The 70116-nt window shown below is 53.7% G+C and overlaps 2 protein-coding genes, 1 non-coding gene and 1 pseudogene across 4 annotated transcripts; 1 reads left to right on the top strand and 3 right to left on the bottom strand.

Moving 5' to 3' along the window:
- Positions 1-21771: 21771 nt before the first annotated feature.
- LOC126950529 (uncharacterized) lies at positions 21772-24772 on the bottom strand (annotated as a pseudogene). The gene has a single exon (XR_007724188.1). The product of XR_007724188.1 is annotated as an uncharacterized LOC126950529 (transcript).
- Positions 21772-59855, bottom strand: FBXL18 (F-box and leucine rich repeat protein 18). Its single transcript, XM_050783966.1, has 5 exons — positions 59703-59855; positions 48192-48410; positions 44788-46331; positions 36460-36678; positions 21772-27580 (listed from the first exon to the last, which is right to left on the bottom strand). Exons 1-5 carry the CDS (start codon positions 59718-59720, stop codon positions 27424-27426), a joined length of 2157 nt encoding a protein of 718 aa, XP_050639923.1. The 5' UTR covers positions 59721-59855; the 3' UTR covers positions 21772-27423.
- LOC126951877 (small nucleolar RNA U13) lies at positions 30728-30834 on the top strand. Its single transcript, XR_007724718.1, has one exon. It is a non-coding gene; the product is annotated as a small nucleolar RNA U13 (small nucleolar RNA).
- LOC126950525 (uncharacterized) lies at positions 40198-42168 on the bottom strand. Its single transcript, XM_050784165.1, has one exon. The coding sequence runs from the start codon at positions 41617-41619 to the stop codon at positions 40954-40956; it is 666 nt and encodes a 221-aa protein (XP_050640122.1). The 5' UTR covers positions 41620-42168; the 3' UTR covers positions 40198-40953.
- Positions 59856-70116: the final 10261 nt, after the last annotated feature.

Below are 70116 nucleotides of genomic sequence, written 5' to 3'. Positions count from 1 at the left end.
AGAAGATCCTCAGGGATTGCTGACCATCCACGTCCCCACAGGGTGGGCCTCAAACCCAGGCTGTGAATTCAGGGAAGTGGGAAGCAGAACTTCCTGGGTGTCCCTAGATGGTGCCTTCCCCCCACCCACTACACATGCACGCACACACACACACACAAACACCACTTCCATGGCATCAGGAGAGAGTCTGGTCCTTCAGCAAGGTCACACTCTTCTCCACGTGGCCCCAGCCAATGCCCAGGCGAGACCTGGCCATCTCTGCCCCACGCGGGACTCTCTCATGGGCCGTGCTGGCTCCAGCATCGAAGTCTAACAGCTCCCTGCCACATTTCGTTCCCTCTGTGCTCCTTCCCCAGTGTCACTCCTCCCTCAACCCCCGAAGAACCCCTTTGCCTTCCGCAGTCCTTCTCAGCATCTGCTTCCTGAACAACCCAACCTCCGTTCTGCACCGGCCCGGTCACCCCACTGAAACTGGCAACTCCTGCTTCCACCCAACCTCATCGTGGGACCTAAAAGCAGCCCAGCCCCCACTGCTGTCCTCCCCAAGGCTCGGCTCTGCCCAGGAACCCGCTGCCTGCTCCCATCCCTGGTCCCTTAGGCCCACGGCATCTGCTCTCTCGGGACCGTGCTCCCCCCGCACCAGTTGGCCGCCTTGGGCTCTCAGGAGACAAAGCCAGCCATCCCTCAGTTTCCACTTCACCCCTTCCCAAGGCAGTAAGCTTGGGGGCAGCTCGAATCAGTGGGAGGACAAACCAAGGGGGATCTCAGACTCATCACGATGCACTCACACATAAACCCCTCATCTCACGCAGTCAATTACAAGCCCTGGGAAGTGGGGGCAGGCGAGGCCCAGGAGGCCCCGGGGAGGCCAAGCCTAGGGGCACATTCTCTGAATCCTGAAGAATGAGCAGAAGCAACAGACTCAGCAAGGTGGGGGCTCCAGGCAGAGGGAACAGCTTGTGCAAAGGCCCTAGGGCAGGCCAAGGACAGAACACTTAAGGCATGGAAAGGAGGCGAGCATGGCTGGGAGCAAAGGACAGAGGAAGGAGGTTGGGAGGTGGGAAGGGACAGCCCCGGGTGCTGAGACTCAGAACAGAATGGGGCAGTCCCCTTTTTTTGTTTGTCTGAGACAGAGTCTCACTCTGTCATCCAGGTTGGAGTGCAGTGGTGCAATCTCGGCTCACTGCAACCTCCATCTCCCTGGTTCAAATGATTCTCCCACCTCAGCCTCCCCAGTAGCTGGGATTACAGGTGCATGCCACCATGCCTAGCTAATTTTTGTGTTTTTAGTAGAGATGGAGATTCACCTTGTTGGCCAGGCTGGTCTTGAACTCCTGACCTCAAGTGATCCACCTGTCTTGGCCTCCCAAAGTGCTGGGATTACAGATGTGAGCCACTGCACCTGGCCTAGGACTGTCCCCTCTAAGAACACACAGACTTGTGGGTGATGGTCAGAGGACAGCTCAGATGAGCTCAGCTCAGGTCAGTTCCACAGGAGTCGCTATACTACATTTTACAAAGGGATTGGGGGGACTCTGTGGGCACCATAAAATTAGATCTGTCCCATTCCATGGCAGCTGTGTGGTGTGGGTACCACAGAATGGGTAACTACTCTAAGCAAATCAAGGTGTTCTCATTCCCCTGGTCAGAGCAATTGGTTCAGTAGTAGGAATAAACAAGGAATCCCACAGTCCAGTTTGCTGGTAGCTATTCTAAACTGAGTCCTTAGAGATGTGAGTAAGCTGCTGGATCAATCCTGACCTGAAGCCTACCCTACCACTGCACATTTTCCATTACACCAAATTCCCTTCATTGTGAAGTTGTTTCGAGCTAGGTTTTTTATTATTTGCTACCAAACACATCCTGCTACAGGCGGTGGGAGTGAGTTCCTGCAGAAACTCAGTGGAGCATTGAGGCCACCTTGGAAGCCATACACAGCAGTCTCCAGACGGCAGCAAGCTAGAGAATGACTCTGCAGTGTCAGGGAGGGTTAAGCTGTATTTTAAAAAGCAACAGAAGGCCCGGGAAATGCAGCTTTTAGATAGCAAAGGCCTGTGATGCCCCAAGTGGCCCCCATCAGCCAGGAGTGGGTGTTTTGGAGGGAAGAGGTGGCTGGCCTGGGGAATGGGTCCGGGCCTCCGAGTTCACCAGATCTCCAGGCCACATTGTGGCACAAGCCATCCCTGTCGCTGCGCCTGGCTGGCCTGGGCCCACAGCCTGCTTCGCCGGGGAAAGGAACCCCTGCCTCGACAGAGCCTCCGTCCAATTCGCTCAGTGAGAGCGCTGCCAGCTTCCTCACTCACACAGCCCAGCTGGAGAACTGCCCACAAGTTAAAAAATATTTCTTTCCAGCAGACATAGCTCCTGCGGATTCAAGCCTTATCTTTCTCTTCCAGAGGAGAGTTGTTCATTTCACTTCCTAAAAAAAAAAAACCCCAAAACCTTAAACCACAAACTGAAAAGCAGGTGGAACCGTTTCAGGATTTGGCTGAAGTTTGTCTCAGAGCTGATAAGGGACAGTCAGTTGTTTCTGGGCAACACAGCAGTGAACTGGCAGCAAGACGGGGGTCCACACTATCCCCCAATAAAATGACCCCCCAAGGCCTTGCTCTGTATAGAGAGGTTTCTGGCCAGTCATAGTGGCTCACGCCTGTAATCCCAGCATTTTGGGAGGCCGAGGCAAGTGGATTGCTTGAGGTCAGGAGTTCGAGACCAGCCTGGGCAACATGGCGAAACCCCGTCTCTACTAAAAATACAAAAATTGGCCAGGCGCAGTGGTTGATGCCTGTAATCCCAGCACTTTGGGAGGCCGAGGCAGACGGATCAGGAGGTCAGGAGTTCGAGACCAGCCTGACCTACATGGTGAAACCCCATCTCTACTAAAAATACAAAAATTAGCCAGGCATTGTGGCGTCCACCTGTAATCCCAGCTACTCAGGAGGCTGAGGCAGGAGAATCACTTGAACTCGGGAGGCAGAGGTTGCAGTGAGTCAAGATTGTGCCACTGCACTCCAGCCTGGATAACAGAGTGAGACTCCATCCCCCCCAAAAAAAACAAATTAGCTGGGCGTGGTGGCGCATGCCTATAGTCCCAGCTACTTGGGAGGCTGAGGCACGAGAATCACTTGAACCCGGAGGCAAACAACACCTTAACAGAGCAGAAATGCCAACGCTGGCTGCTGGGTTGGCAGGGCTGTTTTTGTTTTTTTTTTTTTTTGAGACGGAGTCTCGCTCAGTCGCCCAGGCTGGAGTGCAGTGGCCGGATTTCAGCTCACTGCAAGCTCCACCTCCCGGGTTCACGCCATTCTCCTGCCTCAGCCTCCCAAGTAGCTGGGACTACAGGCGCCTGCCGCCATGCCCGGCTAATGTTTTTTTTGCATTTTTAGTAGAAACGGGGTTTCACCATGTTAGCCATGATGGTCTCGATCTCATGACCTCGTGATCTGCCCGCCTCGGCCTCCCAAAGTGCTGAGATTACAGGCATGAGCCACTGTGCCCGGCCCATGGCAGGGCATTTTGAAAGCAAGCGTGGGCTGCTTGTGGTGGCTGACAGCTGTAACCCCAGCACTTTGGGAAGCCAAGTTGGGAGGACTGGTTGAGCCCAGGAGTTTGAGATGAGCCTGGGCAACATTGTGAGACCCCTCCACCCCCAACCACCACTACACAAAATTAGCTGGGCATGGTGGTATCTAGCTACAGTCACAGCTACTGAGGAGGCTGAGGGGGGAGGACTGCCTGAGGCCAGGAATTCGAGGCTGCAGTGAGACATGATCATGCCATTGCACTCCAGTCTGGATGACGGAGCAAGACACTGTCTCAAGAAAGAAAGGAAAAAAAAAACATAAAGAGAAGAAAAGAAAACAAAAGTGTGACCTACTCCAGAACTCAGGCCGGGGGTAGGATTTTACCAGACACAGGTCTGCAGAGATGGACCACAGGGCTCTGGCCTTGGCTCAGCCCCAGTACAGTCAGTAATCAACAAATAGCACAAGGGGCCAGGCATGGTGGCTCATGCCTGCAGTCCTAGCACTTTGGGAGGCCAAGGCGGGTGGATCACCTGAGGTCAGGAATTTGAGATCAGCCTGACTAACATGGTGAAAACCCATCTCTATTAAAAATACAAGAACTTAGCCAGGTACGGTGGCTCACTCCTGTAATCCCAGTACTTTGGGAGGCCGCGGAGGGCAGATCACGAGGTCAGGAGATCGAGACCGTCCTGGCTAACAAGGTGAAACCCCGCTTCTACTAAAAAAAAAAAAAAACACAAAAATTAGCCGGGTGTGGTGGCGGGTGCCTGTAGTCCCAGCTACTCGGGAGGCAGAGGCAGAAGAATGGTGTGAACCCAGGAGGTAGAGCTTGTAGTGAGCCGAGATCACACCACTGCACTCCAGCCTGGGTGACAGAGTGAGACTCTATCTCAAAAAAAAAAAAAACCACTTAGCCAGGCATGGTGGCGTGCACCTGTAATCCCAGCTACTCAGGAGGCTGAGGCAGGAGAATCACTTGAGCCCGGGAGGCGGAGGCTGTAGTGAGCTGAGATCACACCGTCGTACTCCGGCCTGGGCAGCAGAATGACACTCTGTCTCTAAATAAATAAATAAATGGCACAAAGGCATAGCAGTCACCTGATGAAACAGGCAACCTTTCAGCCAGGCACAGTGGCTCATGGTTGTAATCTCAACACTTTGGGAGGCTGAGGCGGAAGGACTGCTTGAGGCCAGGAGTTCAAGACCAGCCTGGACAACATAGTAAGACCCCCATCTCTACAAAAAATAAGTATAGTGGTGCATGCCTGTAGTCCCACCTACTTGGGAGGCTGAGGCAGAAGAATCACTTGAACCTGGGAGGTGGAGGTTGCCATGAGCCAGGATCGCACTTCAGCCTGAGCAACAGAGCGAGTGAGACTCGGTCTCCAAAAAAACAAACACACAAAAAAGACAGTGCCTGACACACAGTGAAATGGGGCTACTATTAACTGTTAGACATTGTAAAACTTAATATAATCATGAAACACTTTGCAAACACAAAGGCCAACAGCTGAAGACACAGGGATACCATGAGTCTGTCATTCCCATGCCCCTTCCTTCCCGAACTCCCTCAAATAATGCCTCAATTCATAACTTTGTTTTTTTATTTTTTGAGACAGGTTCTCGCTCTGTCACCCAGGGTGACAATCTCCGCCCATCGCAACCTCTGCCTCCTGGGTTCAAGTGATTCTCATGCCTCAGCCTCCGGAGCAGCTGGGGTCACCAGCACGTGCCATGACACTGGCTAATTTTTGTATTTTTAGTAGAGACGGGGTTTCACCATGTTGGCCAGGCTGGTCTTGAACCCCCTGACCCCAAGCGATCTGTCCACCTCAGCCTCCCAAAGCCCTGGGATTACAGGAGTGAGCCACCACGCCCGGCCTAAACCCTAATCTGATGGCAGAGGCTTGGGACGTGCACCCAGGCCTCCATCCCAAGCCCTGCCTCGCTGTCTGCAAACTGCCGCCCCTCTGCAGTTCAGAAACATTTGTTCCACTGGCTGCAAGGGTGTTCTCATCTCCCTTCATCCCTCACCATATTTTTTGTTTTGTGAAAGCTGCACAGTTCTGAAGTAATCGTGCTACTGGGAAACAGGGCTGAGAGTCTCGTTTGTTCAAAGAAAATCTTTTCCTTCCACACACAAGTGCTGTGTTTGCGCCATAAATCGCCTTCTGCATTAGGTCCCCGCCAGCCTTTCTCCTGGTGCCCAACCCTCCCAAGAAGGGCTCCAGTCCTGCATTCCCAGGGTGGCGGGTGGCTGCAAACACAGCCGGACCTGAGCCCAGCTCAGCAGCTCAGGGACACGTCAGAGAATAACAAGGGCAGGAATTCACATTTATTGTGCACCTACTATGTGCTGGGCACTGCACTGGGCACTTCCTTAATCAGTTACATTTTCTTCCTTCCAGCCAGGCACGGTGGCTTATACCTGTAATCCCAGCACTTTGGCAGGCTGAGGCCAGAGGATTGCTTGAGCCCAGGAGTTCCAGACCAGCCTGGGCAACACACTCGATTGATGCAAAAGTAATTGTGATTTTTGCCATTAAAAGTAATGGCAAGAACCACCTTTACTTTTGCACCAACCTAATTGCAAGACGCCGTCCCTACAAAAAAATTTAAATTACCAGGTGTGGTGGTGAGTGCCTATAGTCCAAGCTACTTGGGAGGCTGAAGTGGGAGGATTAATTACACCCAGGAGGTCAAGGCTGCAGTGAGCTATGATCATGCCGCTACACTCCGGCCTAGGCAACAGAGCAAGACTCTGTCTCTAAAAGAAACGAAATTGGCCAGGCGCAGTGGCTCATGCCTGTAATCCCAGGACTTCGGGAGGCCAAGGTGGGCAGATCACCTGAGGTCATGAGTTCGAGACCAGCCTGGCCAATATAGTGAAACCCCATTTCTACTAAAAATACAAACATTGGCCAGGCATGGTAACGGGTGCTTGTAGTCCCAGCTACTCGAGAGGCTGAGGCAGGAGAATCACTTGAACCTGGGAGGCAGAGGTTGCAGTGAGCCAAGATTATGCCACTACACTCTACCCTGGGTGACAGTGCAAGACTCCGTCTCAAAAGAAAAAAAAAAAAAGAAACAAAATTAAGAAACAAAATTAGCTGGGCACAGTGGTTCACTTCAGTAATCCCAGCACTTCGGGGGACTGAAGCAGGCAGATCACCTGAGGTCGAGTTCGAGACTAGCCTGGCCAACACGGTGAAGCCTCGTCTCTAAAATTAGCCAGCATGGTAGCACACACCTGTAATCCCAGCTACTCAGGAGGTTAAGGAGGGAGAATGGCTTGAACCCAGGAGGTGGAGGTTGCAGTGAGCCAAGATCACGCCACTGCATTCCAGCCTGGGCAACAGAGTGAGACTTGGTCTCCAAAAAAGATAAAACAAAAGAAACGAAATCCTCACAGGACACTGTGAGGTGGGTCCCTCCATCATTATCTCATTTTACAGAGAAAAAACGAAAGTATTCACTTTCCCGAGGCCAGGACAGGAAGCCAGGCATCACCTACCCCACCGTGGGTACCCACTGGCACATTGGGAGATGAATTCATCTCCTGTTGGCACGCATTTCCTTTTTACATAAAACAGAATCCGTCACTATGTCACAAGCCACGGCAGAGGGAGGCCCCGGGCTGGGTCAGGCATTGCAGGCCAGCTCGCCGTGGATTGCAGCCGAATGAGGTTGAGAAACGATATTTTCACCTGCAGTTCTCAAATGCTTGCTCTCAGGAATCTGCGCTCTCTTACTGAGGACCTAGCCGCAAATGACATCTTAATAGCAATATGAAAATAATGGCCGGGCCCGGTGGCTCAAACCTGTAATCCCAGCTTTGGGAGGCCGAGACGGGCGGATCACGAGGTCAGGAGATCGAGACCATCCTGGCTAACACGGTGAAACCCCGTCTCTACTAAAAAAAATACAAAAAACTAGCCGGGCGAGGTGGCGGGCGCCTGTAGTCCCAGCTACTCGGGAGGCTGAGGCAGGAGAATGGCGTAAACCCGGGAGGCGGAGCTTGCAGTGAGCTGAGATCCAGCCACTGCACTCCAGCCTGGGCAACAGAGCGAGACTCCGTCTCAAAAAACATAAAAAATAAAAAAATAAAATAATTTTGACTATACAGACTCACTGAGGGGATCTCAGGGACACCCTTCCTGGCTGGTGAACCATAACTCTAAAACAATCATCTAGGCCGGGCGCGGTGGCTCAAGCCTGTAATCCCTGCACTTTGGGAGGCCGAGACGGGCGGATCACAAGGTCAGGAGATCAAGACCATCCTGGCTAACATGGTGAAACCCCGTCTCTACTAAAAAATACAAAAAACTAGCCGGGCGCGGTGGCGGGCGCCTGTAGTCCTGGCTACTCGGGAGGCTGAGGCAGGAGAATCGCTTGAACCCAGGAGGCAGAGCTTGCAGTGAGCTGAGATCTGGTCACTGCACTCCGGCCTGGGTGACAGAGCGAGACTCCGTCTCAAAAAAAAAAAAAAAAAAAAAAAAAAAAAAAAAAAACAATCATCTTTGGCCGGGCACAGTGGCTCATGCCTGTAATACCGGCACTTTTGGAGGCCTAAGTGGATGGATCACTTGAGGTTAGGAGTTCAAGACCAGCCTCGCCAACTTGGTGAAACGCCATCTCTACTAAAAACAGAAAATTAGCCGGGCGTGGTGGCGCACCTATAATCCCAGCGACTTGGGAGGCTGAGGCAGGAGAATCGCTAACCTGGGATGCAGAGGTTGCAGTGAGCCGAGATTGTGCCACTGGACTCCACCCTGGGTGACAGAGCGAGACTGTCTCAAAAAAAAAAAATTAAAAATTAAAATTGAAAAAAGTTTAAAAACATTAGACACCAATGATACAACATTAAAAAACAAAGTGAAGGCCAGGCGCGGTGGCTCACGCCTGTAATCCCAGCACTTTGGGAGGCTGAGGCGGGCAGATCACGAGGTCAGGAGATCGAGACCATCCTGGTTAACATGGTGAAACCCTGTCTCTACTAAAAATACAAAAAATTGGGGCCGGGCGCAGTGGCTCACGCCTGTAATCCCAGCACTTTGGGAGGCCGAGGCGGGCGGATCACAAGGTCAGGAGATCGAGACCACGGTGAAACCCCGTCTCTACTAAAAATACAAAAAATTAGCCGGGCGCGGTGGCGGGCGCCTGTAGTCCCAGCTACTCAGGAGGCTGAGGCAGGAGAATGGCGTAAACCCAGGAGGCGGAGCTTGCAGTGAGCCGCGATCGCGCCACTGCACTCCAGCCTGGGCGACAGAGCGAGACTCCGTCTCAAAAAAAAAATATATATATATATACAAAAAATTAGCCAGGCGTGGTGGTGGGTGCCTGTAGTCCCAGTTACCCAGGAGGCTGAGGCAGGAGAATGGCGTGAACCCGGGAGGTGGAGCTTGCAGTGAGCCAAGATTGCACCACTGCACTCCAGCCTGGGCGACAGAGCGAGACTCAGTCTCAAATAAATAAATAAATAAATAAATAAACAAATAAAACAAATGACCAGTAAGCACACACAAAGAAGCCCAATCTTATTAACCATCAGGGAAATACAAATCAGAAGTATCATGAGATACCACCTCACACCTACTAGGATGCCTGTAATCAAACAGATAGAAAATAGCAAGTGTTGACAAGGACATGAAGATACTGGAACACTCAAATATTGCTGGTGGGAATGTAAAATGGTGCAGCTGCTAAGGAGAACAGGTTGGCATTTCCTGAAAATGTTGCCGTATGACTTAGCAATTTTACTTCCAGTATATATTCAAGAGAATTGAAAACATGTCCACCTAAGAATTTGTACATGAGGGCCAGGGGCAGTGGCTCAGGCCTATAATTCCAGCGCTTTGTGAGGTCAAGGCAGGAGGATCACTTGAGGCCAGGAACTCCAGATCAGCCTGGGCAACATAGCAAGACCTCATCTCCACAAAATATTTAAAATTAGATGGGCGTGGTGGTACGTGCTTATAGTCCCAGCTACTTAGGAGGCTGAGGCAGGAGGATTGCTTGACCCCAGGAGGTCGAGGCTGTAGTGAACCATGATTGTGCCACTGTATTCCATCCTGGGTGACAGGGCGAGACCCTGTCTCAAAACAGAAAAAAAAAAAGTTTTGGAATGCATGGTGATGATGATTGCACAACAATATAAATCTGTGTCATGCCCCTGAACTACATATATATGTGTGTGTGTGTATATATGTGTGTGTGTGTGTATATATATGTGTGTATACATATACACACACATACTTTTTTTTTTTTTTTTGAGACAGAGAGTTGCTGTGTTGCCCAGGCTTGAGTGCAGTGGCACGATCTTGGCTGACTGCAACCTCCGCCTCCCAAGTTCAAGTGATTCTCCCGCCTCAGCCTCCTGAGTAGCTCGGATTACAGGCACACGCCACCACACCCAGCTAATTTTTGTATTTTCAGTAGAGACGGGGTTTCACCATGTTGGTCAGTCTGGTCTCAAACTCCTGACCTCATGATCCACCCGCCTCAGCCTCCCAATGTGATGGGATTACAGGTGTGAGTCACCATGCCCGGCCTGAACTATGTATTTTTAAATGACTGGCCAGGCGCAGTGGCTCAGGCCTGTAATCAGAGCACTTTGGGAAGCCAAGGTGGGCGGACCACGAGGTCAGGAGTTCAAGACCAGCCTGGCCAACACGGTGAAACCCTGTCTCTACTAAAAATACAAAAATTAGCCAGACATTGGTGGAGCACGCCTGTAATCCCAGCTATTCAGGAGGTTGAGGCAGGAGAATTGCTTGGACCCAGGAGGCAGAGGTTGCAGTGAGCCAAGATCACGCCACTGGACTCCAGCCCAGGTGACAGAGCAAGACTCCATCTCAAAAATAAAATAAGAATACAAAAATTAGCGGGGCATGGTGGCAGGTGCCTGTAGTCCCAGCTACTTGGCAGGCTGGGGCAGAAGAATTGCTTGAACCCAGAAGGCGAATGTTGCAGTGACCTCAGATGGCACCACTGAACTCCAGCCTGGGTGACAGAGCAAAACTCTTGTCTCAAAAAAAAAAAAAGACTAAGATGGTTGATTAAAAAAAAAAAAAAAAAAGTGGGTGGGAGCATGGAACATAGAGTCATATAGTCACATTTGTTTGGATGTTAAAAAAAAAAAAAACTAACAGTGGCCGGGTGCAGTGGCTCATGCCTGTAATCCCAGCACTTTGGGAGGCCGAGGCGGGCAAATCACCAGAGGTTAGGAGTTTGAGACCAGCCTGGCCAACATGGTGAAACCCCATCTTACTAAAAATACAAAAATTAGCCAGTTGTGGTAGCATGCACCTGTCATCTCAGCTACTCGGGAGGCTGAGGCAGGAGAATCACTTGAACCCGGGAGATGGAGGTTGCAGTGAGCAGAGACCATGCCATTGCACTCCAGCCTGGGTGACAGAACGAAGCTCCATCTCAAAAAATAATAATAATAAAATAAACAACTTTCTTACAATCAAAATAAAAGATCACATCCTATCTAGTTTCTGCAACTTCTCTTTGGGATGAATAGACTGTGAATTATTTTTTGTTTTACCAGATCTATGATAGGTATGATTTTATTGATTATTTTTTTGAGACGGTTGTGCTCTTGTTGCCCAGGCTGGAGTGCAATGGTGCGATCGCAGCTCACTATGACCTCTGCCTCCCGGACTCGAGTGATTCTCCTGCCCCAGCCTCCCAAGTAACTGGGACTACAGGCGCACGCCACCACACACAGCTAATTTTTGTATGTTTACTCGAGACGGGGTTTCACCATGTTGGCCAGGCTCTTCTGGAACGCCTGACCTCAAGTGATCCACCCACCTCAGCCTCCTGAAGTGGACTGACTGATTGATTGATTGACTGATTGATTGACTGAGACAGAGTTTCACTCTGTTGCCCAGACTGGAGGGCAGAGGCGCGATCATACCTCACGGTAGCTTTCAACTCCTGGACTCAAACAGTCCTCCCACCTCATATCACTGCACTCCAGCCCAGGCGACAGAGCAAGACTGTGTCTCAAAAAAAATAAAATAAATAAAATAAATAAATAAAAATAAAATCTGGGAAAAGGGGGAGAGAGGGAGGGAGGGGAGCAATGGTGGAGAAACTACCTATTGGGTACTATGTTCACTATTTGGGTGATGAGTTCACTGGAAGTCCAAACCCCCCAGATTACACAATACACCCATGCACAAAAGCTGCACAGGTACCTCTTAAATTTTTTGTTTTTTTTTTGAGATGGAGTCTTAGTCTGTCGCCCAGTCTGGAGTGCAGTGGCACGATCTCAGCTCACTGCAACCTCTGCCTCCCGGGTTCAAGTGATTCTCCCGCCTCAGCCTCCCAAGTAGCTGGGATTACAGGTGCCACTCACTATGCCCAGCTAAATTTTGTATTTTTAGTAGAGACGAGGTTTCACCATGTTGGGCAGGCTGGTCTCAAACTCCTGACCTCAGGTGATCTGCCCGCCTTGGACTCCCAAAATGCTGGGATTATAGGCATGAGCTACTGCACCTGGCCCTCCTGAATCTTTTTTTTTTTTTTTTTTTTTTTTTTGAGACGGAGTCTCGCTCTGTCACCCAGGCTGGAGTGCAGTGGCCGGATCTCAGCTCACTGCAAGCTCCGCCTCCCGGGTTCCCGCCATTCTCCCGCCTCAGCCTCCCGAGTAGCTGGGACTACAGGCGCCCGCCACCTCGCCCGGCTAGCTTTTTGTATTTTTTTAGTGGAGACGGTGTTTCACCGTGTTAGCCAGGATGGTCTCGATCTCCTGACCTCGTGATCCGCCCGTCTCGGCCTCCCAAAGTGCTGGGATTACAGGCTTGAGCCACCGCGCCCAGCCTCTCCTGTATCTTTTTAAAAAACAAGTCTAGGAAAAGACATCAGATAAAAAAAAAGAAAGAAAGAAAGAAAGAAAACAAAAAAGAGGTCACCAGAAACCCTCCCATCTAGAAGAAATGGTGTTAATTACCACACAGTGCCTTAAAGAAATGCAGGTTAAATCTCTCATAGTCCTGGAGATCAGAAGTCCGAGACAGGGCCGGGCACGGTGGCTCAAGCCTGTAATCCCAGCACTTTGGGAGGCCAAGACGGGCGGATCACAAGGTCAGGAGATCGAGACCATCCTGGCTAACCCGGTGAAACCCCGTCTCTACTAAAAAATACAAAAAACTAGCCGGGCGAGGTGGCAGGCGCCTGTAGTCCCAGCTACTCGGGAGGCTGAGGCAGGAGAATGGCGTGAACCCGGGAGGCGGAGCTTGCAGTGAGCTGAAATCCGGCCACTGCACTCCAGCCTGGGTGACAGAGCGAGACTCCGTCTCAAAAAAAAAAAAAAAAAAAAGTCCGAGACAGGTCTCCCTGGGCTCAGGTCAAGTGCAGGCCATGCTCCTCCTGGAGGTGCTGGGGGAAGATCCCCTTTCCTGGCCTTTACCAGCTTCTAGAATCCACCTGTGCTCCTTGGCTGGAGGTCCTCCCTCCAGCAACCGCCCGTGTTTCTCCCCCGCCAGCCCTCAGCTCTTCCTCTCCTGCCTCCAGGGCCCTGGTGATTCGACTGGGCCACCAGGATAATCCCACAGCCTCTCCACATCTCAAGGTCGGCGATTAGCAACTTCTATTCCCCTCTGCCACAGAACCCACAAACATGGGATCTGGGGACCGGGACATGGACATCTCTGGGGGTCATTATTCTGCCTCCACAGCCGGTCACAGCACTGCTATGCCATGACCCAGCCAAGGCCTGTGCAGGAGGCAGGAGGGAGGCAGGAGTCTGGGACTCCTTGGGGTAACAAAGGTTGCAGCTATGACCGTGAACCTCAATCCCGGATGCAGCCAGCTGGAGGTCACCCCATCTCTGGACACAAAAGCAAACTCAGGGGGCTTGTGGGGAATGACTGCTCAACATAATTTACATCAATTTAAATGTACAGGCAGTGGCTCACTCCTGTAATCCCAGCACTTCGGGAGGCCAAGGCGGGCAGATCACCTGAGGTCAGGAGTTCGAGACCAGCCTGGCCATCACGGCAAAACCCTGTCTTGATTAAAACTAAAAAAATTAGCCGGGTGTGGTGGCGGGTGCCTGTAATTCCAGCAACTGAGGAGGCTCAGGCGGAGAATCACTTGAACCTGGGAGGCGGAGGTTGCAGTGAGCCAAGATCATGCCACTGCACCCCAGCCTGGGAGGCAGAGTCTCCAAAAAATAAAATAAAATAAATCAGGGAACTTTGCAAATAAAAATACCCTTTTGGGCAGCAGCTGAGAGCTGTTCTGCCTGTTTCGAGGGCCAGATCACGCCGGGGAAAGACGCTAAGGTCACACCTGATACACAGCTCCGCCTCTGGGGTCCTCAAAGCTCCTACCCATCGTAAAAATATTAATCCTCTGCTCTAGTCATTTCAACTAACGAAAGTCTCTTCCAAAGAAACAATCCTAAAGATAGAAAAACACCAGTCTAAGGAGATGGGAGCTTCTTTCCTTAGGAGACTGACTCATTGGAGACAACCTACTTGTCTGACAGCAGAAAGAGCTTGAGACAGCAAAGCCCTGTCGTTAAAATGATGGAGGAACCCAAGAGGCCACACTCTGTGTGTGAGCAGAAAAGCAGGACGTGAAATCCAATGATTGCAGTCTCGAACTGTTTTTTTTTTTTTTTTAGATGGAATCTTGCTCTGTCGCCCAGGCTGGAGTGCAGTGGCGCCATCCTGGCTCACTGCAAGCTCCGCCTCCCGGGTTCACGCCATTCTCTTCCCTCAGCCTCCCGAGAAGCTGGAACTACAGGCGCCCACCACCATGCCCGGCTAATTTTTGTTGTTTTTTTTATTCTTTTTTTTTTTTTTTTTTTTTTGAGACGGAGTCTCGCTGTGTCACCCAGGTTGGAGTGCAGTGGTGCGATCTCGGCTCACTGCAAGCTCCGCCTCCCGGTTTCAAGCAATTCTCCTGCCTCAGCCGCCCGAATAGCTGGGACTACAGGCGTGCAACACCACACCGAGCTAATTTTTTTGTATTTTTAGTACAGACGGGGTTTCACTGTGTTAGCCAGGATGGTCTCCATCTCCTGACCTTGTGATCCACTCACCTTGGCCTCCCAAAGTGCTGGGATTACAGGCCTGAGCCACAGCGCCCGGCCCTGTTTTTGTATTTTCAGTAAAGATGGGATTTCACTGTATTAGCCAGGATGGCCTCGATCTCCTGACCTCATGATCCGCCCGCCTCAGCCTCCCAAAGTGCTGGGATTACAGGCGTGAGCCACCGCACCCGGCCACCTCAGACATTTTTTAAGACCCTAGAACAAAGACTGGAAAGACGTTTACTGAAATATTAACGGATGCACTGCAGGGCGGGTGAGAACGTGGGTGTGGACTATCTTTTCCCTCTGTTCTACTTTTCTGAAATTTTCACATGTTCTGGAAAAGGAACATAATAAAACTAAGTTTACCTCTTTTTATATTTATTTAGTTAGTGAGTTATTGAGACAGCGTCTTGCTCTGTTGCCCAGGTTGGAGTGCAGTGGTGATCTCAGCTCACTGCAGACACAAACTCCTGGGCTCAAGTGATCCTCCCACCTCAGCCTCCCAAGTAGCTGAGACTACAGATGCACACCACTATGATAGGCTAACTTTTTAGTTTTTGTAGAGACAAGGGTCTCACTGTGTTGCCCAGGCTGATCTCAAATTCCTGGCCTCACGTGATCCTCCCATCTCAGCCTCCCAAAGTGCTGGGATTACAGGCATGAGCCACCGTGCCAGGGCCTAAGTTCACCTTTAATCGAACTGGTTGTGTTCACTGCTAGGTTTATAAAATTAATCGAGTCCCTTTGTTTGGTGTGTGAACGTGTGTGTGAATTTAGTAAGAGTGTGTGGTGTTTGGGTGTGATGAGACATAGAGACTGTGTGTGAGCAGTGGGGGTTATGTGTGTCTGCATCTGTGTGGACATGTCTGAGTGACTATGTGTGCGGAATGTGTGTAAGAATGAATTATAGGTGGACTCTGTGGCTCACACCTGTAATCCCAGCACTTTGGGAGGCCGAGGCTGGCGGATCACGAGGTCAGGAGAGCGAGACCATCCTGGCTAACATGGTGAAACATCATCTCTACTACAAATACAAAAATAAGCCGGGCGTGGTGGCGGGCACCTGTAGTCCCAGCTACTCGGGAGGCTGAGGCAGGAGAATGGCGTGAACCCGGGAGGCGGAGCTTGCAGTGAGCCGATATCACACCACTGCACTCCAACCTGGGCGACACAGCGAGACCCCGTCTCAAAAAAAAAAAGAATGTGAGTTATGTGAGCATGTGTGTGCTACATGAGTGAACATGGGCGTGTGTGTGTAAATGAGCACATTGGTACGTGTGCACGTGAGTGTGAATGCGTGAGCTATCCGTGTGTGGGTGAGTGAATGTGTGGGGTATATGTGCAAATCCACACAGGTGCTGTGTGATAAGAATGTGTGTGCTGTGGGTGAGTGCAAGTGTGCAAGGGTGTGCATATAGGAAGCTCCATGTGTGCATGTGAATGTGGGAGAATGCCGTGGAAAGCGTGGGGTGTCTGTGTAAGTGGCGTGCGTGTGGGGTGAGCAGAGGTGTGTCTGTGTGGCTGGGGTGGCGGTGTGGACTCAAGTGGATTTTGCAAGAGTTGTAGAAGTGTGAGCACTGGTGGAACTGTGTGTGTGTGATATGGGTGTGACATGGGAGAAGATTTGTGAGCCTGAGTGTGAGTGTGCAGGTGTGAGTGTGTGTGTGGGTGTGGTGTGTGTGTGAATAAACATCCGTGTGTGAATGTCAGAGTGTGGGGTGCCACAAAACCCGAGAACCAGGAACCCTGGGAAACCTGCAGTTCCGAGCTGCCCAGAGAAACCGCAGGAAAGGCCTGGCCAGCAAGTCACCATTCCTGGCTCCTGAGTGTCACCACGGCCAACCTTCCACAGGGCAGGCAGACACAAGACACACCACACAAGAGGAAGGGGAGACCCCAAGCCCCTTCCAGAAAGGCCTCTCTGGCCCCCGGCCGAGAGGCTGCCCCCTCCCCTTCCCAGGGGGGGCACATCCACTTCCCAGGCTTGGAACACAGCAGAGTGGCCCCCGGCACCTGTGAAGGGAAAAAGGTGACATCCTTTGCTCTCCCAGCACAGCTGGCTGGCAGCTCTCCTCCTTCACCCAAGGCCTGGAGATGGCCGTGGCTGAGAAAGGCTCGCCGGGTTCCCAGGCTGCTCCAGAGACATCCTTGTGTCCTCGCCAATGGTGTCTGAGCAGGGCCTCCCCTCCCTCATCCGTGCAGAGCAGAGGCCCAGCGTGCAGCATCTCGCCCAGGCTCTATAACCATGCGACACACTAACCACCACTAGCTGCACGGCCTTGAGCAGGCAGCTGACCCCCGGGCGCCCCCACTTCATCTGCAAAGCAAGGGTCACGGCAAACCGTGGCTCTGAAGCTAGGATTCCGTCATGCCACCTCCACTATCCTGCAAGTTCTACACCCGCAATAAACCAGTCAGCTGTGCAGGGCTCCTGGGGGCAGCCAAAGCCTCTCAAGCTAGCTGTTCTGAACACCCTCCTCCAGCCACGACTCCCAAGGCCTCCAGTGCAAACCCTTGGAACACACAGGGCTGGGCTTTTTCTTTTTTCTTTTTCTTTCTTTTTTTTTTTCTTTTCTTTTTTTTTTTTTTTTTTTTTGAGACAGAGTTTTGCTCTTTTTGCCCAGGCTGGAGTGCAATGGTGCAATCTCGGCTCACTGCAACCTCCGCCTCCCGGGTTGACACCATTCTCCTGCCTCAGCCTCCCTAGTAGCTGGGACTACAGGCGCCCGCCACCACATCTGGCTAATTTTTTGTATTTTTAGTAGAGACGGGGTTTCACCGTGTTAGCCAGGATGGTCTCGATCTCCTGACCTCGTGATCCGCCCACCTCAGCCTCCCAAAGTGCTGGGATTACAGGCGTGAGCCACCGCACCCAGCTGAGGCCATTTTGATTTTATTTTAAAGTCTTGCCACATGGACAACGGCCAGGGGGCTTCACACATTCAGTCGACTCCAGGTACAGACCCCTGATCTTTTCAGGGTTCTTCACATGTTCTGGCCTCCCTGGCACAGTGCCCCTCACAAAACAGGGGCATCACGGCTAGGCGCAGTGGTTCACACCTGTAATCCCAGCACTTTGGGAGGCTGAGGCGGGAGGATTTCTTGAGCTCAGGAGTTTGAGACCAGCCTGGGCAACACAGTAAGACCCTGTGTGGTGTGGTGGGGCGCACCTACAGTCCCAGCTCCTCGGGAGGCAGGAAGACCACTCAAGCCCAGGAGGCCGAGGCTGCAGTGAACTAGGATGATGCCACTGCACTTCAGCCTGGGTGACCGAGCAAGACCCTGTCTCAAAACAAAAATGAAAGCAGGAGCATCAGCTCAGGAGACGTGTGAGAAAACACAAGTTCCCCCAGATCTGGGCTGAAGCTGCTGCCCCCACCACACCCCCAGCACACCCCTCGGCAAGGCCAAGGCCAACACCAACAGGCCCAGTGCACTATGACACACTTTCTAAAACTGGTCACATGACCTCCCACCCCAAGAGGTCTTCTGCAATGACAGCTCAACACTCATTCTGGCAAGTGGGGGATCTGTGCCCCATCTCTTGAATGTGGCAGCTTCTGGGACTGCCTTGGTCGACAGTGTGTGGAAGTGATACCATGTGACAGCCAAAGCCAGGGCCCATCCTTCTGGTTTTCTGGAGATGCTTGCTCTTGGGACCCAACTGCCATGCTGTGAGGAAGCCCAACTAACCTAGGTAGAGAGACGACATGGAGAGACCACATGGAGAGGCCACATGGGAGAGGTCTCATGGACAGGCCACATGAGGCCGCATGACAAAGCCACATGGAGAGGTCTCATGGACAGGCCACATGAGGCCACATGGAAGTGTTCCAGCCAGCCACGGGCCCTACTGAGGTCCAGGTCAACACCAGCATTGACCACTAGACCTGTGAGTAAAGATGCTTCCAGGAGACCAGTCCCCAACTGCTGAGTCACTGCGGCAGAGGCTCCAGACATGGTAGAACAGACAAGTCGTAGTGCCGTCCCCTGTGCAAACACCTGCCCTGGAGAAGCCGTGAGCACCTCACAGTGGCCGTTCTGGACCCTGAACTTGGGAGTGCCTTGTTATGTACAAGATGGAATGTTGTTGGCTATTGCTCAGCCTTGGCGCCTCCTCTCCCCGCTTGCCTGCTGCTGTAATGACAGTCTCAAGTGTGTCTCTGAAGGAAGGGCTCCTGGGCTTCCTCGCTGCATGCATTCCCATCCTCTCTCCCCTGATGCAGCCACTGGCGTCAGCGGCACAGTGGATCCGCCCCCACCCACTGCCCAATTCCCCAGCACCGACCCAGCCAGACACGAGACATCACCAGGGGGCAGTGGGTGCATGTCAACTGCAGGCAATGGCTCAATGCTGGGCAGGATGGGAGGCTCCCGGCCCTATGTCGCCATTTCTGCCAGGGAAACACCATCACCTCAAGGACCAAGCCAGAAGGAGGTATTGCTGAGTCCCCAGTTCATGTGAGGGGCCCCATCGTGGCCACTACGTTCTGCAGCAGCCCTGTCCCCATCTGGACTCTGGTCCCTCCTCCCACCTCCTGCACCACTCAGGACCAAGCCTCTTCCCAGAGGCCAGGACAGGCAAAGGAGGTCTCTGCTCCAAACTGACACAGCAAATAAACCAGCCTCAAGAGCACACGTGCCGGGTGCAGTGGCTCATGCCTGTAATCCCAGCGCTTTGGGAGACTGAGGTGGGTGGATCACCTGAGGTCAGGAGTTCAAGACCAGCATGACCAACATGGTGAAACACTATCTCTACTAAAAACCCAAAAAATAGCTGGTCATTGTGGCACATGCCTATTATCCCAGCTACTCAGAAGGCTGAGGCAGGAGAATCCCTTGAAGTCAGGAGGCAGAGGTTGCAGTGAGCCGAAACTGCGCCACCGCACTCCAGTCTGGGCGACAGAATGGAACTCTACCTCAAAAGAAAAAAAAAAAAAGCACATGTACTGCAGATTCCACTCTTTTTTTAGGTGGAGTCTCGCTGTTACCCAGGCTGCTGGAGGGCAGTGGTGCGGTCTTGGCTTACTGCAGTCTCCACCTCCCAGGTTCAAGCGATTCTCCTCCCTCAGCCTCCTAAGTAGCTGGGACTACAGGCACACGCCACACCACGCCTGGCTAATTTTTGTACTTTTTGTAGAGACGGGGTTTCACCATGTTGGTCAGGCTGGTCTCAAACCCCTGACCTCAGGTGATCCACCAGCCTCGGCCTCTCCAAGTGCTGGGATTACAGGCGTGAGCCACTGTGCCCAGCCCAGATTCCACTCTATCGGGGCACCCAGAGGAGTCAAACTCATAGAGACGGGAAGTAGAATGGTGGGTGCCTGGGGCTGAGGGAAGGGCTGGGGAGTGAATGTTTAATGGGGACACAGTTTCAGTTGCAGATGAGAAAGTTCTAGAAGCGGATGGTGGTAATGGCTGCACAACACTGTGATGTGCTTAATGCCACTGAACTGTGCAGTTCATTTTTTTTCCTTATTGAGACGGAGTCTCGCTCTGTCGCTTAGGCTAGAGTGCAGTGGCGTGATCTTGGCTCACTGCAAGCTCTGCCTCCCGGGTTCACGCCATTCTCCAGCCTCAGCCTCCCAAATAGCTGGGACTACAGGCACCCGCCACCACGCCCAGCTAATTTTTTGTACTTTTAGTAGAGACGGGGTTTCACCGTGTTAGCCAGGATGGTCTCGATCTCCTGGCCTCATGATCCACCCACCTCGGCCTCCCGAAGTGCTGGGATTACAGGCGTGAGCCATCGCGCCCGGCCAGTTCATTTTTTTTCTGAGACAGGGTCTCGCTCTATCGCCCAGGCTGGAGTGCAGTGGTGCAATCATGGCTCACTGCAACATTGACTTCCCAGGCTCAAGCAATGCTTCTGCCTCAGCCTCCCCCCAAATAGCTGGGACCACAGACAGTCGTGCGCCTCCATGCCCAGCTAATTTTTGTACTTTTTATAGAGACAAGGTCTGACTATGTTACCCAGGCTGCTCTCAAACTCCTCGGCACAAGTGATGTTTCTGCCTTGATCTCCCAAAGTGCTGGGATTACGAGTATGAGCCACCGCCTCCCGCTTGAACTATGCACTTTATTTTTTTTTTTTTCTTCAAAAAAACCCTCTGCTGGCAAATTACGCACTTTAAAATGGTTAAGATGGGCCAGGCCTGGCGGCTCATGCCTGTCATCCCAGCACTTTGGGAGGCCGAGGCAGGTGGATCACTTGAGGTCAGGAGTTCGAGACCAGCCTGGTCAACACGGCAAAATCTTGTCTCTACTGAAAAATATATATATATATATTTTTTTTTTTTTTTTTTTTTTTTTGAGACGGAGTCTCGCTCTGTCGCCCAGGCTGGAGTGCAGTGGCGCGATCTCGGCTCACTGCAAGCTCCGCCTCCCGGGTTCACGCCATTCTCCTGCCTCAGCCTCCCGAGTAGCTGGGACTACAGGCGCCCACAACCGCGCCCGGCTAATTTTTTGTATTTTTAGTAGAGACGGGGTTTCACCGTGGTCTCGATCTCCTGACCTTGTGATCCGCCTGCCTCGGCCGAAAATATTTTAAAAATTAGCCAGGCATGGTGGTGGGTGCCTGTAATCCCAGCTACTCAGGGGACTGAGGCAGGAGAAACGCTTTAACTCAGGAGGCAGAGGTTGCAGTGAGCCATCACACCACTGCCCTCCAGCCTGGGCAACAGAGCAAGACTCTATCTCAAAAAATGATAATAAAATAGAATGAACAAGGCTGAGGCTGTTTCCACAGCCTCGGGAGAACACCTAAGCTGACTCGGCCCTGCCTGCCTTCAGCCAGTTACCACTTTTGCCGTCTGAGCTGCCACCAGACCACAGGGAGGCTTTTGCAGTGTGCAGCCTGTACAACCATGCCAGTGCACCTGCACTGCTCCCTGCCAGGCCCATCCTGACCTACGCAGCCTCCTCGCTCACCTTTGGCCTCCCCAGCCCAAGGCTGTCTCAGCTGTCACCTCCTGATGCCCCCTGGGGAGTGTGTGCCCCTCTGCTCCCCACTTTGGGTCTTGTGTCTCCATCCACACACCTCTGTTTCAGACAACCTGCACCCCACCCAAGCACAGCACCCACCCCCCACCATCTGAAGTGAACGAAGCCACCAGCCTCGGGCCCAAGGAAGGGGTTGTAGGTAAGAGGTCAAAGCGTCCCTGCTGGAAGGAGCACACAGCTGCCTGGCTTTCTAAATCAAGTCCATTTTATTTGAAATTTTCCACATGCCACACATGTACATGAAAATTCCCATCCAGAAGGTAGTTTGCTACAGGGAACACCAAAGTCAGGAGCAGGCATCACCGTGAGACGCCATGGGGGCAAGTCAGCGGGACGGGGACAGGGAGGTTGGTCATCAAAAGGCAGGTAATGCATGTAGGGTCATTTAGCACCTGGTCATGAGATATGGCAAGACCCCCGGGGCCAGGGAAAGGTCTCGCCTTAAAAACACATGGAGCTCTGCTGTCTCTGGGCAGCCTCACGAGGATGGGCAATGCTCAGAGGGTGGCGAAGGGGCTGGAGGGAGGTACCACCAGCGGCTGCAGGGGAGGGGCACACACACACACAGGCACGCACGTGCTTGCCCGTGAACACCCCCCGGCACACACACACCCTTGCACACTCCCCACCCTCTGCCCCAGACACATCAACAACACAGCGGTCCAGGCTCTGGCTCACTCCCTGGGAGGCTTCTGTGGCCAGGGTTCCCCCGGCAGGTCTGGCGGCAACAGCTTGGAGAAAAGCCTCCCAGGACCAACCCTCATTCCCAGGTCCACTGGTCTAGGGCGGGAGTAGCCAGGTGTTCTGATCTGGGGTTTTCCTGTAAACCGACCCCTTCAGCATTTCTGCTTTATTTTTTGTTTTTTTGAGACAGGGTATTTCTCTGTGGCCCAGGGTCGAGGGCAATGGTGTGATCTTGGCTCACTGCAACCTCCAACTCCTGGCCTTAAGCAACCTCCTGTCTCAGCCTCCTGAGTAGCTGGGACCACAGGCACACGTACAATGCCCAGCTAACTTGTTTTTAAATTTTATGTAGAGATAGACTCTCACTATGTTGCCCAGGCTGGTCTCGAACTCCTGGGCTCAAGCAATCCTCCTGCCCCAGCCTCCCAAAGTGCTGGGATGACAGGCTTAAGCCACTGCGCCCGGCCCCTCCCATGTTTCTTGAAGGAGCTTGAGAGAGTAGAGGAGCCCTGATAACAGCTGGCCCGAGTCACGGCCACCACGGCGTTCCTCAGTGTCTGTGGGGTTTGTGTTCATCATGCCCAGTAGATCTAGAAACTTCTAACTTGAACCCACACCCCCAAGTGCAAATGAGACCCATGGCCATCATGAAGAGCCCCCCAGCGTCGTGGTCAAGGCTACCAGGAACTGGCAGCAGCGCTCTGCCCACGTCCACAGGAGGCGGTCGACGTCTCCTCTGCCTCCGGTTTAGCGGCCCCACACTTCATCGCCACACCTTGTCCATGACTTTCACAAGCTTTCTTACAAGAGCTCTGTAATGGGCCAGGCGCGGTGGCTCACGCCTGTTATCCCAGCACTTTGGGAGGCCGAGGCAAGAGGATCACTTGAGGTCAGGAGTTCAAGACCAGCCTGACCAACATGGTGCAACCCCGTCTCTACTAAGATACAAAAATTAGCCGGTCATGATGGCAGATGCCTGTAATCCTGGCTACTCGGGAGGCTGAGGTGGGAGAGTCGTTTGAACCTGTGAGGCAGAGGTTGTAGTGAGTGAGCCGAAATCATGCCACTGCACTCCAGCCTGGGGGACAAAGCAAGACTCCCTCTCAAAAAAAAAAAAAAAACCTGTCATTTTCAGATCCTAAAATGAGCAGATAACAGGGGAAGAGGAGGTGGGAGGCTGTCACAGCACTGCCTGCTGGGAGATCAGGGTCTCCGCATCCAGGGCTCCAGCACCCTCCATCCCTGCAGGAGCACTGCTGGCACCTCCAAGGCCGGGACACTGATCTGGAGCTTCATTGGCTGGCAGGGGCCCAGCCCTCAGCTGTCGCAGCCCTACTGCTCTAGGCCTGGCCCCTCCATGAGCCCCCCAGGCCCAAGCCTGAGCCCAGCCCCAGTCCCCTGGGCCCAAAGGCCTGTGGCTCTGGGTCCGGGCACAGGGAGTGGTTGAGGGAGGGCGCTGCTGAGCTGGCAGGCATGCCTTGTGTGTTTTTAGCGCCAGAGGAGCTCAGCCCATCCTGGCTGCAGTCCTGGGTCAAAGCAGCGAGTGTCCTCCCGCCCTGTGCACACACAGGTCCCGGGACAGCCTCTTGGAGAAGAAACGTCTCAGGCCTGTGTCCTGGCAGGGCGTCTGGGGGCAGCGGATGGCAGGGATAGGACCCGCCTCCTCTGCTGCAGAAGGAAGCAGCCCTCACCCAGCTCCCCTGGGCTGGACGGGCCCTTGAAAGCTAGAAAAGCCTCATACAGCAGAGAGGAGCACCCAAGGCCCAGAAAGGCACCTTTGCTCTGGGTCCTCAGGCTCAAGTGCCTGCCCTGGGCCACCTTCAGAAGCCTGGTGGGGCCCAGTGTTGCCTGGTGACATGGAGCAGGCAGCGGGGCAGAGGCTGCGGGACAAGGGGCTGCAGGGTCACAGGCCACAGGGCCATGGGGCCATGGGGCCGCAGGGCCAGGAGGAAGTCAGTAGAATAAATAGCAGCTAGGTCTGGGGTGAGCTGGGGGCACAGGCAGGACGGGGCAGCCAGAGAAGTAGGAGCTCTCCCTTTTAAAGAACAAAGGGATACATACCCTTTCCCCTCCACCCTCTCTCCAACCCCTCAGTCTCTCCCTCACACTCACACAGGGAAGACGTGACTCACACACGCATGCACACACAGGGCACAGGTTTACACAGGCACATACACACAGGCACACGTACACGCAGGCACGTGTGCACACACAGGGCACAGATACACGCAGGCACATGTGCACACAGGTACATGCACGCAGGCACACGTGCACACACAGGGCACAGGTACACGCATGCACACGCACGCAGTCACGGGGACAAGTGCTGACCACGCTCCTCCGGCAGGCAGCATATGGTCTGCCGCTTAACAGCCAAGCTCTGCCAATTGGGGACTATTAGGGTGGGTTCTTTTCCCAGCATCAAATGCTGCAGAATATAAATTGCAACTAACACTGGTGCCAAAATAGCACTTAGCGAAAATAAGCACGTTATTAACATCTGGTGAAGCCCATCTCGGGGGTAGCAGCAGCGGAAATTCTTGCTCCAAGTCAAAGGATGGTTGCAGGGGACACTAAAAATACAAGGTCTACTGTTTCGGGGGTGCTTTCCAAGGCACTATATCCCAGCCTCGGGAACGGCCCTTCCCCCAGTCCTGTCTATGAGTATAAATTATGCTGCTGGTTAAAACCGCTTGCTCATGAGAACAGGACACCCAGGCATGATCATACACACGCTAGGATGCATTCCTGGTGCAAACGCAATTCCCTGGCCCCAGTGGGGAATGTTCTGGAAGAAAGGAGAGGGGCGCAGAGCTGCAGCGCCCAGAGACACAGGCTCACTGAGGGTCCGGGAGACTCCCAGGCCACCTGCCTCCCTCCTGGGCCACATCCCCTTCCTGCCACACCTCAGTCTGAGAGCAAGAAGTGGTCAGTACTGGGAGGTACCACACCACCGGATCTGATCACTGCGCCTGGTGGTCTCCAGGTACCATTTTAAAGCTCTAAAGAAACGCCCAGGAAGTGTGTGTGTGGGCCGTGGGCAGCTGGTCCTGCGGCCTGCAGGTCAGGAGACGGGGCCGAGGGGTATGGCTCTCAGAGGCCATGACAGGAGGGCCAGGAGGCCTCTGGGAGGCAAAGGTGTGGTCTGGTGCTGGTCCCACCACCAGGCTCTGCTGAAATCAGCCTGCGGACCGGCCTCTCCAGCCAGGAGGCAAAGGTTCTGCACTGGGTGCAGCCTGGGGCTGGGAGAGGACCCGTGGGCTTCAGAGAGGAGGCGTTGACCCCATACATACAAGAAAGAAAGTCAGGGTGAAGTGGGAGGAGACCTCGAACCCCAGATCTGCCTGTGCCAGTGAGCAGAGGCGCCAGGGCAGTGCCAAGACTGCCATGTGGAGAGCTGGGAGGCAGCCTGCACAGGAGGGCTGTCCCTCCCTACAGCTCTGACCCCAGTTCTCCAAAGGCCTCTGGGACAAGGAGCTGCTGAGAACCATCCCCGCCCAAGGGCAGGGCCGGTGATCAGAGGCCCGGGGACAGTGTCCCCCATTTTTTAACAGCAAGGCAAATGTGAGACACCGCCCCACAGGACGGTGGACCTGTCACATGGAAACCCAGGAGGATGACGGCAGGCTGGGCAAGGAGCCCTTCACCAAGAGCGGCCAAGGCGAGCAGGACCCAACTACAGTCCCCCTCAGAAGCCACCAGCCCAGGGACAGCTCTAGGAGCGCCTGGAGGTGGAAGGCGGCAGAGGTGACCAGCGTGGCACATGGGGTTGGGCCTCGGACGCTGGGAAGGTGTCCTCATTTTTGGAATAGCTTTAATTTTTTTCTCTTTAAGAGATGGGGTATCCCTGTGTTGCCCAGGCTGGTCTCAAACTCCTCGGGTCAAGTGATCCTCCCAAAATGTACTGAATATATATATATATATATATATTTTTTTTTTTTTTTTTTTTTTTTTTTTTTTTTGAGATGGAGTCTTGCCCTGTCGCCCAGGCTAGAGTGCAGTGGCGTGATCTCGGCTCACCGCAACCTCCACCTCCCAGGTTCAAATGATTCTCCTGCCTCAGCCTCCCGAGTAGCTGGGATTACAGGCACCCACCACCACGCCCAGCTAATTTGTGTATTTTTAGTAGAGATGGGGTTTCACCATGTTGGCCAGGGTGGTCTTGAACTCCTGACCTTGTGATCCACCCGTCTCGACCTCCCAAAGTGCTGAGATTACAGGCGTGAGCCACCGTGCCCAGCTGAATATTTTTAAAGTCTTAAATAAAGTCATTCAAAATGGGGTCCTATGATTGCTACTCCAGCCTTATGAATCCTTTCTGGGTTTTAATGTTGCACGTTATTCTAACAAAGCCGAATGTGTATCTATTTCCCCAGGAATGCACATGGACCTTCCCAGGGAAGCTGAAGGCTGTGGGGTGGGTGGGAGCAGGAGGAGACCTCTCTCATGAGAAGCGGGCCCTGCTCATTGGGCTGAAAAGCCATAGGAGAGGCTCCAACCAGCAGTCCCAACCCCAGGGGACCTCTCTGGGGCCACAGGCATCATCGGGCTAGAAAAGTCCCAGAGACATGAGTGGGCTCAAGTGTGTTCTAATGGGACGGAGAGTCCTAAGTCCGCAGCCTAAACCGGCAAGCCCTTCCCCATGTCACACTCGGCCACGCAAGGGGACACTCAGACACACGGTGACCAGCCTGGCCGACTGGACTTCAGGGGGACAGCATGTGGCCGCCCATCCGTGGGGCCCCAGTGGCAGGTGACCACAAACACGACAGCCAAGGGACACGCTTCCCAGTCAGAATGGCACGGAGTTCCGGTCCTCCAGGCCCATCGACAGGGCCCCCAGGGATTGAGGCTCAGTGTACAAACCCCCAAGCCAGGCCCCAAGGGTCAGCCTGGTTCAGCCAGCCTCCACATCGACGGTCCCCTGACCCCCCTCATGTCAACCAGAGCACATCCCCTCAACCCAAACTTCACAGAGCAACAGTTCCCATGAGAGAGCCGCAGAGATGCCGGGAGCCCCAGGAGCCAGGTGGGGCGTGGCCGGCCGGGAGAGAAGCCCTCTTCCTCTTGTAACAAACCAAGGGTCCCTGGTGTCCCAGGCTCCTACAGCATCTTGAGGTGACTCAGACCGATGGGCGGCGGCTTGGCCTCTCACCACCACAGGTTCGGCGGTTCCTCGGCCACTCTGCTCTTAAATAAGGTGATCTCATCCAGGTGCACCAGAGGGACGTCCCGGATGACGTCGGTCAGGCCCTCGTGGAGCAGAGGGAAGATGACGACGTTCAATGCGGGCCGCTCGGCCTGGAAGCTGAACCAGAGACAGGTGGTCAGCGGATTACGTGGGTGGCCACGGAGGGGGCAGAGCCTGCCGGGGGAGCCCAGGAGGCACTCACACCTGCCCCTGCCACCCGGGCTCACCTGGGGCTCCCCGAGAGACCAGGCCTGCTGCGAGAGTCACCCTCTGTGTGCCTTGAGGGCCCCGTACGTGGCAGCCAGAGCTGAGGAGGAGCAGGGCAGCCGGGAACAGGCAACACGCTTCTCTCCAGGTTCAGGGGGCACCTGCTCCATGCCAGCCACGAGTATCAGAGGCCCCAGAGGCCAACCCTGCTCTGCAGATGCGGGAGAGCTGCCAGGACAGGCTGCCGTGCTCCGAGGCAGCAGAGGGACCCCACTGCAGGAGTGGCAAATTCAAGGCACCTGGCCCATGGACGTCCCACGGCCAGGACAGAGAGAAGGGACAGGTGTCCACACCCCACAGCCGCACGTGGGCCACCTCAAGGGGGTGCGACTCCCAAGTCAGTGAGGCAGCAGCAGTCACTAGGAGGAGCAGATACCAAAGCGGCTACTCGGGAAAAGCACACGCTTGACCGCATGACAAATGGCAGGTGGGCGACGCTCCCAAAGCCCCCGCCCCCAGGCGACCAGCCTGCATGCATGAAAACTCATGCACAATTGCCACGGGGTGCCCACCGAGTGCCAGGCACGGCTCTGAGCTCGACAGATATGACCTCATTTTGCCTTCCCCACAACCCTACAATGAGCCACGGTCCCCCAGCAGGCCATGAAGCAGAGCAAGGATTCCTCCCCCCAGGTCAGAGCAGGTCACCAGCACAGTCCTACTGGCCCTATTTGGCCAAAATGCAATGCAAGCCGGGCACTGTGGCTTGCTCCCGTAATCCCAACACCTGGGAGGCTGAGGTGGGAGACTCGTTTGAGGACAGGAGTTCCAGAACAGCCTGGGCAACATAGGGAGACTCTGTCTCTATAAAAAATATTTAAAAATTAGTAAGGCATGGTGGCGCATGCCTGTCACCTCAGCTACTCAGGAGGCTGAGGCAGGAGGATCACTTGAGCCCCGGAGGTAGAGGCGGCAGTGAACTATGATCACACCACTATACTCCAGCCTGGGCAACACAGTAAGACCCTGTCTCTAAAAAAAAAAAAAAAAAGAAAGAAAGAAAGAAAAGAAAATGCAAAGACCCAAGTGTCAGCCCAGGAGCTCCAGGCAGAGGGAAAAACATAGCAGTGCCCCAGAGAGCAAGACAAAAACATCCAGGCCGGGCGCAATGGCTCACGACGGTAACCCCAGCACTTTGGGAGGCAGAGGCAGATGGATCACCTGAGGTCAAGAGTTTGAGACCAGCGTGGCCAACATGGTGAAACCCCATCTCTACAAAAATGAGCCGGGCGTGGTGGCGGGTGCCTGTAGCCCCAGCTACTCAGGAGGCTGAGGCAGGAGAATCCCTCAAACCCAGGAGGTGGAGTTAGCAGTGAGCCGAGATCATACCATTGCACTCCAGCCTGGGCAACAGAGCGAGACTCTGTCAAAAAAAAAAAAAAAAAAATCCAGACACTTCTTCCTAGAGGGTCTCAGTGGGTGCAAGGCAGGGAGGCACCCACAACAAAGAACCTCACCGTTTGCCAACACTGAGTCAAGTCCCCCCGGCCACAGCGGCCACTTAAAGGGAAAAGGACAACGGGGTCCAGCCTCTCGCTGTGACCCTGCCTGAGGCGGTGCTGGACTCACGACACACAGAGTCAACGGCAGAAAGGCACTCACAAAACCTGAGGTTCTGGCAATACAGACGCCATCACAGCCCTGGCCCTGCACAGTAATCTTGTGGGCAGCGATGTCCGTGACCGTGAACCCCATGGGTCATGTGGCAGATGCATCCTGGCCTGTGAAACCATCATGCCATGTACTTGACTTACATCAAACTCGACCCCCTCTGGCTCCAGCTCCCAAGGCTGCTAAGGAGCTGCTGTCAGCCGGGCACGATGGCTCACAACTGTAATCCCAGCACTTTGGGAGGCCGAGGCGGGCGGATCACGAGGTCAGGAGATCGAGACCATCCTGGCTAACATGGTGAAACCCCGTCTCTACTAAAAATACAAAAAAAATTAGCCGAGCCTGGTGGCGGGCTCCTGTAGTCCCAGCTACTCGGGAGGCTGAGGCAGGAGAATGGCGTGAACCCGGGAGGCGGAGGTTGCAGTGAGCAGAGATCGCGCCAGTGCACTCCAGCCTGGGCGACAGAGCGGGACATGGAGCTGCTGTCGAGACATGGAAGGTGATTTGTCTTTTTTTTTTTTTTTTTTTTTTTTTTGAGACAGGGTCTTGCTCTGTCTCCTAGACTGGAGTGCAGTGGCACAGTCAGCTCACTGCAGCCAGTAGCTGGGACCACAGGCACACCCCACCACACTGCCCAGCTAATTTTTTTTTTTTTTGAGACGGAGTCTCACTCTGTCGCCCAGGCTGGAGTGCAATGGCGCGATCTTGGCTCAATGCAACCTCCACCTCCCAGGCTGAAGCGATTTTCCTGTCTCAGCCTCCCGAGTAGCTGGGATTATAGGTGTCCGCCACCATGCCTGGATAATTTTCATATTTTTAGTAGAGACAGGGTGTCACCATGTTAGCCAGGCTGGTCTCAAACTCCTGACCTCAAGTGATCCACCCGCCTCAGCCTCCCAAAGTGCTGGGATTACAGGTGTGAGCCACCATGCCCAGTCATTATTTTTTATTTTTTGTAGAGACACGATCTCACCATGTTGCCCAGCCTAGTCTCAACCTCCTGGGCTCAAACAATCCTCCCTTCTTGGCCTCCCAATGCACTGCGATGACAGGTGTGAGCCATGGCACCCAGCCAGGATTCGTTTCTCACCACAAGCAAGGAATGAAGCAGGGGGACCTGCTCTTCCACATACCCTGAGGGGTCACAGGCTGCAGCTGTCTCTGTGGCCAGGAAGGAGCAACCTGCTTTGGAGGTCCCTGGGTGATATGAGGAGGTACCACCCTACAGTGGTGTGCGGAGGGGACACCTGGGGCAGAGGGGGAGTCTCTGTGGATCGGGACAGAAAGGCCAGCCCTTCTTGGTGGTCAGAGGCCACTCCCGTGCGGCTTCATAGTCTGCTACATACATAACAAGGCTCAAAAAGACCGAGTTTGAGAAACGTTAAGATCCTCCTATAGTTCCTCAATGTGATGACTGGGTGTTCACACTCATCGGCGAGATGTGCCTCCCTCAAACCTTGTTAAGATGCTATAAACACATTACCCATCAGATGTGAAGAAAGAAAAAAAAAAAAGAGGCCAGGTGCAGTGGCTCACGCCTGTAATCCCAGCACTCTGGGAGGCTGATGCAAGAGGATCACTTACTTGAGTCCAGGAGTTCAAGACCACCCTGGGGGCTGGGCATGGTGGGTCACACCTATAATCCCAGCACTTTGGGAGGCCAAGGCGGGCAGATCACCTGAGGTCGGGAGTTCGAGACCAGCCTGACCAACATGGAGAAACCCCATCTCAACTAAAAACACAAATTAGCTGAGCGTGGCCAGGCGCAGTGGCTCACGCCTATAATCCCAGCACTTTGGGAGGCTGAGGTGGTCGGATTATTTGAGGTCACAGGAGTTCGAGACAAGCCTGGCCAACACAGTGAAACCCCATCTCTACTAAAAAATTAGCCAGGCATGGTGGCACACGCCTGTAATCCCAGCTATTCAGGAGGCTGAGGCAGGAGAATTGCTTGAGCCCGGGAAGCAGAGGTTGCAGAGAGCCAAGGTTGTGCCACTGCACTCCAGCCTGGCCAACAGAGCAAGACTCTGTCTCAAAAAAAAAAATTTTAGCCGGGTGTGGTGGCACATGCCTGTAATCCTAGCTACTCTGGAGGCTGAGGCAGGAGAATCGCTTGAACCTGGGAGGCAGAGGTTACAGTGAGCCAAGATGGCAGCACTGCACTCCAGCCTGGGCAACAAGAGCAAAACTCCATCTCAAAAAAAAAAAAAAAAATTAGCTGGTTGTGGTGGCGCATGCCTATAATCCAGCTACTCCAGAGGCTGAGGTAGGACAATCAGTAGAACCCAGGAGGCGGAGGTTGCAGTGAGCCAATATTGTGCCACTGCACTCCAGCCTGGGAAACAAGAGCAAAACTCTGTGTCAAAAAAAAAAAAAAAAAAAAAAAAAAAGGAAGACCAGCCTGGGCAACATAGGGAGACTCCATCTCTATAAAAAAATTTTTAAAAATTAGCCAGGAGTGGTGGCATGCACCTGTAGTACCAGGTACTGAGGAGGCTGAAGCAGGAGGATCACTTGAGCCTGGGAGGTCAACGTTGCAGTGAGCTGTGATTGCACCACTGCACTCCAGCCTGGGCAACAGAGAGAGACCCTGTCTCTAAAAAAAGAAAAAGAAAGAAAAAGAAGAGACGGCGGCCGATACACAGCCGTGTGTGAAGGTGAGTCTGTCAGGGACAGGAGGGTGCTGGCCATAAAAAGAGTCAGCACCATCACAAGCGACAGGTTACCAGCGACAGGTCTGTCGGCAGCCACGCCACTGGCCCACAGGCCGGCCCTGCAGGCTGAGACACAGAGAGACGGTTGAGACCCCAGGCCACCCAGCGGACGGGGCAGGTGAGCTGCACAACAGCCCAGGGCCAGGTCCTCCCTCTGGCTCCATAATCCTCCAGGCAGGAAAAAAGAAAGAGAAAAGCGTCAGGAAAAGCGACAACAAATCGGCGCTCCTCCTCCTCCCGCGCCCTGGGTGCAGAGTAGGGGGCGGGGCCTGCGGCCGGTTCCCGGGAGCCCCAGCGCCACCTGCTGGGCCCTGGGCGCAGCTGCAAAGGCCAGAGCTGCAGAGCTGACACTGACTGCTAGGTCCATAGGTGCCCTGGGCTGGAAAGTCTGGGGAAGGCCGGTCAGACCCTGTCTGCAGGTCAGCTGGGACCTGCGGCATGGGCCACGCTGCTGTGATTGGGGCCAGCGTGGAGCCAGGCACAGGCACCGAGGCTACGAGGAAGCTGTGGTACAGGCATCTGTGGACACGGCCTCTCCCACCTGGCTTTGGGGTGGTATCTGACTGCCAGCAGGGTGGGGAGAGAAAGGCTTTCAGCAGTCCTGGGGGAATCCAGCCTATGTGAGCACAGAGGTCCCTGCAATGCTGTGACCCTGTCATCTGCAGAAGATCCTGACAGGGCCTGCCCAGCACGGAGCCTGGAGGTTCCCACGGAGGCCCCCCTCGGCCTTGGATAGCCCTGCACAGCCCCCGACATGGCCCGTCTCCTCTTCTAGGCGTGAACTCCCATCCCTCCAGCACTCACTCCCTGCCTCATTGCTCATTTCTCCATCTGTAAACCGGGGCTGAGAGCACTGACCTCACAGGTGAGGCTTGAACAAGAGGCAAGACGCAGTGCCTGGAGCAGACAGAATGCGCAGGACAGAGGCACCAGGGGGCCCAGGCAGGCACCCTGGAGGGGCACACACGGGAGGTGCACTGCGAACACGGAAGCCTCAACACCCTCATCCCACTCTGTTGGCAGCAAGTGCGACGTGGGTCCCACCACAGGCCCGGGCGCTGCGCCAGGTGCGGGACACAGGGGTGGGGAATGGGGTCACAGAGGGACTGGCACAGAGGGATGGGTACGGCTTCCGCCCAGCAAGTCCTGGGGCTGCTCTCAAACACCACGCAGCAAGCATGGGTGATCAAGGGCTCTCCCAGGCACCTGTGTGTAACCAGCGCCCTCTGGGGCCACCTGCGAGCTCAGCGCCGGGCTCAGCTTGTGCCTGAGGACACAAAAACACCAAAGAAGAGCTATGGAGCACCAGCCTTCAAAAAACAGACCGTCCAACCGGAGAACGTAAAGAGCTTCCTGCATCCACCTTAGATCATCAGACTTGCCTAAGAAACACGCAGGTGCAGGTCAACCCAGGAGGCCAGAGGAGAAGCTCCCGGAGCCGGCCACAGGCAGTAGGTAAATGGAGAAGAGCAGCTCAAAGCAGGGGCTTGCATCCGGTGCCACGTCCAACCAACCCACCTGCAGCGCCATGCAGAGAGGATTCTGAGGACCAGAAGGAAAAGCAGGCTCATCGGAGCAGGAAGCCTTCGAGGGTGGGGCCGGGGGCCGCCCCGTCATGAGCGCAGCCGTCCTGAACTGCTTGGGGATTGTGGACGTTCTCCGCTGCAGCAGGGAAACATAGAACTCCCAGAGCCAGTCTCCATCGCTGCAGGAAAAGCCACACCCCTGCAGAGCTGAGACGGCCCCACGTGGGCTGGGTCTTAGGGCCCCAGACTCACAGGCCACAGAAGACAAGCAACACCCACTCCCAAGTCCCTTCAACAAAACACACCTACGCAGGAGGTGGCAGCTCTGGGTGCACAGTCGCAGCCTCCCACTGGCTGGAGGGCCTGTGAGTGGAGTCCAGCTGCAAGCGTATTGGGGAAGAAGGCCCGAGGCTCCTCCCGCAGCTGACAGGGCAGAGCTGCCTGCATCAGCCACACCTGAGAAAACCCAGCTTTGGCCTCTGGGTACCACAGCCTCACAGAGCACAGTGTGCCCCTTCCCCCAACAGCTACCGCCTGTCCCCAAGCCCACTCGGCTAAGCCCTTTGGAGCCTGTGACCCACTCAGCCCTCCTAAAAGGGGGCACACATCAGCAGGCGTCACATCCAGCTCACAGCACAACGATGCTAAGGTGTGAGGAAGCAGAGCCAAGGGGCTAAACTGAAACATTCTGGCCACCACCCAGGTTGCCCCGCTGGTTCCACTGCAGGCAAAGACAAGATCCAAAGCAAAGTCAAGGACACAGTGACCGTGTTTTCCATAAGAGCCATGAGCCAGGGCTGACCACCCAGACACCCAATTGAGGGCCATCAGGCCAGCACTGAGAACAATCACTTCGGGCTTTATTTACTGACACAAGAAGACTCTATGGTGTAGTGCTACATTTTTAAAAATCAGATTACAAAACAACATGAGAACCCTATCTCCAGCTGATTCTCCAGGGAAAATTGGCAGCTTTCACTGTTGGGAAACCTTCACTTAAAAATAGGTTGATGTTGGCCATACCTGTAATCCCAGCACCTTGGGAGGCCGAGGTGAGTGGATCACCTAAGATCAGGAGTTCCAGACCAGCCTGGGCAACATGGTGAAACCCCGTCTCTACTAAAAATACAAAAATTAGGCCGGGTGTGGTGGCTCACGCCTGTAATCCCAGCACTTTGGGAGGTCAAGGCAGGTGGATCACAAGGTCAGGAGATCGAGACCATCCTGGCCAACACAGTGAAACCCCGTCTCTACTAAAAAAAATACAAAATATTAGCCAGGCGTGGTGGCAGTGTAGTCCCAGGTGGCACCTGTAGTCCCAGCTACTCGGGAGGCTGAGGCAGGAGAATGGCGTGAACCCGGGAGGGGGAGCTTGCAGTGAGCCAAGATCGCGCCACTGCATTCCAGCCTGGGCGACAGAGCAAGATTCTGTTTCTGAAAAATAAATAAATAAATACAAAAATACAAAAATTAGCCAGGTATAGTGGTGCACACTTGTAATCCCAGCTGCTCAGGAGGTTGAGGCAGAAGAATCGCTTGAACCCAGAAAGCAGAGGTTGCAGTGAGCTGAGGTCCCGCCACTGTACTCCAGCCTGGACGACAGAGTGAGACTCTCTCCAAAAAAAAAAAAAGGTTGATGCATAGTCTAAATTTTTAAAAAGTACTATAAACACAAGTTGTTTTTACAACCAGAGAGGGGGAAACCCCAACCAGGGTTATTCCTGAGAAAGCCAGTGGCAAACCGCAAGGCCAACAGACTGCTCCAGAGTCTGGCCAGCAGGGCTGTCGGGACCCAATGGCTCGAGACCTCCTGGCTGGTGGCTCTTCTCGCAACTCTGTGAACAGCTGGGGCCTCCTTCCTGTCACCTCTCCCCACCTGCAGGGACACGAACACTCAGCGCATTCATGTCCTGCTGCCCCCTTGGCCAGGCGCACGCCTCTCTCCAGAGCCCTGCTCACTTCAGCACTCAGCCCGTCCTCCTGAGAGGTCTTTAAATGCGTCACTCCCCAGACCGCCTGCGAAGCTCTAGCTCTCTCCAGGAATCGCCTCCTCCTGACTTGTGTTCAATTCTAGGTGCTCACCTGAGTTCCTGCTCAGCAGCAGAGCATCAAACTCCAGGACGCCCTGTCACGAGGGGAAGTGGAGATGCTAGCTAGCTCAGGGAAGAGGGGCCAGAGCACGTGGGCCTTCCAGAAAGGGTGGCGAGGAGAGGGAGAAGGAAGGGTTCTCTGTTAAATCTACCGCTTTTACCCACAACTGCCCAAGTAACCACTGCTTCTAGATCTAAACAACGTGCAGAGATGTGAAAAATCCAGAGTTAAAAGATGGTTGCAGGCCGGGCGCGGTGGCTCACGCCTGTAATCCCAGCACTTTGGGAGGCCGGGGCAGGCAGATCACCTGAGGTCGGGAGTTCGAGACCGGCCTGACCAACATGGTGAACCAATATGTCTTTACTAAAATACAAAATACACACTGGTGGCACACGCCTGTAGTCCCAGCTACTTGGGAAGCCGAGGCAGGAGAATCGCTTCAACCCAGGAGGCAAAGGTTGTAGTGAGCCGAGATTTCGCCACTATCCTCCAGCCTGGGCAACACAGTGAGACTCAGACTCGAAGAAGAAGAAAGAAGAAGACTTTTGTACTTGTGGGAGAGGAGAGCTTGAACTAGCTAGAAAATTTACCACATGGCTAGGGAGTGCTCAAGGAGAGGTTGGGCCACGCGTGGGAGACCAAACCCCTTGCTTTCACCCTGTCACTGCCTGGTGCTTGTCGATTCCAAGAAATCCCTGGTAGGCACTCGGTGAGGGCTGGGGACCAGGTCATGGGATGCTGGTGATGTCTGCAGCCCCTGAAGCTGTACGCAACCCATATCACTCACCTGCGGAGAAGCGACTGCTGCAGGCTCTTGCAGGTGGCAAGGGACTCCCCGGTGAACAGGTGGCACATGACGACGTGTAGGCAGCGAGCCATGAAGGCCAGCACGGCATCGGGCTGGAGGGTGCCGCTGCGGGAGACCAGGCACAGGCGCTGTAGCGAGGGGCACTGGCTCAGCGCCTGGAAGAACTGGGCGTTGGCGCTGAAGTAGGGCTGCTCCAGCCTGCGGGGAGAGAGGGCAGCTGTGAGGCCCGAGGGAGGGGCTGGCAGGGCAGGCCAGCTGGGCGCCTGGAGGTGCTGCCAGTGGAAGCTTCCTGGCCTGGGGCCCAGCCTGGCTGTTCCCACGCCCACCCCATACCACTGTCCCCTGGAGTACTGGGTGCCGACGCAGACCCCCAGGGTCCCCCTTGGAGATCTGATTTGGAGGTGACCCAGTGGGCCTGATGCAAGCAGCCAGCCAGTGTCTACAGAGCCCAGCTTTGAGTCACCAGCCAAGGTCATAGGCATCTGTGTCCGCAGCCTGCCTGGTACACCCCAGACTCCCAGGCACCCCGTCTTTCTCAAACGCTGGTGTGCTGGGTAGCAGATGCAAAGAGGACCCCGCATGTGGCCCCTGCCCTTGGGAAGCTCAACTGGACGGGGAGGCAGATGGGGACTGAACACCATGAGAGAGGGCAGTAATCTGGGAGGTGGCGGGGGAGAGGGCGGGAGATCTGGGAGCGGGGGTGGGGTGGGCAGGAACCTCAGCCAGGTGGGGGCCACTCCAGCTACGACAGATGGGAAGACAGAGCTGGGCGGCTGCAGAGCCAAAGCAGGAGGCCGAGGGGAGTGAGGCCAAGTTAAGAGGTTGGCAGCCAGGGCAGGGCCGGGTCACAGGGCAGGGAGGAGGCCCCACAAGTCCACACCAAGGCTACAGTGACAGAGACCAAGATGGGAGAACCCAGGGGGAAGGGGAGGACTTGGGAAAGGGAAGTAGGGGACGACGTTCTAGATCCTTCCTGGGGAGTCCATCCATGCAGACGGAAAGCAGGACAGGCTCGAGGAGCAGTGGCAGATGTGGGGATACGGCGCTGCTGAGGACAGGTCCAGGGGCCCTTGGAGAACCAGGCTGTGGGACTGGGCAAGACCTGGACTGTGGCAGGCCGTGGGGTGCAGTGAGCCTCTGAGATAAGAATCAAGAGGGAGCAGAGAGGCTGGAAGGGAACTCACGTGACTTCAGGGGCTGCCAGGAGCTCCCGGGGTGGAGGGAGAGCCGCTGGAGGGATGGGCTGAGGAGAATGGGGAGGGGCTAGTGTGGGTTGAGCTACAACACGTCCCGCCCACACACACTATGCAGGAGTCCTCACCATGGGACCTGAGGGTGTGGCCTTATTTGGATGCAGGTTCGTTGTAGATGCACGGGAGTTAAGATGAGGAAACATCCTGCCTAACGGGGGCTCTAAATCCAATGACTGGGTTCCTTATAAGGCCAGGTGAAGGCACAGAGATACCCAGACAGAGAGAGAAGGCGGCCAGGTCACTACAAAGGCAGAGACTGGGGCCACGTGTCCACCAGCCAAGCAGCACCAGGCGTGGCCAGCAGGCACCTGAGTTCCTCCTTACCATCGTCAGAAGGAACCACCCCTGCCCACAGCCTGATTTTGGGCCTCTGGGCTCCAGAATCGTGAGACAGTAAATAGCTGTTGCATTAAGCTACTCAGTTTGTGATCAATTGTCCTGGCAGCCCCAGGACCCTAGCACAGATGCTGAGGACAGCCAGACAGCCACAGCAGAAGGCGCCACAGGCACGGAGACCCATCCCTGGTAGGTGACACAAAAAGACCAAGGCAGGGCCGGGCCTGGAGGCTCACACCTGTAATCCCAGCCCTTCAGGAGGCCAAGGCAGGAGGATCACTTGAGCCCAGGAGTTTGAGAACAGCCTGGGCAACATAATGAGAGACTAGCTCTACAAAAAGTACAAAAATTATCCAGGCATGGTGGTGCACACCTCTACTCCCAGCTACTCAGGAAGCTGAGGTGGGAGGATCACTTGAGCCCAGGACATCGAGGCTGCAGTGAGAGCTAGGATTGTAACACTGCACTCCAAACAGGATGACAGAGTGACAGTTTTGCTCTGTTGTCCAGGCTGGAGTGCAGTGGTGCCATCTCAGCTCACTGCAAGCTCCACCTCCCGGGTTCACGTCATCCTCCTGCCTCAGCCTCCCAAGCAGCTGGGACTACAGGCACCCATCACCACGCTCGGCTCGGCTAATTTTTTTTTTTTTTTTGAGACGGAGTCTCGCTCTGTCGCCCAGGCTGGAGCGCAGTGGCCGGATCTCAGCTCACTGCAAGCTCCGCCTCCCGGGTTTACGCCATTCTCCTGCCTCAGCCTCCCAAGTAGCTGGGACTACAGGCGTCTGCCACCTCGCCCAGCTAGATTTTTGTATTTTTTAGTAGAGACGGGGTTTCACCGTGTTAGCCAGGATGGTCTTAATCTCCTGACCTCGTGATCCGCCCGTCTCGGCCTCCCAAAGTGCTCGGATTACAGGCTTGAGCCACCGCGCCCGGCCGCTCGGCTAATTTTTTGTATTTTTAGTAGAGACAGGGTTTCACTGTGTTAGCCAGGATGGTCTCGATCTCCTGACCTCATGATCCGCCCACCTCGGCCTCCCAAAGTGCTAGGATTACAGGCGTGAGCCACCGCGCCCAGCCAAAAAACTGTTTTTTTAAAGAATACAGGAAGTGTGGCTCATGAGACTGGTTATCTACTTTGTGTGTGTGTGTGTGTGTGTGTGTGTAGATGGGGGTCTACTTTTTGTGTGTGTGTGTGTGTGTGTGTGTGTGTGTGTGTGTGTGTAGATGGGGGTCTCACTATGTTGCCCAGGCTGGTCTCAAACTCCTGAGCTCAAGCAATCCTCCTGCCTCAGCCTCCCAAAGTGCTAGGATTATAGGCGTGAGCCACCATGCCTGGCAGTTAATTTTTTTAATTGATTTAAGTAGAAATTCTCAGCCAGGTTCGGTGACTCACGCCTATAATCCCAGCACTTTGGGATGCCGAAGCAGGCGGATCACCTGAGGTCAGGAGTTCGAGACTGGCCAAAATGGCAAAACCCTGTCTCTACTAAAAATACAAAAATTAGCCAGGTGGGCCAGGTGCGGTGGCTCATGTCTGTAATCCCAGCACTTTGGGAGGCAAAGGAGGGCGGATCACCTGAGGTCGGGAGTTTGAGACCAGCCTGACCAACATGGAAAAACCCCATCTCTACTAAAAACACAAAATTAGCTGCTCATGGTGGCACACACCTGTAATCACAGCTACTCGGGAGGGTGAGGCAGGAGAATCGCTTGAACCCGGGAGGCGGAGGTTGCGGTGAGCCGAGATAGCACCATTGCACTCCAGCCTGGGCAACAAGAGTGAAACTCCATCTCAAAAAAAACACAAAAAAACAAAATTAGCTGGGCATGGTGGGGCATGCCCGTTATCCCAGCTACCAGGGAGGCTAAGGCAGGAGAACTGCTTGAACCTGGGAGGCAGATGTTGCAGTGAGCTGAGATCGCGCCATTGCACTTCAGCCTGGGTGACAGAGCGAGACTCTGTCTCGCACAAAAAATAAATAAATAAAATTAAATAAATAATAAAACGTCCAAATTGTCTTTATTTTTCTAAATTTGTTTGGTTAAGCTATTCAAATTGTTTTTATTTAAAGATAGTAATAAAGTGTTTTCATTAAAATGTATTTTAAATACCACCTCTCCCTAAAAAAATCCTAAAGTGAACATCCCTTTGCAGACCTGAAGGTGGGAAACCGGGAGGGGTAAAAAAGATGGTGCAGGCGCCGCATCTGCTGAGCTGCAAAGTCACCTCTGGATTTCTCTCCAAAGCAAAAGCAGGAGGCTCCAGACAGCAGGAGATGGAAACAGGGCGTCAGGCAAGGACGGCTGCTGTCGTGTGGTCACTAGGTGGCGATGTGGATCCGCACTACCCGCCCCAGGGCGACTCGAGCCTCAGGGGTTAAAAACCAAGTCGGCAGAGCATGAAAAAAAACTTTTTTCCACTAGATAACCACATCCACATTCTTCCGCCCCGGAGGAAGTCACCTGTCACAGGTGTTCAGGACGTGGCAGGCCCATGGGAGTGACTGGTCAGGCAAGGGGCCTGGCACGCCTAAAGCTTCCCAGGCTCCCATGGCACGCCACCTAGGGCATGGCACCCAGGACCGTGGCAGAGCTGACCTGACTCGAGTGACCAGCAGCATCTGCAGGGAGGATGGGGATGAGGAAAAGGCTCCCACTGTGCCAGGCCTCACCTTTGAGTGAGGATCCAGCCTCCCTATCCTGCTCCCCAAGGGGGCACCTGGGTCTCCTGGTGACTCTGTGGACATGAAAGGCGCTGAGCTCACAGTGCAGGGGCTCCCAGCTGGCCACCCACCACACGGGCTGTGAGAGCAGCAACCAGGCCTCTGAGGTGTCCCTGGGGTGGCTCCAGGGCCTGGCTCTGAAAAGGATGGTCCACTTCTGCCTAGATGCTGCCCTGGTCCCGATCACAGCAGCCCGGGTGACTCAGGGTAACATGCTCCCCCACCCTCCACTCCAAGCAGGGCTGAGTTGGTCTGGGGAAAGAAGGTGCCTTTTCTGTCCAATTTGTAATCCCCTTACTACTGAGGTGTGTCCAAGCTCCAGCCAGAGCGACTCCTTCCTGCACCACCTCCTCTCTGCCAGGAACCCCAGCAGGCACAAAGCTGGGGGTCACGGTGTGGGTGCTGCCAGTGGCAGCAGCCAGCTGGCCTGGGATTCCAAGCTCTGCCACTAAAGAGACTCCGGCCGCCCCAGGATGCAGCCTCGCAGCACCGTGCCAGCCTCCAGGGGTCCCAGCGCCGTTTCCTCTGCACAGCTCCTGCCCACAGGCAAGCGAGTGCCACCTGCTCCTTTCACTGCAGCGTCCCTGGGCTCCCTTGCCGCAGAAGGCAGGAATCCAGAGGAACGGGGCCAGCTGGCAGCGTCTGGGAAGCAGCGTCTGTTCTGAACAGGCAGTACCCAGCTCAGAGCAGACGTGGTTCTCAGGGGTTGCTGGGCACAGGCTGGAGTTTGTGCACGGAGATGGCATTATGAGCAGGGTCAGGCTCTTAGGCTGGCCCATACAACCCACTGACCCTGGGGCCCGCGGGCCTCTCCACACTGCCTCCATGGCCCTGCTCCTGAGGAAGGCCCTTGGCCCCGGGGATCCCGTCCCAGACCCTGGGGGCCATCGGGGACCATGAAATCCCCCTCACCCCAGGAGGCTGGAGAAAGCAGCCGTGTGACCTGGGCAAGTTCGTGCACTCTCTGGGCCTTCCTTTCTTCATCCATAAAGCAGGTACAACTGCGTTGACACTCATAGGTTGTTGAGAATATCAAAGGGGTCAAGACCTGTACACCCGGGAAAAGCACCTGGCAAACGTCACATGAGCCCAAAGGTCCCCTCCACCCACAGCGGCGGCCATCACCTCTGCCTCTTGCTTCTGGAACACCCCTCCCTCCAGCCAGTGCCTCCCTTGCTGGCAGCCTCTGCTCGGTCTCCCTTCCACATTCTTTTTCCTCTTCCTGGCCAATCCTTGCCACGTGTGCCCCAGCCCAATCCATGGGCTCGCCTGTTTCCACAGCTAAAGGCCACCTATGAGCTGAGGACGCCAAAGCAGCTCTCCCAGGCCAGACCTCAGCCTGGACTCAGGGCTTGGCTTAGGCCCATCAACTAGGAGGCCCTTAACAGGCCCTCTGGACCGGGCACGGTGGCTCACACCTGTGATCCCGGCCCTCTGGGCAGCCCAGGCAGGAGGATCACTTGAGCCCAGGAATTCAAGACCAGCCCGGGCAACATAGCAAGACCCCATATCTACAAAAATACAAAAAAAATAGCCGGGCATGGTCGTGTGTGTCTGTAGTCCCAGCTATTCGGGAGGCTGAAGTAGGAGGATCACCTGAGCCAGAGGAGGTCGAGGCTGCAGTGAGCTGTGATCATGCCACTGCACACCAGCCTGGGAGGCAGAATGAGACCATTTAAAGAAAAAAAAAAAAAAAAGTGGGGAAAGTCCAAAATTTACATGTATTTTGAGTCAAATTTCTAAAGCAGGGAGATTCTGAAAAGTCACCAGTCTGGTTCTCAAAGCAACGGTCTCCAGGATGCCTGGGTCAGAGCATGAATAACCACCCCGCTCCCCAAGCACGGAGCCCCGCACTGGCTCAAGCTCAGAATCAAAGCGGCCGATCCAGGGCCTGGTGCCTCCACCAGACAGGAAATACAGAGGCTTCTAGCAAAGGGGCCGATCTAGGGCCTGGTGCCTCCATCAGACAGGAAATACAGAGGCTTCTAGCAATCTGCTCTGCCATTTGGAGTCCTGGGTTTGATCCTGGGCTTCTCAACCCAACCCTAAGAGGTCTGCAGCGGGAGCAGGCCGAGAGGGAGGGCGGCGCCCAGCTGGCTGCAGGGCCCTGGAAGGCTCCAGAGTGTGAGCCTCCAGCTCTGCTGCTCCCCAGCAGACCCGGCCACTTCCTGCCATGCCTTCTGCGGGACAGTGGAGATTTACAAGAGGCCCCTTATCTCTACTCTGCATGGCTCCAGGGCCAAGGTCAAGCTCTGGTGTTTGCGAGAGACTCAACTCCCCCTGAGCTCCCACAGCCCCATCTGGGAAACAGGAATGATCAAGGCTGCAACCTCAGCAAATTATGGCAGGGAAGATGGGCTCAGTGCATGGCTCTCAGCAAAGGCACAAAGTGAATGCTAACTATTCTGGGGAGAATGACATGTGCCCACGTGCCCCTTAGGCTGGAGCATGACTTCATGTACCCACCACCCACCCCACCAGCTAAGGAATCACAGAGACACCAACTCACTCATCTAAGTCCTGCCTCCACTTTCTCCCCCACCTAGTCCCTTGTAGTACTGAGGCTCAAGGCCTTCACTACCTTTCGGGTAATTTTCTTTTCTTTTCTTTTTTTGACAGACAGAGTCTTGCTCTGTTTCCCAGACTGGAATGCAGTGGCACAATCACAGCTCACCGCAGCCTCAACCCAACCTCCCAGGCTCAGGCGATCTCCCACCTCAGCTGCCTGAGTAGCTGGGACTACAGGCACGCACCACCACACCCTGCGAAATCTTTTTATTTGTTATAGAGTTGGGGTCTGGCAATGTTGCCCAGGCTGGCCTCGAACTCCTGGGCTCAAGAGATCCTCCACTTGATGCTCTCTGGCAGTCGGTTCAGAGGGTCCAAGGCACAATTTCCAAGTCTCTGGGGTTTCTTCACATGGTGCTTACTGACCCAGAAAGCATCTGCCTTGCCAGGCGTGGTGACTTATGCCTTGTAATCCCAGAACTTTGGGAGGCCAAGGCAGGCAGATCACCTGAGGTCAGGAGTTCGAGACCAGCCTGGCCAACCCGGCGAAACCCCGTCTCTACTAAAAATACAAAAAAATTAGCCAGGTGTAGTGGTGCACACCTGTAGTCCCAGCTGCTCGGGAGGCTGAGGTGGGAGAATCGCTTGAACCCAGGGGGCAGGGGTTGCAGTGAACCAAGATCGCGCCACTGCACTCCAGCCTGGGTGTATAGAGTGAGACTCTGTCTCAAAAAAAAAAAAAAAAGCAAAGATAGAGGCCAAGTGCAGTGGCTCACACCTGCAATCCCAGCACCAGCACTTTGGGAGGCCAAGGTGAGGATTGCTTGAGCTCAGGAGTTCGAGAAAAGTCTGGGCAACATAGTGAGACCTTGTCTCTACAAAATTTTAAAAATATATATATATAGCCAGGCATGATGGCATATGCCTGTAGTCCCAGCTACTCGGGAGGCTGAGACAGCAGGATTAATTGAGCCCAGGAGGTTGAGGCTGCAGTGAGCTATGATGGCGCCACTGCACTCCAGCTTGGATAACAAAGCAAGACCCTATCTCAAAAATAAATAAATAAATAAAAGTTAAATTAAAAAAAAAAAAAGGAATTGCATTGCAAAGTCAGGTGAGAAAGACCTGGGTTCGAATCCTGACTCTCCCACCTACTAGCTCTGCCGAGTGGCAACAATAACGCACCTGGCAGGCTCGTGAGAAGACTACACCGGATGACTCACAATAGGGCCGGGCAATCACTCAAACACGATCAGGAGTAAGGATGCTAAGCTCAGACATCCGCCTCCTGTACCCCCGGCTCCTCCAGATGCCGCTCTCCCCCGAGCCCCCTGAGACCGACGTGGCACGCGGCGAGGCCCCGCCCCAGCCTCTGGGCTCCCGGAAGGCAGGCCTGCGGCAGCGCTGCCTGCGAGCTCCACGCAAACGCCCCACTTCCCTCCGCCAGCCTCCAGCAGAGGCCCGGGAGGTCCCCGCGGCCCCCTCACCTGAGGTCCCTCAGCCGCTTGCAGTGCTTCAACATGTCTGAGAGCGCGGGCATGTACACCACCTTCCCCATCATGCCCAGGTTGGCCAGCGACAGGGACCGCAACTGCTGGCACTGCAGGCCGATACTGACCAGCCCGGAGCCCGTAAGGACGCTGGGCAGCTGTGCGAGCGTCAGGTGCCGCAGGAAGGCCAGCTGGCCAATGGCGGCCACCTCCGAGTCCCCGACGCTCTGCGCGCGGCTGCAGGGCGGGAGCGAGTTGCGGATGGCGGGCTCGTTGCGCGGCATGGCGGAGGAGAAGTTGGACCCGATCAGCTCGAGGTGTTCCAGGAAGGGCAGGTTCTTCAGCAGAGACCAGAACACGGAGGAAGGCTGGGGGCCCGCCTGGCCGGAGAAGGGGCTGGGACAGGACTGCACGCCCACGCGCACTTTCTTGCCAAAGCCACGCGGCACTGCGTGCATGGCCGGCTGGGCGGGCGCACGGTCGGCGCGCGGCGCGGAGTCGGCGACGGAGCAGACAGGCAAGGAGAGGGAGCGCAGGTGACGCAGCCGGGCCAGGAGCTGGCAGAGGTGGCGGCCCAGGCCCTCCGAGCTGTGGTGGTGGGCAGCCGAGAGGTTCAGGTGGCGCAGGTTGCAGCAGGACGCCACCAGCGTCTCCAGGATGCTGCTGTCGATGTCGTCCTCCGCCTTGCGGAGCAGCGAGTCTGGGGACAGGCAGTGGACGCAGCCGCTGAGGTTCAGGCTGGCCAGGCTCCGCAGGTCCTTCCCGCCGTTGATGACCTGCTGGATCAGATGGCCGCCCGACAGGGTGCAGCGGCTGAAGCTGAAGTAGAACGGGTTGTTGAATTTCATGTGCTGCAGGAGGGAAGAGCCGTTCAGCCAGGACTTGGGCAGCTGCAGGGCATCCAGCGCGACGTTGCGCGCCATGGAGTCCAGGAGGTTCTTGGTGGCTCCGCTCTCCGCGAAGCTGCCGGGGACGGAGATGAGGAAGGCGTGGAGGTTCTGAGGCGTGCGGTCACTAAGCACAGCCAGGTAGAGCCGCACCACCTCCTGGTTGATGTAGCCGGGGGCCAGGCGCGCATAGAAGACCCGTAGGTTCTGGTAGTGCGGCACGTTGCTCTGGCCCACCATGAGCTGGCCCGAGAGGATGGCGCCCTCGCGTGTGCGGTCCAGAATCTCGAAGTAGAGCAGTAGCTTCTCCAGGCTGGTGCAGCAGGGCACCACGCCGTACGAGGGCGTGAACAGCGTCTGCTTGAGCTCCCGCACGCGGCTCAGCGTGGCCTTGCACTCACTGCTCAGCTGGCTGGCGTCGAAGCCGGGGCTCACGTCGATGGCCAGCGAGCGCAGGTGCTGCAGGGCCGAGAGCATCTTGGAGAGGCGCAGGGAGGTGAGGTGGCAGCCCGAGAGGTTCACCTTCACCAGGCTGCGGCAGCGGGCCACGTGTTCCACGGTGGAGCCAGGCAGCCAGTAGCAGCCAGCCATGCTCAGCTGCTGGATCTCCCGGCCGATCTCCTTCACCAGCTGCCTCACCTTGTCCTCGCTCGCCTGCGGGACAGGGGCAGGGCAGGGCAGGGAGAGGAAGGAAAGGGCTGAAGGCACCTAGGGGTCTCCAACCCTCAGTGCGCACACTCCCCCTAGTGCAGCGGCTCCACCGGGAGGGAAGCTCCCCACCTCTCCCTGTCTACCTGCCCGCACACTGACCTGGAGCCAAGAGTCGAGAGTACCCAGCTAAGTGGGACTGGTAGAGGGGTGCAGCCATGGTAGAAAATGGTTTGGTAAGCGGGCACGGTGGCTCACGCCTGTAATCACAGCACTTTGGGAGGTGGAGGCGGAGAGATCACCAGGTCAGGAGATCGAGACTATCCTGGCTAACACTACTAAAAGTACAAAAAATTAGCAGAGAGAGGCCGGGCATGGTGGCTCACACCGGTAATCCCAGCACTTTGAGAGGCGGAGGCAGGAGGATCACCTGAGGTCAGGAGTACAAGACCAGTCTGGCCAACATGGTGAAACCCTGTCTCTACTAAAAATATAAAAACTAGCCGGGTGTGGTGGTGGACACCTGTAATCCCAGCTACATGGGAGGCTAAGGCAGGAGAATTGCTTGAACCCAGGAAACAGAGGTTGCAGTGAACCGACACAGTGCCACTGCACTCCAGCCTCTGCGACAGAGTGAGACTCTGTCTCAAAAAAAAAAACTTACCTGGGCGTGGTGGCAGGCACCTGTAGTCCCAGCTACTTGGGAGGCTGAGGCAGGAAAATGGCGTGAACCCAAGAGGTGGAGTTTGCAGTGAGCCGAGATCGCGCCACTGCACTCCAGCCTGGGCAACAGTGCAAGACTCCGTCTCAAAAAAAAGAAAAAAAAAGAAAAAAGAAAAAAGCAAGCCAGGCACGGTGGCTCACGCCTGTAATCCCAGCACCTTGGGAGGCTGAGGCAGGTGGATCACAAGGTCAGGAGACTGAGACCACAGTGAAACACTGTCTCTACTAAAAATACAAAAAATTAGCCTGGACCGGGCACAGTGGCTCAAGCCTGTAATCCCAGCACTTTGGGAGGCCAAGATAGGCGGATCACAAGGTCAGGAGATCGAGACCATACTGGCTAACATGGTAAAACCCCGTCTCTACTAAAAAATACAAAAAAACTAGCCAGGTGAGGTGGCGGGCGCCTGTAGTCTCAGCTACTCAGGAGGCTGAGGCAGGAGAATGACGTAAACCCAGGAGGCAGAGCTTGCAGTGAGCCGAGATCCGGCCACTGCACTCCAGCCTGGGCGACAGACCAAGACTCCGTCTCAAAAAAAAAAAAAAAAAGAAAGAAAAATTAGCCAAGCGTGGTGGCGGGAGCCTGTAGTCCCAGCTACTCAGGAGGCTGAGGCAGGAGAATGGCGTGAACCCGGGAGGCAGAGTTTGCAGTGAGCCGAGGTCACGCCACTGCACTCCAGCCTGGGCGACAGAAGGAGACTCCGTCTCAAGAAAAAAAGCAACTGGAACTCCCGCATCCTGCTGGGGGGGTGTAAAATGGTGACCTCCCACTGCACCACTGGAGAGGTGCATATTTAACTTTACAAGAAACATCCAACACCTCTCCTGTGACCCAGCAATTCCACTCCTAGGGATCCACCAGAAAGCAAGTCTCCAACCCCTCTCCCCGACTCCCAAGGCCCTAGGTTCCCTCCCAGAACGAGGTACACATACATCTGCGCCCTTCTCCCCAGGCGGCATACCACCCACACTTTTCTGCCCCTTGCTTCTGTCCCTCAATGCATCCTGCAGACAGCGCCAGTCAGGACTTGGAGTGACTGCCACCTTTCCATCAGCACACAGGGTTCCACTGCAGGGCTGTGCCCAGTCCTCAAAGACTGAGATCTAGCTTGTTTCTTATCTCCTGCCCCCACGCCTACTCACCTGATAGTCCTTTTGCAGCAACACGGTGTGGATGAGGCTCTTATCAAGGCACAAGGCTGCGAGCTTCCGACAGGTACGCCGGACGTTCAGAATCAGGTCTGTGCTGGGGACGTGACTCAAGATGTGAAGGAGAATCTCATCAGAGAACCCCAGGAGGTGGACCCCGTCCGCCATCCCGGCTGCTGCAGGGTGCATGTCATCATCATCATTGGATATGTCCTGAAAATAAGGGGGACACCAAATTCCCACAGGATCCCCAAGGATGGCTGTCAGCCCAGCCTGCAGCTAGGGAGAGGAGCAAAGAGAAGCTCTTATCCATGGGAAAGAATGTGCTTTTACTAAAAATCTCAACTGCATAACAAAGAATTCAAAATCCTTCAAAACCCCAATTATAGAGCTGTAATCCAGGGTCTCCCTTCAAAAATGAAAGATTAGAAAAAAGATCATTATGTCTTTATTTATTTATTTATTTTGTGAGACGGAAGTTTCACTCTTATTGCCCAGGCTGGAGTGCAATGGCATGATCTCAGCTCACTGCAACCTCCACCTCCCATGCTTCAGTGATTCTCCTGCTTCAGCCTCCCGAGTAGCTGAGACCACTTTGTCCAGCTAATTTTTTTGTTTTATTGTAGAGACGGGGTTTCCCTATGTTGCTCAGGCTGATCTCAAACTCCTGGGCAAGTGATCCGCCTGCCTTGGCCTCCCAAAGGGTGTTTTGTTATAATAGAGACAGGGTCTTGCTATGCTGCCCAGGCTGGTCTTGAACTCCTAGGCCTCCCGAAGTGCTGGGATCGCAGGTGTAAGCCACCATGCCCGGCCTCTTCTTTTTCTTTTTTTTTTTTTTTTGAGACAAGGTCTTGCTTTGTCGCCCAGGGTGGAGTGCAGTGATACAATCTTAGTTCACTGCAACCTCCACCTCCCAGGTTGAAGCAATTCTCCTGCCTCAGCCTCCCAAGTGGGATTACAGGCAACTGCCACCACACACAGCTAATTTTTGTCTTTTTAGTAGAGACAGGGTTTCACCATGTTGGCCAACCAGGTCATGAACTTCTGACATCAAGTGATTTGTCCGCCTCAGTCTCCCAAAGTGTTGGGATTACAGGTGTGAGCCACCATGCCCGGCCTTTTTTTTTTTTTTTTTTTTTTTTTTTTTTTGGAGACAGAGTCTCACTCTGTGGCCCAGGCTGGAGTGCAGTGGTACGATCTTGGTTCACTACAAACTCCACCTCGCAGGTTCAAGACATTTCCATGCCTCAGCCTCCTGAGTAGCTGGGATTAAAGGCATATGCCACCATGCCCAGCTAATTTTTGTGTTTTTAGTAAAGACAGGGTTTTGCCATGTTGGTCAGGCTGGTCTTGAACTCCTGGCCTCAAGTGATCTGCCCTCCAAAACGCTGGCCTTTCAGGCATGAGCCCCACACCTGGCCATGCACACTTCCTTTTGCATTGCTGTAGTTAAAATCTGGCAAATTACAAGGTGTTCTTCCCTCATGTGGGCCTGAGTCAAAATGCCTGATGCCTTTTTGGTTTATACAATGAAGAGGGAGAAGAGCTGGACATAATGAGACATGAAGTCCCCAAATCAGGGACAAAGGAAGGCAGAAGGCTTTACCAAGGGGAGCTTCTCAGAGCAGCTGCTCTCTGTAAAGACCATGCCGAGGAGAGAGCGCCCGGGATCATCTCGACTGCATCATTTTTCCAGGGAATGTGTCTACACGACCCTCTGGCTCCAGCCTGCCCCTGATTCCTGTACATATTTGCCTGGATGGAAGCTCTGAGTTTTGCAAAGCCTGGCTGCTGCCATGGCAACCATGAAGGCTGTGGAGGAAGAGCCTGGCTGCACACCCCACGCAGGTGTCAGAGGTTTCCTGGGAACTCTGACCACAACCGTCCTCTCACCCTCTCCAGACAGACTTCCCATCCCGCTAAGCCCTCGCCAGGCCCTAGATGGGTGTCCTGAAATGTGTCCCACCTGTTCTTCCCTGGGAACAAAGAAGTACCCTCCATCCTCCAAAAGAGAAAGCCACAAGGAAACCAAAGGACATGGCCCGTAAGCACCCATGAGGGTCATGAGGGTCAGAGGTTCGAAACTTACTTCTGCCTTGCCTCCTAATATTTTAATAATTAGCAGGACAAGGCCGGGCACAGTGACTCACACCTGCAATCCCAGCACTTTGGGAGGCCAAGGTGGGGAAATCACAAGGTCAAGAGATCGAGACCAGCCTGGCCAACATGGTGAAACCCCGTCTGTACTAAAAATACAAAAATTACCTGGGCATGGTGGCAGGTGCCTATAGTCCCAGCTACTCAGGAGGCTGAGGCAGGAGAATCACTTGAACCTGGGAGGCAGAGGTTGCAGGGAGCCAAGATTGCACCACTGTACTCCAGCCTGGGTGACACAGCAACACTCTGTCTCAAAAAAAAATTAGGACAGACTGGGCGTGGTGGCTCACGCCTGTAATCCCAGCATTTTGGGAGGCTGAGGTGGGCGGATCACGAGGTCAGTTCTCGAGACCAGCCTGGCCAACATGGTGAAACCCTGTCTACTAAAAACACAAAAATTATCCAGGCGTGGTGGCGCGTGCCTGTAGTTTAAGCTACTCGGGAGGTCAAGGCAGAAGAATCACTTGAACCCGGGAGGTGGAGGTTGCAGTGAGCCAAGATAGTGCCACTGCACTCCAGCCTGGTGATAGAGCGAGACTCCATCTCAAAAAAAAAGAAAGAGGGCCAGGCGCGGTGGCTCAAGCCTGTAATCCCAGCACTTTGGGAGGCCAAGATGGGCGGATCGCGAGGTCAGGAGATGGAGACCATCCTGGTTAACACGGTGAAACCCCGTCTCTACTAAAAAAAATACAAAAAATTAGGCGGGCGCCTGTAGTCCCAGCTAATCCGGAGGCTGAGGCAGCGTGAACCCGGGAGGCGGAGCTTGCAGTGAGCTGAGATCCGGCCACTGTACTCCAGCCCGGGGCGACAGAGAGAGTCTCCGTCTCAAAAAAAAAAAAAAAAAAAGGCCGGGCACGGTGGCTCACGCCTGTAATCCCAGCACTTTGGGAGGCCGAGGCGGGCGGATCACAAGGTCAGGAGATCGAGACCACGGTGAAACCCCGTTTCTACTAAAAATACAAAAAATTAGCCGGGCGCGGTGGCGGGCGCCTGTAGTCCCAGCTACTCAGGAGGCTGAGGCAGGAGAATGGCGTGAACCCGGGAGGCGGAGCTTGCAGTGAGCCGAGATTGCGCCACTGCACTCCAGCCTGGGCAACAGAGCAAGACTCTGTCTCAAAAAAAAAAAAACACAGAAAGAAAAAAATACAAAAATTCTCTGGGCCGGGCGCGGTGGCTCAAGCCTGTAATCCCAGCACTTTGGGAGGCCGAGACGGGCGGATCACGAGGTCAGGAGATCGAGACCATCCTGGCTAATACGGTGAAACCCCGTCTCTACTAAAAATACAAAAAACTAGCCGGGCGAGGTGGTGGGCGCCTGTAGTCCCAGCTACTCGGGAGGCTGAGGCAGGAGAATGGCGTAAACCCGGGAGGCGGAGCTTGCAGTGAGCTGAGATCCGGCCACTGCACTCCAGCCTGGGCGACAAAGCAAGACTCCGTCTCAAAAAAAAAAAAAAAAAAAAAAAAATTCTCTGGGCCTGGTAGTAGGCGCCTATAATCCCAGCTACTCAGGAGGCTGAAGCAGGAGAATTACTTGAACCCAGGAGGTAGAGGTTGCCTTGAGCCGAGATCACGCCATTGCATTCAACCTGGGCAACAGAGCGAGACTTCGTCTAAAAAAAAAAAAAATTAGTGGGACACAGTGGCATGCGTCTGTTGTCCCAGCTACTCAAGAGGCTGAGGTGGGAGGATCGCTTCAGCTCAGGAAGTTGAGGCTGCAGTGAGCTAGGATCTTGCCACTGTACTCCAGCCTGGATGACAGAGAGAGATACCTTGTCTCAAAAAAAAAAAAAAAAAGATAAATAAATAAAAACCAGATTCCTAGAACCCACCCCAGACCTGTGGGGCCCATCCCCAAAAGACAGACTCCCAAATCAGGGACAATCTTTACCAGAACCAGAGACAATCTTTATCAGAATCAGAGACAATATCAGAATAGGAGACAATCTTTATCAGAACCAGGGACAATCCTTATCAGAACCAGGAACAATCCTTATCAAGGAATGAACTGTACCCCTCCCAATTCCCGATTTGCAGATTTATGAGAATGCCATCACAGAGCTCACGTGGTAAGAGTGAGAACTTAGGACAAAATACTCTTAAAAACTCCAGCATTGGACCAGGCGCTGTAATGCTGTGCTCACACCTGTCATCCCAGCACTTTCGGAGGCTGAGATGGGTGGATCACCTGAGGTTAGGATTTCGAGACAGGCCTGGGCAACATGGTGAAACCCAGTCTCTACTAAAAATACAAAAATTAGCCAGGCGTGGTGGCAGGCACCTGTCATCCCAGCTACTTGGGAGGCTGAGACATGAGAATTGCTTGAACCCAGGAGGCAGAGGTTGCAGTGAGCCGATAATCGTGCCACTGCACTCCAGCCTGGGTGACAGAGCGAGACTCTGTCTCAAAAAAAAAAAAAAAAAAAAAAACTCCAGCATCATATGGATTCCAAAGTTACACTATCATACTGAATTTTTCTTAAAACCACATAGAAATCACAATAATTTTTTTTAAAAAGAGAGGGAGAGACAGCATGTCGGGAATTCAGTTCCAGCTCTCTCCACCCAGCCCCAGCAAATGCCACAGCATCATTTTTTCCACATGCTGTGCCCCAAATAAAAGAGAAGCTTCAGCTGGGCGCGGTGGCTCACGCCTGTAATCCCCAGAACTTTGGGAGGCCGAAGTGGGCAGATTACAAGGTCAGGAGTTCAAGACCAGTCTGGTCAATATGGTGAAACCCCATCTCTACTAAAAATACAAAAGTTAGCCAGGCGTGGTGGCGGGCTACTGTCTACAGCAACTATCCCAGCAACTCGGGGGGCTGAGGCAGAAGAATCGCTTGAACCCGGGAGTCTGAGTTTGCAGTGAGCCAAGATCGCGCCACTGCACTCCAGCCTGGGCGACAGAGCGAGACTCCGTCTAAAAAAAAAAAAAAAAAACAAAGAAGTTTCATCTCAGGCCAGACCTCTAATGCAACTGTGGGGCCGGCACCCAACCTGCTGGGGCAGGCATTCGGGGGTGATGCCCAGACAAGAGAAGCTGGCCCAGGAAGTAGCTCGAATGGGCCCCCACGCCCACTCTCCATCTCTGGCCAGAGGACCCTAGGAGGCGGCTGCTGGGCAGGTGAGTTGAGTCATTTCCCTGGAACTTAGGCTTCTGGACGCAACTCTGTTAAGGCACCTTGCACCAAAAAAGGTGGCAAGCTCTAGAGAGGAAACAAAAACCAGGGTGCAGAATGGGTGCAGTGGCTCATGCCTGTAATTCCAGCACTTTGGGAGGTTGAGGCAGGCGGATCACTTGAGGTCAGGAGTTCGAGACCAGCCTGGCCAACATGGTGAAACCCCATCTCGACTAAAAATACAAAAATTAGCTGGGCGTGGTGGCAGGCGCCTGTAATCCCATCTACTAGGGAGGCTGAGGCAAGGAGAATTGCTTGAACCCAGGAGATGGAGGTTGCAGTGAGCCAAGATCACACCACTGCACTCCAGCCTGGGCGAAAGAGTAAGATTCTGTCTCAAAAAAATAAATAAATAAAAATAAAAACCCGGCCGGGCGCAGTGGCTCACGCCTGTAATCCCAGCGCTTTGGGAGGCCGAGGCAGGCGGATCACGAGGTCAGGAGATCGAGACCATCCTGGCGAACACGGTGAAACCCCGTCTCTACTGAAAATACAAAAAAAATTAGCCGGGCGTGGTGGCGGGCGCCTGTGATCCCAGCTTCTGGGGAGGCTGAGGCAGGAGAATGGCATGAACCCAGGAGGCGGAGCTTGTGGTGAGCGGAGATCACGCCACCGCACTCCAGCCTGGGCGACAGAGCGAGACTCCGTCTCAAAAAAATAAATAAATAAATAAAAATTTAAAAAAATTAAAAAATAAAATAAAATAAAAATAAAAACCCAAGTTGCAGCCTGGGCAATGTGGCAAAACCTCGTCTCTACAAAAAAATACAAAAAATTAGTTCAGCCGGGCACTGTGGCTCACGCCTGTAATCCCAGCACCTTGGGAGGCCAAAGCAGGCAGATCACGAGGTCAGGAGTTCGAGACCAGCCTGACCAAAATGGTGAAACCCCATTTCTACTAAAAATACAAAAATTAGCCAGGCTTGGTGACGTGCACCTGTAGTCCCAGCTACTCAGGAGGCTGAGGCAGGAGAATCACTTGACCCTGGGAGGTTGAGGTTGCAGTGAGCTGAGATCGCGCCACTGCACTCCAGCCTGGGCAACAGAGGGAGACTCCATCCCAAAAAAAAAAAATTAGCTGGGCGTGGCGGCACGTGTCTAGAGTCAGTCCCAGCTACTCAGGAGGCAGAGGTGGGAGGATCACCTGAACCCGGGAAGTGGTGGCTGCAGTGAGCCATGATCGCGCCACTGCACTCCAGCCTAGGCGACAGAGCGATATCCTGTCTCCAAAAATAAAATCTAGGTAACTGACCAGAGGTCAAAGGACAAGTAATGCCTGCCACAGGGCCTGGGCTCCTAAGCCCAGAACCTCCCTTCCCTCCACCACCAGGAAAGGGCAGCTGGAGTTTCCAGACAGGTCCGGACCAGGCACCTCATTTCTGGGGTCTCCTGAAATTCCAATTCTGGTGTGAGTGGCAGGCCCTGGAATGTGCTTACCAGGCACACTAGGAACCATCAGCTATAATGACAACTTGAAAGTGGTTTAAAGAGTTTAGCTATTCGCTAAACTCTGTGTTTTATGTACTTTTCAGAATATGTAACATTTCAGTTTTTTCAAAACCCTTTTTTTGTAGAGACAGAGTTTTGCCATGTTGCCCAGGCTGGTCTCAAACTCCTGAGCTCAAGTGATCTGTGCCCAGCCTAGTTTTTTTCAAAAGTTAAGCAAAATTAAGATCTGAAATCTTGACCGGGTGTGGTGGCTCAAGCCTGTAATCCCAGCACTTTGGGAGGCCAAGGCAGGTGGATCACGAGGTCAGGAGATAAGACCATACTGGATAACACAGTGAAACCCTGTCTCTACTAAAAATACAAAAAAATTGGTCAGGGGTCAGGTGCAGTGGCTCATGCCTGTAATGTCAGCACTTTGGGAGGCCAAGGCGGGCGGATCACCTGAGGTCAATAGTTCGAGACCGGCCTGACCAACGTGGACAAACCCCATCTCTACTAAAAATACAAAAAAAATTTGTATTTTTTTTACAAAAATACAAATGCGGACGTGGTGGCGCATGCCTGTAATCCCAGCTACTTAGGAGGCTGAGGCAGGAGAATCGTTTGAACCTGGGAGGAGGAGGCTGCAGTGAGCTGAGATAGTGCCATGGCACTCCAGCCCGGGCAACAAGAGTGAAACTCCGTCTCAAAAAAAAAAAAAAAAAAAAAAAAAAAATTAGCCAGATGTGGTGGTGGGCGCCTGTAGTCCCAGCTACTTGGGAGACTGAGCCAGGAAAATGGCGTGAACCCAAGAGGCGGAGCTTGCAGTGAGCAAAGATCATGCCACTGTACTCCAGCCTGGGCGACACAGCGAGACTCCATCTCAAAAAAAAAAAAAAGGATCTAAAATCTTATTACCTGCCAAAAAACATCTCCTCCCAGAAAGAACCCTAGTCTGGGCTGGGTACAGGGGCTCACACCTATAATCCCAGCAATCTGGGAGGCCATGGTGGGAGGATCACTTGAGGTCAGGGGTTTGAGACCAGCCTGAGCAACATAGTGACACCCCATCTGTACGAAAAATTTTAAAAAGAAAAAGAGAAATAAAAATAAAGAATGGGCCAGGAACGGTGGCTCACGCCTGTAATCCCAGCACTTTGGGAGGCCGAGGCAGGTGGATCACGAGGTCAGGAGTTCGAGACCAGCCTGGCCAAGATAGTGAAACCCCGTCTCTACTAAAAATACAAAAATTAGTCGGGCTTGGTGGCACGTGCCTGTAGTCCCAGCTACTTGGGAGGCTGAGGCAGGAGAATCGCTTGAACCCAGGAGGCAAAGGTTGTGGTGAGCCAAGATTGTGCCATTGCACTCCAGCCTGGGCGACAAGAGTGAAACTCCGTCTTAAAAGAAATAAATAAATAAATAAAAACAAAAAATAAAGAATGGGCCCTAACCTATTTATGACTCAGGCACCCAGTGAAATCACAGAATTCACAAATCAGCTGGTAAGATGTCTGGGATGTGCTTTAATCCATGAGGGACAGGAGAGGTGGGAAAGAGTCGGGGGAGAAGGGGAGACAGAGATGAACCCAGATGGGTCATGTGTTGACAACTACTGAAACTAGACAAGTGTATAGAAACGAGTTCATTGGCCAGGCGCAGTGGCTCACGCCTGTAATCCTAGCACTTTGGGAGGCCAAGGCGGGCAGATTACAAGATCAAGAGATCAAGACCATCCTGGCCAGCGTGGTAAAACCCCGTCTCTACAAAAATACACAAATTAGCCCAGCGTGGTGGCAAGCACCTGTCGTCCCAGGTACTTGGGAGGCTGAGGCAGGAGAATCTCTTGAATCCGGGAGGTAGAGGCTGCAATGAGCCAAGATTGTGCCATTGCCCTCCAGCCTGGGTGACACAGCAAGACCCTGTCTCAACAACAACAAACACCAACTGACCAGGTACGGTGGCTCACACCTATAACCCCAGCACTTTGGAAGGACAAGGTGGGAGGATAGCTTGAGCCCAGGAGTTGGAGATCAGCCTAAGCAATACAGCAAGAAACTTGAAAAGTGTTCAATCGCAGGCGTGATCTAAAGGGATAAACGATGTTAAGGTCTTTACTCTTTCTTCAGTGCCCCTCTTCTTAGGGCTTTGCTTATCTATTTGGCATTTTCTAGGCCGTCCCTTGAGACACAGCACTGCTGCCACCCAGTCTATGCACAAGCTGTCCCGTTGACCAGACATGCCACCAAGCAAGGGAAACTGCTACACTCTCAAACTTCAGCTCAAAAGCTCCTTCCTCAGGGAAGCCCTCCCAGTACTCTCCAGGCACACTTAACTCACCTCCTTCCACAGCTGACCAGGTCTCCCCTTCCAGTCTCATCAGACAAACTGTAATGATTTCCCCACCACTGCAGGAAAGCGTTTTGAACAGGGAGCATTTTTTATTTACTTTTTTTTTTTTTTTTGAGACAGGGTTTCACTCCGTCTCCCAAGCGGGAGTACAGTAGCACAATCATAGCTCACTGCAACCATGGCCTCCCGGGCTCAAGTGATCCTCCTGCCTCAGTCTCCCGAGTAGATGGGACTACGGGCGCATGCCCCCACACCAGGCTAATTTTGTAATTTTTGTAGAAATGGGATGATCTTGTTATGTTGCTCAGGCTGGTCTCGAACTCCTGGCTTCAAGCAATCTTCCTATCTTGGCCTCCCACAGCACTGGGATTATAGGCAAGAGCCACCATGCCTAGCCAGAGAGTTTTTGTAGGGTTTTTTTGGTTTTTTCATTTTTAGGGAGAACACAGTTTTACTCTTTTGCCCAGGCTGGAGTACAGCGCTATGATCTCGGCTCAGTACAACCTCCACCTCCCAGGTTCAAGCAATCCTCCCACCTCAACCTCCCCAGTAGCCAGGACTACAGGTGCACACCACCCCACCCAGCTAATTTTCGTTTTTTTGTTTTGTTTTGTTTTGATACGGAGTCTCGCTCTGTCACCAAGGCTGGAGTGCAGTAGCATGATCTCAGCTTACTGCAACCTCCGTTGCCCAGGTTCAAGGGATTCTCCTGCCTCAGCCTCTTGGATAGCTGGGACTGCAGGCATGTGCCACCACACCTGGCTAATTTTTTTGTATTTTTGGTAGAGATGGGGATTTCACCATGTTGGCCAGGCTGGTCTCGAACTCCTGACCTCGTGATCTGCCTGCTCGGCCTCCCAAAGTGATGGGATTACAGGCGTGAGCTGCCGCGCCCAGCTAATTTTTGTAAAGACAGGGTTTCCATGTTCCCCAGACTGGTCTCCAACTCCTGGGCTCAAGCAATCTGCCCACCTTGGCCTCCCAAAGTACTAGAATTACAGGCATAAGCCACCATGCCCTGACAGGATCATTTTTAATACTCGAGAAAAAGAGGCACTGAGGCCGGGCGTGGTGGCTCACGCCTGTAATCCCAGCACTTTGGGAGGCCGAAGCAGGTGAATCACAAGGTCAGGAGATTGAGACCATCCTGGCTAACACGATGAAACCCCGTCTCTACTAAAAATACAAAAATTAGCCAGGTGTTATGATGCACGCTTGTAGTCCCAGCTACTTGGGAGGCTGAGACAGGAGAATCACTTGAGCCGGGGAGGCGGAGGTTGCAGATCGCACCTCTGCACTCCAGCCTGCCTGGGCGACAGAGTGAGACTCTGTCTCAAAAACAAAAAACAAACAAACAACAAAAGGAACAGAGGGTCCTTTGAGCTGGAATTCTGTAAGACCAAGGTACCAGGACCCTCCTTCCCTAACGCCAAGCACGAACAGCTAACTCTAACTGGAATCTTCATTTCAATCTTATCAATCTGCAGTTGGGCCACATACCGTTCCGTGTCAATGAAGAAGCCACTGGGGTCATTTCTAGGCCAAATTCACTTCAAATGAAGAGGGGCGGTGGGCACAGCGAACCCCAGCCATCTCCACAGACCCCTGCCCCATCACTCTGAGGAAGACACTTGAGCCTCTCACTCCTGCTCCCTAGAACCCACGCAAGCTCCTAAATCTGTGAAGTGCACCCAACGATCTGAGTCCTGAAAGGTGACAGATACCAACCTAGGTGTCCATACAGACAGGCAGGAAGCATCACCGGGAAGCCACTAGTCAGAGTCTAGAGTCCCCGCTACACCCCTGTCTGCAGAGACAATACCTTGCGCCACCTTACAGGGACGCGGCGGGCTTCTCCATCGGACCCAGATTTGGGGAGTGTTGGGAAAGAATTCCAGGGTACGTCGTAAGTCCCCCATATGAAATGGCTTTTCCTCCATCACCCGCCCCCCACGTCATTCAGCAAGCAGGCTCCAGAGAGAAGTGGGTTGGGGCTGAAACTGAGCATCCAGAGATAGAAGATGGAGTGGGACGTGGGCACGGAGGGGGAATGTCCCAGGGCTGCAGGGGCCCAGCCAAGGAAACGGGGCACTGAGAAAGGGGCCTCGGAGGAGCCTGGACCCTCAGGGGACGGAGAGACGGGGGCAACTCTGGCAATCAGGAATGGACGAGCGAAAGGGGAGACAGCTTGTGCCTTCCGAGGCAGGGTAGGAGTCTTGGGGACAGGTTGCGGGAAAGACGAGAGCAGGGGCAAGGCCAGGGTCGGGATGGGAAGGACGGGCGGGGTAGGGGTCGGGATAGAAAGGATGCAAGGGAACCCGGGTCGGGATGGAAGAACCCAGGGGGACCGAGGCCGCCGAAGCAGAAGCAGAGCGGAGACAGGCGCGGACAGTACCTCTCCGGAGCTGGCCATGTCGCCGGCGGTGCCGAGCCGCGGCAGCGGGAGCCGCAACCCCGGGGCCTCCCACCTGCCCGGCTAGGGATGCTCGAAGCCGGCGCGTCCACGGCTCAACCGAGACCCCGCAGGGAGCGGGCTCTCGTCACTTCCGGCGCCCGCCGACACGCACTTCCGTTCGCCCGCAGGCGGGCCGCAGGCGGCCGCCATGTTGGATGTGGCTCCACCCGAGGAGCTGCTGGAGCGCAAGGGAGGCAGGAAGGGCTCCAACGGCCTCTGCCTCTTTTCTGAGCTCGTTCTTAGACCCCCTCTGCCGTCTGCACGCTCTTTTCCAGCCACCCGGCCTCCCGATGCCGGCCTAGCGCGTTCCCCCCGGCAGGCTTTTGCATTTGCCCTTCCCACTGTCTTTCGTGTGCAAAAGCAACAGGTCCTGAGGACACCTCGTGGAATAGCGTCGCCTCCTCTCTACCTTCACATACCCCGAAACTTCCCTCTCATCCTATGTGTTTCTCCATAGATTTTTGCACCATCTGACCGACTGTATCTTTTTTTTTTTTTTTTTTTGGTCCTCCTCTAATAAACTGTAAGCAGCGACAGGATTTCCCAATACCTGAAACTGTCCCTGGAATGTGATAGACACTGACAATACATATTTGCTAAGTAAATATGAATGTATGCGCCCTCACACTTTTTTTTAGTAGAGACGGGGCTTCACCCGTGTTAGCCAGGATGGTCTCGATCTCCTGACCTCGTGATCCGCCCGTCTCGGCCTCCCAAAGTGCTGGGATTACAGGCTTGAGACACCGCGCCTGGCCAGCGCCCTCACACTTAAGAGTTTGCGTTTGAAAACAATTAGGGCCGGGCGCGGTGGCTCAAGCCTGTAATCCCAGCACTTTGGGAGGCCGAGACGGGCGGATCACGAGGTCAGGAGATCGAGACCATCCTGGCTAATACGGTGAAACCCCGTCTCTACTAAAAATACAAAAAAAAACTAGCCGGGCGCGGTGGCGGGCGCCTGTAGTCCCAGCTACTCAGGAGGCTGAGGCAGGAGAATGGCGGGAACCCGGGAGGCGGAGCTTGCAGTGAGCCGAGATCGCGCCACTGCACTCCAGCCTGGGCAACAGCGTGAGACTCCGTCTCAAAAAAAAAAAAAAAAAAAAAAAAAAAGAAAATAATTAGACCCGGCCGGGCTTGGTGGCTTATGCCGGTAACCCCAGCACTTTGGGAGGCCGAGACGGACGGATCGCCTGAGGTCAGGAGTTTGAGACCAGCCCAGCCAACATGGCGAAACCCGTCTCTACTAAAAATACAAAAATTAGCTGGGCGTGGTGGCGCACGCCTGTAATCCCAGCTATTCGGGAGGCTGAGGCAGGAGAATCGCTTGAACCCGGGAGACGGAGGTTGCAGTAGCAGACATCTTGCCACTGCACTCCAGATTGAGCAACAGAGTGAGACTGTCTCAAAATACATACATAACATACGTACATACATACATTCATAGATACATACATACATACTTAGAGCTGACAGGATGGCTTACGCCTGTAATTCCAGCACTTCAACAGGCCTAAGCGGGAGGATCCCTTGAGGCCAGTCGTTCCAGACCAGCCTGGGCAACACAGCAAGAACCCCCAGGCCGTCTATAAAAATTACAAAACATTTTCTGGAGATTGAGGCAGGAGGATCACTTGAGCCCAGGAGTTCCAGGCTGCAGTGAGCTGAGATTGTGCCACTGCACTCCAGCCTGGATGACAGAGCAAGCCTCTTGTCTCCTCAACAAATAAATAAATAAAAATACTTTACTAATAAAAATCCCTGGGGAAAGTTCGTTCTCTGAAATCAAAAGAACTGGGTTTGAGGCCAAGCACAGTGGCTCACGCCTATAATCCTAGCACCTTGGGAGGCTGAGGCAGGAGGATCACTTGAGTCCCATGGGTTTGAGACCAGCCTGGGCAACACAGCAAGACTTCTTTCTACAAAAAAGACGAAGAAAGAAAGAAAAAAAAAAAAGCCCAGGCGCAGTGCCTCACGCCTGTAATCCCAGCACTTTGGAAGGCCGAGGCGGGCGGATCACAAGGTCAGGAGATCGAGACCATGGTGAAACCCCGTCTCTACTAAAAATAGAAAAAAATTAGCCGGGCGCAGTGGCGGGCGCCTGTAGTCCCAGCTACTGGGGAGGCTGAGGCCAGAGAATGGCGTGAACCCGGGAGGCGGAGCTTGCAGTGAACCGAGATTGCGCCACTGCACTCCAGCCTGGGTGACAGAGAGAGACTCCGTCTCAAAAAAACAAAAACAAAAACAAAAACAAAACCCTGTAATCCCAGCACTTTGGGAGGACGAGGTGGGCAGATCACGAGGTCAGGAGATAGAGACCATCCTGGCTAACACAGTGAAACCCCATCTCCACTAAAAATACAAATAATTAGCTGGGCGTGGTGATGGGCACATATAGTCCCAGCTACTCGGGAGGCTGAGGCAGGAGAATGGTGTGAACTCGGGAGATGGAGCTTGCAGTGAGCTGAGATCCGGCCACTGTACTCCAGCCTGGGCAACAGAGCGAGACTCCGTCTCAAAAAAAAAAAAAAAAAAAAAAAAAAAGAACTGGGTTTGAATACTGGAACTGACTTCTAGGGTGACCCTAAGCAAGTGTATTCATTTTCTAGAGCTGGCTTAAGAAAGTGTCACAAAGGGGTAGGGTGAACAGCAGAAATGTCTTCTCTTACAGTTCCAGAGGCCAGAAATTGGAAATAAAGATGACAGTGGATCATGCTGCCTTCAAATGCTCTAGGAAAGGATCCTCCCTCACTTTTTCCTTTTAATTTTATATTTTTTTAAATAGAGACAGGGTCTTGCTATGTTACCCAGGCTGGTCTTGAACTCCTGGGCTTAAGTGATCCTCCTGCCTCAGCCTCCCAAAGTGCTGGGAGTACAGGTGTGAACCACCATGCTGACCTTTTTCGTAGCTTGGGTGGTTCCCTGCAATCTTTGGAGTCCCTCAGCCTGCAGCTCATTACTCCAACGTCCTCCTCCGTCTTCAGGTGGCCGTCTCCCCACCGTCTCTCTCTGTGTCCTCTACTCATCTTCTAAGGACACCAGTCATGTTGGATTTAAGGGCTCATCTTAATCCAGTATGATTTCTTTTTTTTTTTGAGACGGAGTCTGGCTCTGTCGCCCAGGCTGGAGTGCAGTGGTGCAATCTCGGCTCACTACAAGCTCCGCCTCCTGGTTCACGCCATTCTCCTGCCTCATCCTCCCAAGTAGCTGGGACTACAGGCAACAGCCACCACACCCGGCTAAGTTTTTGTATTTTGTTTAGTAGAGACAGGATCTCACCATGTTAGTCAGGATGGTCTTGATCTCCTGACCTCGTGATCCGCCCGCCTCGGCCTCCCAAAGTGTTTGGGATTACAGGCGTGAGCCCTCTGCCCAGCCTGACCTGTTTATTTTCTGTCCTCCGCTAGAACAGTGCTTGGCAGTAGCAGGCCCTTGATCAGTGTTTGCCACATAAATGATGAATTGAATGAGATAATGCATCTAAGTGTCCAGTGCAGAGGAATGATTCAATCAACGGAAGCTATAACCACTAATACTATTACGAATTCTAGTAAGGAAGGAGTCCCACATTGCATAAGCGTCCCCAAGTCTCAGGATCATTCAACAGGAAAACCAATGAGGCCGGGTGCAGTGACTCACACCTGTAATCTCAGCACTTTAGTCCTACTGAAAATACAAAAATTAGCTGGGTGTGATGGCGGGCACCTGTCATCCCAGCTACTCGGGAGGCTAAGGCATAAGAATCGCTTGAACCCAGGAGGCGGAGGTTGCAGTGAGCCGAGATTACACCACTGCACTCCAGCCTGGGCAACAGAGTGAGACTCCATCTTGAAAAAAAGAAAGAGGCTGGGCGCGGTGGCTCACGCCTGTAATCCCAGCACTTTGGGAGGCCGAGGCGGGCGGATCACAAGGTCAGGAGATCGAGACCACGGTGAAACCCCGTCTCTACTAAAAATACAAAAAATTAGCCGGGTGCGGTTGTGGGCGCCTGTAGTCCCAGCTACTCGGGAGGCTGAGGCAGGAGAATGGCGTGAACCCGGGAGGCGGAGCTTGCAGTGAGCCGAGATCGCGCCACTGCACTCCAGCCTCGGCGACAGAGCGAGACTCCGTCTCAAAAAAAAAAAAAAAAAAGAAAAAGAAAAAAAGAAAGAAAGATGGAAACCACTGAATGTTGAGTGTAAAGACCGCAGGGGCAGAGTCGGTGCCAGCGCCTGGCTGCTGTCACTCTCACACAGGCCATTCTGGGATTGGAGAGGCTGGATCTGGGTGACAGTTCCTCACAGAGTCCCCACAGCTCAAGGTGTGAGAGCCCCCTGGAGCACCTGGCTGACTGTGGTGGGCAGTGGGACTCTGAGGCCAGGGCAGAGTACTAGGCCCTGTGAGTTCACTGACAACCTGGCACAGGGCCTGGAAATGAGGCAGGCTATGGTAGTGGTCTGTGACTGCCCCACTCTCCACTCCTTTCCAATTCATCCACAGTGGGGTCCGAGGCCGGGCACAGCAGCTCCTGCCTGTAATCCCAGCACTTTGGGAGGCCGAGGTGGGAAGATTACTTGAGTTCAGGAGTTCGAGACCAGCCTGGGCCACATGGTGAAACCCCCTCAAGAGAAAAATTAGCCAGGATGGTTGCACGTGCCACCATCTATCTTTCTTTTCTTTCTTTCTTCTTCTTTTTTTTTTTTTTTTTTTTTTGGAGATGGAGTTTCATTCTTGTCTCCCAAGCTGGAGTGCAATGGCATGATCTTAGCTCACTGTAACCTTCACCTCCTGGGTTCAACTAATTCTCCTGCCTCAGCCTCCCAAGTAGCTGGGATTACAGGCACCTGACACCACACCCACCTAATTTTTTTGTATTTTTAGTAGAGACGGGGTTTCGCCATGTTGGTCAGGCTGGTCCCCAACTCCTGACCTCAGGTGATCCAACCGCCTCAGCCTCCTAAAGTGCTGGGATTACAGGTGTAAGCTACTGCACCTGACCGCCATCATCTATCTTTCTTTCGTTTTCTTTTTCTTTCTTTTTTTTTTTTTGAGATGGAGTCTCACTCTGTCGCCCAGGCTGGAGTACAGTGGCTGGATCTCAGCTCACTGCAAGCTCCGCCTCCTGGGTTTACACCATTCTCCTGCCTCAGCCTCCCGAGTAGCTGGGACTACAGGCGCCTGCCACCATGCTCAGCTAATTGTTTGTATTTTTCGTAGAGACTGGGTTTCACCATGTTAGCTGTCCGGAGCTGCGCGCCCCGGCCATAGCAAATAATAATTAATGATTAAACGCCCGAGCTCTATTCCTTTCCACCTTCTACCTCCTCCCTAGATTTGTTGTTTCTCTTTTGTATCAATACCTCATAATAGATGGCGCTCTTCCTGCTTCTTCTTCACTTGTTTTTCCCCCGCGGCCGCGAAAATTGTTACTTTGTAGCACAGGCACCATCCCGTGCCCGGGAAAATTACCAACTAACAGCGCAGGTGCAACATGACGTTCGACCAGAGAAACCAATACCTACTTGGTCACGCCCTCTGCGATGAGATCATCTCCGCCTCTGGCCCAACCCCTTCCCCTCCAAGTGTATATAAGGCACTGCATTACCGCCATTAAACGAGACTTGATCAGAGCACTGTCTTGTCTCCGTTTCTCGTGTCTCTTGTCCCCCAAATTCCCACTCCCTCCTCCAGGGCCTGCTTCGACGATCCCGCCGGCCGGGATAGTTAGCCAGGATGCTCTCGATCTCCTGACCTCGTGATCCACCCGCCTTGGCCTCCCAAAGTGCTGGGATTACAGGTGTGAGCCACCACGCCCGGCCTCTTTCTCTCTTTCTTAAAAAGAGACAGAGTCCCGCTATGTTGCCCAGACTAGTCTCTAAACTCAAGAATGAATTCTAGGCTGGGCGCTGTGGCTCACGCCTCTAATTCCAGCACTTTGGGAGGCCGAGGCAGGTGGATCACGAGATCAGGAGTTCGAGACCAGCCTGGTCAACATAATGAAACCCTGTCTGCACTAAAAATACAAAAATTAGCCAAGCGTGGTGGCACACACCTATAATCCCAGCTACTCGGCAAGCTGAGGCAGGAGAATTGCTTGAACCCAAGGGGCAGAGGTTGCAGTGAGCCGAGATGGTGACATTGCACACTACAGCCTGGGTGACAAGGCGAGACTCTGTCTCAAAAAAAAAAAAAACAATGAATTGTAATGTAAACTGTGGACTCCGGGTGATACTGTGTCAACACAATTTCATCAGCTGTAACATGTAGCCCTCTGGTGGGGGTGTGGATAGAGGGGGAGGCTGTGGGTGTGTGGGGACAGTGAGTACCTGGGAACTTCCTGCACTCACCATTCAGTTTTGTTGGGAACCTAAAACTACTCTAAAAAATAAAGTCTATCAATTTTTTTGGAACTGTATTTTTGTTTTTAAACTGGAGTTTTGCTCATGTCGCCCAGGGTGGAGTGCTATGGTGCAATCTTAGCTCACTGCAACCTCTGCCTCCCAGGTTCAAGGAATTCTCCAGCCTTGCCTCCTGAGTAGCTGGGATTACAGGCATGTGCTACCACACCCAGCTAATTTTTGTATTTTGTTTTTCCAAGACAGAGTCTAACTGTCACCCAGGCTGGAGTGCAATGGCGCAATTTTGGCTCACTGAAACCTTCACCTCCCAGATTCAAGTGATTCTCCTGCCTCAGCCTCCCGACTAGTTGGGATTATAGGCAACTGTCACCATGCCCAGCTAATTTTTGTATTTTTAGTAGTAACAGGGTTTCGCCATTTGGCCAAGCTGCTCTTGAACTCCTGACCTCAAGTGATCCACCTGTCTCAGCCTCCCAAAGTGCTGGGATTACAGGTGTGAGTCACCAGGCCAGGCTTGAACTGCATATCTGGCCTTCTCACTCATGGGGATCCTCCCACTCATACCTAATGGCCTCAGGGTCGTTGCATGAGCTACTTGCCTTGTTGAGTGGCCCTCACCCCACCTCCGGCTAATTTCTCTTTTTTACTTTTTTTTTTTTTGAGACAGAGTCTCGCTCTGTCGCCCAGGCTGGAGTGCAGTGGTGCCATCTCAGCTCACTGCAAGCTCCACCTCCCGGGTTCACGCCATTCTCCCACCTCAGCCTCCCGAGTAGCTGGGACTACAGGTGCCCGCCACCACGCCCGGCTAATTTTTTGTATTTTTAGTAGGCACGGGGTTTCACTGTGTTAGCCAGGATGGTCTCAATCTCCTGACCTCATGATCCACCCGCCTCGGCCTCCCAAAGTGCTGGGATTACAGACGTGAGCCACCGCGCCCGGCCAAGGCTAATTTCTCTTCATCTTCCTCACATCCCTTCTGCAGAAGCCCTACCCTTCCCTAGACCATGTCACCATTCCGTCGCATCCTCTGCCATTGTCCCTTGGAATATTCCTAGATGGCATTTATCACTGTGGATACTTATCACCATTCAGCGTTTTGGCTAAGATCAAGTGTACCATCACCATGAGTAATTAAATATGCATTTTTAATTAATTAAATATTTAAGTAATGAAATAGCCATATTTGATTAAATATTTGCATTTAATTACAGGTGGCTCATACCTGTAATCCCAGTACTTTGGAAGGTGGAGGCAGGAGGATTGCTTGAGGCCAGGAGTTTCAGACCAGCCCAGGCAATATAGCGAGACCCTCATCTCTACAAAAAAAAATTTTTTTTTTTTTTTTTGAGATGAAGTCTCGCTCTGTCGCTCAGGCTGGAGTGCAGTGGCCGGATCTCAGCTCACTGCAAGCTCTGCCTCCCAGGTTTATGCCATTCTCCTGCCTCAGCCTCCTGAGTAGCTGGGACTACAGACGCCCGCCACCTCACCCGGCTAGTTTTTTGTATTTTTTAGTAGAGTTGGGGTTTCACCGTGTTAGCCAGGATGGTCTCGATCTCCTGACCTCATGATCCACCCGTCTCGGCCTCCCAAAGTGCTGGGATTACAGGCTTGAGCCACTGCGCCCGGCCAAAAAATTTTAAAAAATTAGCCAGGTAAGGCCAGGCGCGGTGGCTCATGCCTGTAATCCCAGCACTTTAGGAGGCCGAGGTGGGCTTATCAGGAGATAGAGACCATCTTGGCTAACACGGTAAAACCCCGTCTCTACTAAAAATACAAAGAAATTATCCAGGTGTGGTGGCAGGCACCTGTAGTCCCAGCTGTTCAGGAGACTGAGGCAGGAGAATGGCGTGAACCCAGGAGGTGAAGCTTGCAGTGAGCCGACATTGTGCCACTGCACTCCAGCCTGGGCGACAGAGCAAGACTCTGTCTCAGAAAAAAAAAAAAAAAAAAAAGGAAAGCGTTGGCCAGGTGCACTGGCTTATACTGGTAATCCCACCCCTCTAGGAGACCAACACATGAAAGGATCGCTTGAGGCCAGGAGTTCAAGGCTGCAGTGAGCGACGATCACACCAATGCACCAAGCCTGGGCAACAGAACGAGATCCCATCTCTAAAAATAAAAATAAAATAGCTGGGCACAGTGGCTGACGCCTGTAATCCCAGAATTTTGGGAGGCCGAGGCGGGTGGATCACCTGAGGTTAGTAGTTCAAGACCAGCCTGGCCAACATGGTGAAACCCCATCTCTACTAAAAGTACAAAAAAAGGCCGGGCGCGGTGGCTTAAGCCTGTAATCCCAGCACTTTGGGAGGCCGAGACAGGCAGATCACGAGGTCAGGAGATCGAGACCATCCTGGCTAACACGGTGAAACCCCGTCTCTACTAAAAAATACAAAAAATTAGCCGGGCGAGGTGGCGGGCGCCTGTAGTCCCAGCTACTTGGGAGGCTGAGCCAGGAGAATGGTGTGAACCCGGGAGGCAGAGCTTGCAGTGAGCCGGGATCACGCCACTGCACTCCAGCCTGGGGCACAGAGCAAGACTCCGTCTCAAAAAAAAAAAAAAAAAAAAAAAAAAAAGTACAAAAAAAAATTAGCTGGGCGTGGTGACGGTGCCTGTAGTCCTAGCTACGAGGGAGGATGAGACAGGAGAATTGCTTAAACCTCAGAGGCAGAGGTTGCAGTGAGCCGAGATCACACCGCCGCACTCCTGCCTGGGCGACAGAGCGAGACTCTGTCTCAAAAAAATGACAAGAAGAATAAAATAAAAGAAAAGGACTGACGCAGTGCACCTGCTACAGTCACCCCTCCAGTTGTTACTGATATGCCCATTTCTCAAATGGGGACATGGGCAGTGATGTGACTTCCCAAAGCCACATAGACAACGTGTCTGACATTCAACCAATGCTCCATTCTGTCTTGGAGGTTGTATCCCCTCTTTGGGCCTCTGTAACCAATCAATCCATGCCTCTGAGACGCACACGCCACACCACCTCCCCAGGGGACTCCTCTGGCCTCCGGAGCCCTCTGGGGCAGCTCATGGCTCAATTAGCCAGCATTCTTAGTCCCAGCTACTCCAGGAAGCCCTCTGGAGGGTACAGGGAAGCACTACTGACAGACAAGAGTGATGGCTCAATAATAGCACAGGCCGAGACGGGCGGATCACACAGGAGGTGGTACACATCTGTAGCCGGGCGCCCAGCTACATGGGAGGCCGAGGATCATGAGGGGAGATCGAGACCGTCCTGGCTAACACGGTGAAACCCCGTCTCTACTAAAAAAATACAAAAAACTAGCCGGGCGAGGTGGCATGAGTCCAGGAGTTGGAGGGTACAGTGAACTATGATCACAGCACTGCACTCCAGCCTGGGTGACAGACTGAGACTCTGATTGTAAAAAATGAAATAGGCTGGACGAGATCGCTCATGCCTGCAAACCCAGCACTTCGGGGAGCCAAGGCAAGTGGACGACTTGAGGCCAGGAGTTCACGACCAGCCTGGGCAATATAGCAAGACCCCATCTCAGCAAAAAATAAAACAAGAAAAGAAAAAGAGTGACAGCTTCTCTCTCCCTGTCTCTCCCTACCCCCAAGTCTGCCCATGTTCAATGATCTTTTGCTCTTTTTTTTTTTTTGAAATGGAGTCTCACACTGTTGCCCAGGCTAGAGTGCAGTGGTGCGATCTCAGCTCACTGCAACCTCCACCTCCCAAGTTCAAGTGATCCTTCCGCCTCAGCCTCCTGAGTAGCTGGGATTACAGGTGTGCGCCACCATGCCCAGAAAATTTTTTGTATTTTCAGTAGAGATGGGGTTTCACTATGTTAGCCAGGCTGGTCTCGACTCCTGACCTCACGTGATCCGGCTGCCTTGGTCTCCCAAAGTGCTGGGATGACAGGCATGAGACACTGCACCTGGCTCCTTTGCTGTTTCCACGGGGGGATGGAGTCTCACTCTGTCTCCCAGGCTGGAGTGCGGTGGTGCAATCTTGGCTTGCTGTAACCTCTGCCTCCCAGATTCAAGTGATTCTTCTG

This window comes from Macaca thibetana, chromosome 3 (assembly GCF_024542745.1).
Source record: "Macaca thibetana thibetana isolate TM-01 chromosome 3, ASM2454274v1, whole genome shotgun sequence".
NCBI lineage: Eukaryota > Metazoa > Chordata > Mammalia > Primates > Cercopithecidae > Macaca > Macaca thibetana.
Note: the sequence above shows the minus strand (reverse complement) of the source record. Positions and strands in the feature narration are given on the sequence as shown.

Coding starts and splice junctions, on each gene's coding strand:
- FBXL18 (XM_050783966.1), bottom strand. Junction 36,679..44,787: donor AAGCGGCTGAGGGACCTCAG/GTGAGGGGGCCG, acceptor CTCTCCCCGCAG/GCTGGAGCAGCCCTACTTCA. Junction 27,581..36,459: donor CAGCAGTCGCTTCTCCGCAG/GTGAGTGATATG, acceptor TCTCTGGTTCAG/CTTCCAGGCCGAGCGGCCCG.
- LOC126950525 (XM_050784165.1), bottom strand. CDS start 41,619: ATGGAGGCAGTGTGGAGAGGCCCGCGGGCCCCAGGGTCAGTGGGTTGT.